The 63,617-nt window shown below is 44.4% G+C and overlaps 3 protein-coding genes across 3 annotated transcripts; 1 reads left to right on the top strand and 2 right to left on the bottom strand.

Moving 5' to 3' along the window:
- Positions 1-8,983: 8,983 nt before the first annotated feature.
- LOC101951108 (2-oxoglutarate receptor 1-like) lies at positions 8,984-9,964 on the bottom strand. The gene has a single exon (XM_005287043.3). It carries the CDS (start codon positions 9,962-9,964, stop codon positions 8,984-8,986), a length of 981 nt encoding a protein of 326 aa, XP_005287100.3.
- A 21,801-nt stretch (positions 9,965-31,765) lies between these two features.
- Positions 31,766-40,837, bottom strand: LOC101950844 (2-oxoglutarate receptor 1-like). Its single transcript, XM_065598027.1, has 2 exons — positions 40,703-40,837; positions 31,766-36,256 (listed from the first exon to the last, which is right to left on the bottom strand). The coding sequence occupies exons 1-2, from the start codon at positions 40,729-40,731 to the stop codon at positions 35,236-35,238; spliced, it is 1,050 nt and encodes a 349-aa protein (XP_065454099.1). The 5' UTR covers positions 40,732-40,837; the 3' UTR covers positions 31,766-35,235.
- A 19,555-nt stretch (positions 40,838-60,392) lies between these two features.
- LOC135980820 (uncharacterized) lies at positions 60,393-62,916 on the top strand. Its single transcript, XM_065581045.1, has 2 exons — positions 60,393-61,372; positions 62,367-62,916. Exons 1-2 carry the CDS (start codon positions 60,796-60,798, stop codon positions 62,840-62,842), a joined length of 1,053 nt encoding a protein of 350 aa, XP_065437117.1. The 5' UTR covers positions 60,393-60,795; the 3' UTR covers positions 62,843-62,916.
- Positions 62,917-63,617: the final 701 nt, after the last annotated feature.

Raw genomic sequence — 63,617 nt, 5'->3', positions numbered from 1 at the left:
AAATTATCTATGAACAGCTTATGACCAATATGAACATGTTTGGTATTAAACACTGTTCAAATAGTTTTTCTGGACATAACTGAGCTATAGATCGTTCATAGCAGGAATTCAGTTGGTTATTTTATTTTATTTTTTTATAGTTCACCATTTTTGTGAGTTTTCAATTAAGTCATGTGCTATTGTTCCTTTTTCCTGATTGGATGATTGAGCCTTTGTTAAATTACTTCCACCCAAATTTCATTTTGTCACAAAATGAATGTTATTCATTTACTTAAACAGATCTTGCCTAAATTGTCCAAAATTCACTGTTGACAAACATTCACCTGAACAAAACTTTAGTTGTACAAACATTTGCGAACAGGAAAATTTTTAAAAGTGTAGAAACAGTCCAAGTACTATTTGCAAACAGATTTTTATGATATTCAACCAACTCTATACTCTCATCAGTCTTTTACATGGGTTCAGTTTTAGTTTATCTTAGTTTGACTGTTCCTTATTGCATATGCAGCTCACAACATAGCACCAGCTCAACATTATGATGATTAGGTGCTTCTTAAGTTGTGTGTGTGCCGCCTAAATATGCTTTTGAAAAGTTAAGTAACCTAACGTGTCTAGACAATAAAACCCACTAATCATAAACCAGTTTTGTGGTGGTGAAGTGAGCCACACACTTATATTGAAATAGCAACTTATTTACGACAAACTTTACACAAGCAAATCATTATATAAATTATCCCACGCTTGTGTGTACACACATGCAAATTCAATTTTAGTATAGACCATTAACATTGATCACATAGGCAAATACAGCTTATTTCCATGGCACAGTACAAAGCCAGGTGTTATCCTGTGTTAGATACAGGGCCAGCATTAAACTAACTGGGGCACAGACCACCCTGCCTCCCTTATTTTCTCACACATTGGATTTCTCCAACGTTTCTGAAGCCAAAGCCCAAGCTCCACCATGTGGGGCAGAAGCCCAAGCTCCAGGGGGGGGCCTGTATGGCTCAGCATAATTCAATTAAGGGATGTTAGTGTGACCTCCACAGGAGTTCTCTTCTTTCTTGCTGCGTTCAGAACCATGCTTTGGGTACGGGCACTGCAGCTCAACTAGCTGCCACAAACTAGTGCAGCCAGAGGGAGCCCCCAGAGAAGAACACAAATGGGGTAACATTGCTCTGAGCTTTAGAATAATTTCAACTGTCAGTGTGGATCTCTATTCATCCTCTTCCCTAGGAGCCATCTTGGTTACCCTCACCTGCCATTTCCTGCAGGGCTGCCCACCCAGTTCAGAAGCCAGAGCTCAGTTCAGTGGTTCTTCAGAGGAATGGCTAGTTAATGCAGTCGTGTGAATGGAGTTTCCTCTAACATAGGGTTACCATACGTCCGTATTTTCCCAGACATGTCCGGCTTTTTGGTTCTCAAATTGCCGTCCGGGAAGAATTTCCAAAAAGCCGAACATGTCCGGGAAAATAGGGAGGCACGGTAAGCCTAGAGTTACCTGCAGGAGCTGCATGTCTGGGATGCTCACCCAGCCCCGGCTAAACGTGTAACCCGCTTCCCACTGCTGTGCGAGGGGGCGCTCCAGCTTTGATGGCCTCTGGCTGGCTAGGAAGTGATGTCATTCCTCTTCCGGCCCCACTCCAGCCGGGGGCGCAGCGCTGTGGGAGCGGGAGCCATGCAGGCCACCACCTGGCCCTGGGCACAGGCCCTGTTGCTGTGCTGCTGCTGCCTGGCAGGTCCCCGGCTGCTCTGCTGGCCTGGGCTGAGTCCTGCTGCGCTGCTCGGGCTGCTCCGTGCGCTGCTGCCCTGAGCCGCTCCCCGTGAGTAACCGCCACCCTGCCCGCAGCCAGCCCCTGTCTCCAGCCCCTGCCGCACCCCTTGCCCACAGCCAGCCAGCCCCACTCACCCCCTGCCCTGCCTCCAGCCAGCCTCACACCTCCTGCCCACATCCAGCCCCTGTCTCCAGCCCCTGCCGCACACCCTGCCCTGCCTCCAGACAGCCCCGCACCCCCCTGCCTCCAGACAGCTCTGCACCCCCGGCCCTGGCTCCAACCAGCCCCTGCCACACACCCTGCCGTGCCCGCACCAGCCCCGCACCCCCTGCCGTGCCCGGACCAGCCCCGCACCCCCTGCCCTGCCCGCACCAGCCTCACACCCCCTGCCCTGCCTGCAGCCAGACCCTGTCTCTAGTCCCTGCTGCACCCCCTGCCCTGTCTCCAGACAGCCCTGCACCCCCCTGCCTCCAGACAGCTCTGCACCCCCGTCCCTGCCTCCAACCAGCCCCTGCCACACTCCCTGCCTTGCCTGCAGCCAGGCCTGCACCCCCTGCACTGTCTGCAGCCAGCCCCTACCTCCAGTCAGCCCCTGCCCAGCCTCCAGCCAGCCCCACACACCCCCATCTCCAGTCAATCCCACACACCCCTGCCGCCAGCCAATCCCGCACCCCATCTCCAGCCAGCTCCGCACCCCCTGCCTCCAGCTAGCCCTGTCCCTGTCTGCAGCCGGCCCCATGTCCACTGGTGCCCTGCAGTTCCCAGGGCAATAACCCTGCACACCTGCTTCAATGAGTGGGGCAGGGAGCAGCTGGGACCCACGCATATGAAACAGCTCATTTCTAGGGTTACCATATTCAAACATTTAAAAAAGAGGACACTCCACGGGGCCCTGCCCCCCCCCCGGCCCCGCCCCAACTCCACCCCTTCCCCGGCCCCACCCCCATTCCAACCCCTTCCCCAAAGTCTCTGCCCCCTCCTCTGAGCACCCCACATTCCCCCTCCTCCCTCCCGCTTTGATCTTGGTTGGGGGTTGCTAAGTGCTTCCCTGCTCTCCACTCACCCTGCAGCCCCTGAACCTCCCTCCCGCTCCTGCAGCCTCTGCGCCCCCCCGCCTGCCCTGCCCCTGCAGCCTCTATGCCCCTGCCTCCCCTGCTCCTCCTCACCCTGCAGCCTCTGCAACCCCCACCCCCGCCTGCCCTGCTCCCCCGCTCACCCGGCAGCCTCTGCCTGGCGGGGGCTTCGGATGCTCAGCGGCGACCGGGGCAGCGCGGGTCCCTGCAACCCCAGCACACGCCACACTCCTGCCCCGCGCCGCAGCCTTCTTCCTGCCGCGCGGGGTGACGGGGCCGCAGGAAGGGTCCCCCAGTGGCCGGGGGGGTCCCCGCCCGCGAGGGAAGCCCGAGCCGCTGGCTGGGCCCGGCCTCCCCGTGGTCCTGCGGGCTTGGCTGGGGAACGCGGTCCGCCCGGCCTCCGGGGGCGGCAGCAGCCCCTCCGCCGCCTTCTGTGGCTGCGCCCCCCTCCTTCCCCTGCCCGAGCTCGCTACAATGTAGCCGGGCGGCTGGGCTGCGCTGCGGACCCGGCGGGTCCTGCTAGGGCCGGGCGGACCCTGACTTATGCTGCCTCCCTATTTCCCCGGACATGTCCGGTTTTTTGGCAATTCCCCCCGGATGGGGATTTGAGCACCAAAAAGCCGGACATGTCCGGGGAAATCCGGACGTATGGTAACCCTACTCATTTCTAGTTTATAAAAGAACTTTAGGTAGGGTTACCATACGTCCATATTTTCCTGGACATGTCAGGCTTTTTGGTTCTTAAATCGCTGTCCTGGGCATATGGTAACCCTATTTAAATATCTAAAAACGTCCGGGAGGGCAGCTGCAACAGCGAAGGATACCCTCCCCCCCCCCCCCCCCCCCGTTGAGTGTCCTCTTTTTGAATGTTCAAATATGGTAATCCTATCTAACAGCCAGATTATCCTTGGCTTTTGTGCAGATGGGTAGATGCAGGTGGGCATAAGGAGTCTTCCTGCCCTATTGTGTGCAACCGGCAACGATGGGGTCATTCATAGCCTGCATCCCACTCCTGTGCAAAAGGATCTTGGCTGGGATTTAACCACAGGATTTGCTACACAGAACAGTGCCTAAATGGTGTAATCTAGCCCTAGGTAACGTGTGCAAAATGATTGTGAGATGTACTAGTTAAGCAGGTTTATTAGTTTGGTTTTTGTTTTTTCCTGTTGGGGATTCTCTGCTCTGAAGAGTCTTGATTTTTCACCACATGAAGGAGTGCAACATGGCAAGGAAAAGTCTAACAAAGACAAATGTCTCTTTTTGGGCCCTGCTGGCAATGTCAACTCCGTGGTTTTTGCTGCTCTAAGGTAACTGAAAAATGGCTAAAGCCACCAGAGCGTAGTGTTGGGGCCAACGCCTCTTGAGATAGAGATTGGCACAGTGCACTTTATAGCAGCACCTGGGTATCTGTGGAGCAATAGTTGTGCAGTCTGTGCACGCTTACTAGAATTATTTGGAACACCAGAAAATCCCATCTTACAGGCATTGTGGTGCTGTTTGCCTGCTATGTGGTATCCATGGTCTTGTTTACCCCGGCACTTCTTGGTAAATCCTCTACCTCTGTACTTGTTCAGCTCCACAGAAACAGTGGGATCTCTGTGTAAACCAGCAACTAGCTGCCATTTGATCTATGTGACCACTTCCGTTGTTCCTGGCACTTGTGAAGCTGCAGCTGTGGGAAACTTCCCAATTCACAATGGATATGCTGTCAAGTGGAGTGTACTTAATGTATATATTGGGGAGATATTGCTCTCCCCTGGTTTTCTATTAGCCACATGCAAGTCACTATGCATAAACAGTGGGAACTAGGATTGGTTCCCTCAGTGAAAATGGGTACGTGTGATCGTGTGAATAGAGTGTTAGAATACAGCATGATTGTTCATTACAGCTGGGTTGATGGTTTTTAAGTAGAAATCAGAAATCCCCCCCAAATGAACCACATTCAATTCAACCAAATCAAATGAACTTTTTTGTTGTTGTTTGGTTTGGCAGATAGCCCTGCAATATTGTGCTGCAGGCATAGAAGGGTTCCTTGGCTGCAGCTCTGGAAAGCTTTAGATAACAGGGTCATCAAACCTGGTGACTAACACCTGAACTTCCAAGGATGTCCCCACTCCTGTTGCCTGTACACTCTTGTAAGTGAAGTCATGTTTGCCACTGTTCCTCGGGTTATGTTTATGTAAATCTGTCACCAGTCCATGGGGTTTATGCCTGATGAGGTGGTTTTGCACTGTGGAAATCTGTTCTTAACATTCTGTACTGCAAATGGATTTGTGTGGGATGTTCTAGTTATTTGAATCTTATTTGTGCATTTAATTTTTGTATTGACATTAACCTCTTGTAAATACTGTGTTTCAATAATCCCAATTGTATTTATTTGAGGCTCAGGTTCACTTCTACAGGACAGAGATCATTTATAAATCTGTGGTGGTTTCCCTGTGCTATGCCTATCCTGTGTGGTTAAATTTTGAACCAAACATAAAAACCTGAGTAGGTTTTCTGGACCGCTGACGTGTCCCCATTCAGGTGGCTCCCTTCCTGATTCTGGAGGCCATGACACATACCCCAAACACAAATACTTCCTTCTTTCTCTTTGTTGGTTGTGCAGGGGTAGGGCCCTATGCAACCCCAAAGATGTCTCAAACCTCAGGCTGCCAAAGAGTATGAGCAACAAGAAAAGAAAAGCTACATTACCCCAGTGCTTCCTTTTTTAAAAAAAAATCACGTATAGAGGGTAAAAGTCTTAAACCCCACATAAATCCTGCATAATCTGCACTCTCAACCCTGAGACAGGCTTTGCTGCCCACCCTCCTGCACTCTCCCAAAGAAGCTGTTTCCAGACATTGGATATCACAGTGATCCAGACTTACAAGAATATCCCAGTAACATACATTGAATGATTGTAGTGTGGTACATATTAACAGTTTAAGTGCTAAATAACTAAGGATGAAAATGATAGTGGCATGATGTGACAGGTTCCCTGAGGTGCAGTCTGGAACCGGGGTACCACTGAGCCCTCTGTTTTACCAACCCGGGCTCCCTCGCACGCTGTGATGTTGTGACAAGCTGCAAATCTCTCCAGGTACTGCACTTAACACAGACATCCACAGGCGGGACACACCCAGCTGCGTTACATGAATGCTTTCGCCAGCCACTCATAAACCAACAGAGAGGCTTCAGCCAATTCCCCATAGCTCCCCAGCCTAGGACTCAAGAGCTATACTATCTTGCAATGGCCAGAAGCCTGACCAGTATAAGTTTATTTCCCAATCCACCACTTCTACAAAGGAAAGTGGACTTGCACCAGCTTTTGTACACTGAGCAGATTCCCCAAGCACTTCAAGCAAAACACGCTGTTTTAGGTAAAAGATAAAACAGATTTATTAACTACAGGAAGACAGATTTTAAGTGATTATAAGTAGTAAGTGTACAGATCAAAGTTGGTCACCTAAGAAATAAAAAGTAAAATTGCAATCTGAGTTCTACAAACTAGACAGGATTTGAATCAAGCAGTGTCTCACCCTGATAGACAATACAAGCAGATCGCACATCTTCCATACACAGGCTGTGAATCCCTTTCACCCCGGGACCATCTCCTCAGTTCAGTCTTTGTTCTCCAGACGTATTTCCAGGTGTTGAGTTGTGAGGATAAATGATGTTACTTCCTCTCCTTTATAAATTCTTCCAGCTCCCTCTGAGAAGTCTTCATTGTACATAGATCCTGTAATAGTCATTGGTAGTATGGATTCCACTTAATGGGCCATCAACACTGTCTGGCTTCTTCATTGTTATACCTGAAGGGCTGGTTGTGGATGTTTCCAACTTCACAACATATTTCAGTAGCATACATATAGCAAAACTTCATAACTTTACATACAATGATAGCACATGCAATCTAACAGGATATTAATGTTCAATAGATCAAGGCTTTTAAAATGATATCTCACAAGGCATGCTTCATACAAAACATATCATAATTATATTGACAGTGGTGAATATGGGGGTGCCAGGGTATTGCTTTGGGGTACAGACTGTCAGGCATGAGTTTGTCTTTTGTTCCTTAAACGGGGGGCATGTATCAGCATTCATGTCGCACTCCCTGTCAGTACCCAGCCTGGGCCAGGGAAGCTAATGATCCAACCAATTGACCAAATTCGGTGATGAATCCTGGTCACATGCCACCTGAGGCATGTTGTGCATATGCTAAGAAGATTCCTTAAACATATTAGTTTGGTGTTGGTGGAAGGTATCTGGACCTTTTACTGAGTATCAGTGCTGACATACTTGTGTAGACTTTTAAAAATTATAATTAAAAAGGAAATTCTACCCCTACTGATGTAGAATCAACCTTTTGGAGATATTAATGTGAATAATCTTTTCTCCCGCATCTTTGGTGATTTAAATCTTACAATACCAGAATTGTGTTGTATTTTTTTCACACAACGCACAGTCAACCTGTGGCACTCCTTGCCAGAGGATGTTGTGAAGGCCAAAACTGTAACAGAGTTCAAAAAAGAACTAGATAAGTTCATGGAGGATAGGTCCATCAGTGGCTATTACCCAGGATGGAAGGGATAGTGTCCCTAGCCATTGTTTGCCAAAAGTTGGGAATGGGCAACGGGATGAATCACTTGATGATTACCTGTTCTGTTCATTCCCTCTGGGGCACCTGGCATTGGCCACTGTTGGAAGACAGGCTACTGGGCAAGATGGACCTTTAGTCTGACCAAGTATGGCTGTTCCTATGTTCTTATTTTCTTATGTAACTGGAATTAATTACAGTATCAACTGGTATCAGTGTCTTGGTATCAAAATCTTTATAGTCTCTAAATCTTTCCCCACCTCTGACTGAAGAAGAATTACAGCAAGGGTGGAAGAAGAATTAAATGGATGCTGATAGCTTCACAACAGCACAATTACTTTCTTTGATTGGGTACTTCCAAACATTTTTCCTCATAGTCCAGCCCCTACCCTTCCCTGGAAGATCTTAGCTCTACCCATTCCCAAATCTCACTCTTCATTCCTACACCCGTGACAGATTCTCTCCCCCTTCCCCCACTCTTACACTCTTGAGTAGCCTCCCAGTCATCTGTTTGCTTGCTGCACCCTGATAACTCTTGAAGTTGCTGGACTGCTAGATGTACCGGTGGAGAGGCAGAAGCCCAGGGGAGTAGCAGGAGCAGCAACCTATTTTGTCAATCTCTAGTAGAGGTGGTAAGTGGGCAGAAACACTGGGAATTGTGTGGGGAAAGGGCCAGAGGCACAGAGGTTGAGTGCTGGTAAAGAGAGAATCACTAGGTTCTTGAGGCCAGCATTGGTTATGATGGACATTTTATTGCTAGTGACAAAGAGGGTAGGGCAGGAAACGTGGGTTACAAAGTTACATTAGGGGCACCCACTTTACTGTTGTGCTTGTGGGCTCATCTCCATATTATTGGTGGTGTTATTAATTTATTTCTATTGTGGTAGGGACCCCCTTCACTACTGTTACACGTCTTGACCAGGTCCTCTAGCATCAGACCAAATTCACATAATAACAAATCTTGATATTGCTTTTCAGATCTGTCTTAGTATCCATGATCATAGGGCTAGTTCCTCTGCTTGTGTAAATCAGCATAGCCTTCCTGAAATATATGAATAAATAAACCTCAATTTATGCCAGCTGAGGATCTAGTCCAATAGTGTATCTACCCAATATCTACCTCTGAACTAAAATGAATACAGAAACACCTTAGGTGGAATGAAAATTCATCATTTGAGAGAGTGTGGCTTCTTATTACTGATCCATGAATATTCAAGTGGTGATTGTGGACATTGGACTCATATCTTCCATGAATATGCAACTCCTTTTGACAGAACTGCCACGGGAGTTATGTTACTGAACATATTACAAGATGAGCATGAAAAATGTAGAGTAACAAGTACAAATGTGCTTCCGGGAAGGTACATGGCAAATGTGTTCAAAACTTTGTCAGAATGATGAGTTCATAACTTCAATAGACTGGGCCAAATTTGCTGCTGGCATAAGTGTGGGTGTAACTTCCCTGACATCAGAGAAGCTACGCTCATTTATATCAATGGTGAATTTAGCCTATTACTCCAAGTCTTACTAACAGCATCATTGTTGCTCCCTTTCTATTTCGTGGTCTTGTTTGTCTTCAATTTCAAAAGCGAGAGGATGGCCTGCTGGAAGTTGTCTCCCATCACAACATAGAGTAATAAGTTACCAAGTGTATTTAGTGCTGCTAAGGGCATAGATACAATAAATAAAGCATAGGTTTGGTTCTCAGTGACGCAGCTAACTGGATGAAGTTGTAGTTCTATCTGAGTCCCCCTCAAGACATGAAAGGGTAGGAAACAGAAATAAAATACCACCAAGAGAAGAATGGCAAGTTTGCGAGCCTTCTGCTTGTACAAAGTGTGATTATGAGGCCCTGTAGCCAATGTGTAAATAATCACAATGTAACACAGAGTCACAACTAGCAAAGGTAAGAAGAAGGCGAACGCAGTCAGAAGCCAGTTATACCACCTGCTAGTTTCCAGGTCTTCAGAAGTAGTAAGATCCAGGCAAATAGATCTGTTTTGATTCTCTTTGGAAGTGATCAGAAAGTTCAGAGGACTGGCAGCCACCAGGGAAATCACCCAAACTGCAGCACAAGCCACCACTGCCCAGCTCCTTTTCCGAACAAAAAAGCAGCTCGTTGGATAGATGACTACAATGTAGCGGAAAATGCTGAAGCAAGTGAGGAAAAAGATGCTGCTGTACAAGTTGATGTAGAAATTGAAGCGAATAAACTTGCACATGAAGGCTCCGAAGATCCAATTATCTCCATTAGCAGAGTAGTGTATCAAAAAAGGAAGAGTAGCTAAGTACAACAGGTCAGTGACAGCCAAGTTTAACATAATGATGGTGCTGCTTTTCCAGGGCCTCATCTTGAAAATATACGTGAAAATTACAATAATGTTCCCTGGGAAGCACACCAGAAATATTATGCTGTAAAGAACAGACAGATAGGATTTTATCTGTAAGAATTCTTCATCTGTGCAGTTTTTGAAGGTATCTGCATGGCTTGGCAAAGTGGTAAAATTGGCTAGGTCTTCGGATACCGTATTCATCTTTATCATCGTAAAGCTTTAGGAAAATCAAATGTTTAGTTTTTAATTGATCAGTCAGTACAAATGTGCTAGATAAATCTTTCTCCACTAGAGCTAGTAATACGGGTCATAGAGCAGCATACTGGGAGGTTGGCAAAAATGCTCAGCTCTGGCCTAACTCTGTTCCCATTGAAGTCAGTTACCAGTACCATTGACTTCAATGGGAGCACAGCTAGGCCAACTCTGAGTGCTTTGGAAAAATCCCACCTTTAGTTGCTACATAATCTTAAAGCCACTTGAGTTTTGGTTTATATTTTGCAAAACTTTGTCAATTAGGTTTTGGGCTTCTAGGCTCATTTGTCTGAACCCTCAATATTTGAGGAAGTATAATTACTGGTGTGTGTGTGTGTGTGTGTGTGTGTGTGTGTGTGTGTGTGTGTGTGTGTGTGTGTGTGGGCTTATTTGTATTTCAAAAGGAGATGTTTTTTTGTTTTGGGTTGGTTCAGATACAGGTTTCAGGACCTGATTCTCCTCTCTCTTGTAATGGTGTAAATCAGAATTAACTCCACTGAAGTCAGTGGAGTATCACTGGTGTAAAACTACTGTAAGAGAATGAAGAATCAGGCCTCCAACGTTCACAGCAAGTGGCAGGTATCAGGCAAATGTGTTAATCTTGACTCATCTGTAATACAAACTGGGAGTAAATGGGCCTGATTCTGAAACTGCCTTATACATTCTATAGTCATTTCCAGCTCTCCAAAGTGAATCCAAAACATAACCATTCTTGGTAGTGCTTTACCCCTACATTCAATTCACTTGGCAGAGTAGTAGCACAATCCTCAACTAGTGCAAATCACCATCACTCCACTATTGGTTGTTGTTTTCTTTTTCAAATATATACCACCCAAGGATCTAGCCCTAAATGACTACACAAGGTGCAAAGCAGTGTAGAATCGGATACAATGACTTTTGTTTCTATAATGTACATTGGTTTAGAATAAACTCAGCATGGTATGGAACATCTGGGATAAGATCACTGCAAAATAACAGCAGCCATAGTTAAAACTGAGTTATTACATTTTATGAAATATTGTTTTATAATATACATTTTATTTGAAGTGACACTTAGCACACTACCAGTATGGCAATTCCTATGTCACTACATTATTTCAATGATCAGTGAAACATGATAACCTTTTCTTTCTTATCAGATCTGGAATATAATACCCAAAATATGACAAACTAAACGAAGAGTCACGAAATAACTTGGTCACCAAATAGACTTTGAATTAGGAAGTGGAACTGTCTCATAATATATTAGATAAGAAATTTTTAAATTAAACCTGAATGTTAGTTTCAGTACAGTAGTGTAAAGTTAAAGGTACATTAGGTAAATATTGTGCAGTTTTTTTTAAATCAAATTAAGATTTACAATAGAACCTCAGAGTTACAAACACCTCAGGAATGGAGGTTGTTTGTAACTCTGAAATGTTCGTAACTCTGAACAAAATATTATGGTTGTTTTTTCAAAAGTTTAAACTGAACATTGGCTTAATACATCTTTGAAACTTCCCTTTGCAGAATAAAAATGCTGCTTTTAATCATCTTAATTTAAATGAAACAAACACAGAAACAGTTTCCTTGCCTTGTCAAATCTTTTTTTAAACTTCCCCTTCATTTTTGTAGTAGTTTGTTTAACATAGTACTGTACTGTATTTGCTTTTTTTGTTTGTTTGTTTGTTTGTTTGTTTCTGCTGCTGCCTGATTGCATACTTCCAGTTATAAATGAGGTGTGTGGTTAACTAATCAGTTCGTAACTCTGGTGTTAGTAACGCTGAGGTTTTATTATAGTCACTTCCTGCTTCCAAATTACATTTTTCAGCTAAATAATATTTCTTGCAAAAATAAATGGTTGAATCCAAGGAGTTTACTTTGATGTGTATGGTAGATTGGTCAGTTCGTAATTCTGAGTTTCTACAATATATTCAAGACAAAGCTAGTGAAATGCTGCATCTTCTCCCTTCCATCCTATTTGATTTTACTACTACAACTTAATGCTGTGACTCTCAGTAGTATACTTCAGATTAAACTAAAAGAAAAACAAAAAACAAATTCTTGATCCATTCCAATCTTGCTACATCTATTCCCTTCTCACCATTCTCCCTCCCCTCCCCCAATCTTCTTTTCAACCTTGATTAGCTCTTTACCTCATGCACTACCCTGGAACATCTCAAAATTTGCAAGTGAATGAATATTGTTTATCTGGAAATAATTTGTAATCCTGCTTTTCCCATTCATTGTTTGGAGCACAAAGTACTATGAATTACATGTGGAGAGCTTTCCATACAGTAAAACAAGTTTTAATAAAATGCCCTTGAAAAGCAGCGATATGCAGTATCTATATGGATTTGCAATCAATTACGGTAACTCTACTTATCCAGACTAAGGTTTCACATACCGGTAAATTTAGAAGACTGGTGGAAGAGCTCTGTTATTGGCTCTTGTATCAGCTTTTAGTCCTGCCCTATAGTAAGAATTCTCCTGCCACCTTATCTATTGCACCTTCCAGGAGCAGGAACAGTCACAGATGCCTCTTTGCAGGCAGCAATCTGTACATTGCAGTTAGAGGTTCCCTACTTATATAACTACAGTTCAAATCTCAGATCATATGTTAATATGTCTCTGTATAAGAAAATTAGGCTTTGCTTCATTTCCCCTAGTTCGATCCTGACTGCCAAGCCATGTGAGTCTTGTTGCCATATCTAGGATTGGCTGAAAATTCATGGGGCAAATATATTTCAGGCACCTTTGGGCATTATATGGAAATGGCTTTCAGAACTGTGGCATATGTAAAACTTATTTTTTGTAAATAAAATATATATGATTAGCATTCACTTGAAGCTGTAAAATAGTTTCCATTTTGAATCCTTGTTTTCTGGTCCTGTAACTTTCTGAAACACTTTTCCTGTGGGCTGCCATTTCCCTGCATGATCTCAACCTAATGAGAATTCTTGAGTAAAATCTTTTTACTGTTTTTTTTGATTGGTGAGCAAGGTGAAGAAAAAAAAAAGCGAGAGAGAGAGTCTGTTTAAAAAAATTAAAAAACCAAGGTCTGCACAATGCCTAAGTCTTGCATCTGAAGAAGTGAGGTTCTTACCCACGAAAGCTTATGCTCCCAATACTTCTGTTAGTCTCAAAGGTGCCACAGGACCCTCTGTTGCTTTTTAAGTTTTGAAACTTGCAGACTGCGGCCTTGATCCAGCAAGCTAATCCATGCATGGTCTGGGGTCTGCATGGCTTCACTGACTGATCCCTACTGATGAGCCATGTAGGTGTCATTATGATACCTCATGATGGAATTACTGTTTTTTCAATTTGCTTTTTAAAACCTAGGATGTTGTACCTAAAAAAGTAAAAGAAAGATAAAGAAGCAAAATTAAGCCTGAGTGACCTTAACTCTGACCATTTGTGCATGTGCATTATGATACAGTCTTTAATTACATGCTCACATGCTATTTTTTTTCCACATAATCACTGCCTCATTCAGTTAATAGAATAGACAGTGTTGACTTAATGAGCAGCTGTTCAATATTTTGTTTTTTCCTCATTGTTTAATATGTGGCTAAGGCCTTGTTTATTACACACCATTCAAACGATGTTCTGAAATTAGTGTTGTTAATTTTTTCATGGGCTTTTCTATGGTGATCATCACTCTAGTATCTGAGCACCTCACAAACGTTAATGAATTTATTTTCACAACAGCCCTGTCAGGTTAGGGGGTGGTATTATCTCCATTTTACAGATAGAAAACTATGACATAGAGATTAACATCAAAAGCATCCCCTAATTTTGTGTGCCCAATTTGGGATGCCTAGGGCCTGATTATTTTCAGACTATTTATTATGGCATTGTAAATGTTCAAAGCATGTTAATATATATGTTGATTTCAATTGCAATGTGAGTGCTCAGCACTTCTGCAAATCTGGTCCAGGGTCTCAAGCTAGGCCCCTGCCCCCCTTCCCCTCAGGGGGTTGTGGTGGTTACTCAGCTGAACAGGAGCTCCGAGTGTGATGCTGTAGCCAAAAGATCTTGTGTTCCTGGGATGCATAAACAGGGGAATCTTGAGTAGGAGTAGAGAGGTTATTTTACCTCTGTATTTGGCACTGATGAGACCTCTGCTGGAATACTGTGTCCAGTTCTGATGTCCACAATTCAAAAAGGGTACATTGGAGAATTGGAGTAGAGCAGGGGTGAAAGTAGAAATAGGGACTTACCAGTACGGGGCTGGGTTGGGGCTGGCTCTAGCCCCCGGAAGGGGCGGGGCCTCGGGCGGAAGGGGCGGGAATGGGGGAGTCAGAGCCAGCCCCGGCCCGCCCTATACCGGTAAGTGCCCTCCCCTCCCCTGCCAGGGTAGCAGTGACAGCCGGGGGCTCCGGCAACAGTTTAAAGGGCCCAGGGCTTGGCCGCTGCTACTGCCCTGGGCCCTTTAAACCGCTGCCGGAGCCCCCGGCTGCCACTGCTACCCTAGGGCTCTGGTGGCTATTTAAAGGGCCCAGGACTCCCGTTCTTCTACCGCCCCAGCCCTTTAAATAGCCCCTGGAGCCCTGGGGTAGCGGCAGCGGAGTTCCGGCAGCTATTTAAAGGGCCCAGGGCAGTACAGGCAGTGGGAGCCCCGGCCCTTTAAATAACCCCTGGAGCCTGCTGCCACTATCCCAGGGCTCCTGCTGGGAGCCCCAAGCCCTTTAAATTGCCACCTGGGGAAGCCGGGCTGCCCCGGTACGGTGCATTGGCTCTTGCCGATACGCTGTACCGGTGCGTACCGGCTTACTTTCACCTCTGGAGTAGAGCCACAAGAATGATTAGAAAACAGTCCTTATAGTGATAGATTCAAGGAGCTCAGTCTGTTTAGCTTAACAAAAAGGTTAAGGGGTGTAACGATGCTGGTTCTGGTGGGACCCAACTGAGAGTGCCAATTCAGGACAAATTGCTTAAAGCAGGGCAGTTACAGCCCAAGGCTGGTGTTTTTCCACCTCTAAGGCGAACCAAACCAGCCAGACAGAGAGGACTTTGGTCTCACCCCACTGGCTAACCACAAGTCACACAAGCAATTCCCTTAGACACTCCAGTTTCCCAGTATCACCACCAATGCCACTCGTTATGGGGACAAATGGATATGAAAACCAATACCCCAGTAAAAGAAAAAAGGTTCTCTCGATGCCAAAGGACCAAGCCCCAGACCCAGGTCAATATACAAATCAGATCTTACCCACAAATCACACTGTTGCCAATCCTTTAGAATCTAAAATCCAAAGGTTTATTCATAAAAGGAAAAAGATAGAAATGAGAGCTAGAATTGGTTAAATGGAATCAATTACATACAGTAATGGCAAAGTCTTGGTTCAGGCTTGTAGCAGTGATAGAATAAACTGCAGGTTCAAATCAAGTCTCTAGAGTATATCCATAGCTGGGATGGGCACTCAGTCCTTTGTTCAGAGCTTCAGTTTGTAGCAAAGTCCATACAGAGGTAAGAAACAGGATTGAAGATAAGATGGAGATGAGGGATCAGCCTTTTATAATCTTTTCCAGGCATAAGAACACCTCTTTGTCCTTACTGTGGAAAATTACAGCAAAATGGAGTCTGCAGTCACATGGGCAAGACCCTGCATACTTTGCTGAGTTACAAGGCATATCTGCCTCCTCTCAGTGGGTCAATTGTATAGCTGATGGTCCTTAATGGGCCATCAAGCAGGCTAGGCAGAGCTGACACCAACTTGTCTGGGATGACACCAAGAAGCATAGCATAAGTTTGAAATACAGACAGTATAGAGCCAATACTTATAACTTTAATTACAAAAATGATATATGCATACAGATAGCGTAATCATAACCAGCAAACCATAACCTTGTCTTAGACACCCTATTTGACCCCCTTTATACGAGATTTGGTGCCACTACAGGACTTTAGTTGCAACCATGTTCTATATGGTCCCAGTTTAAGTCAATAACGTGACAAGGGGTGACTTGATTACAGTCTATAAATACCTACCTGGGGAACAAATATTTGATAATGGACTCTTCAGTCTATCCGAGAAAAGTATAATATGGTCCAATAGCTGGAAGTTAAAGTTAGATACATTGAGACTGGAAATAAGGCATAATTTTTTAACCATGAGAACAATTTACCAAGAGTCATGGTGGATTCTCCATCACTGGATGTTTTTCTAAAAGATCTGTTCTAGGAATTATTTTGGGGAAGTTATATGGCCTGTGTTATACAAGAGGTCAGACTAGAGGATCACAAGTGGCCTTTCTGGCCTTGGAACCTAATGTATATAATGAAAATGAGGAACACACAAATAGTGGCTATCTGTGAAAAGCTTGGTTTAAGTGACTTACCCAGGATCACACAGGAACTCTGTAGAAGAGGCAGAGACAGGGCAGCATTCAACTACCTTAGCCATGAGCCCATCTTTTCTCTTTCTGCAGTCTGCTGTCTCATTCACTTTACAAATTCCAACTTCTGCAACAAATGGAGTAGGCATCCTATAGATAGCAGCCTCTTTCATAACAACCCTGATTTCTCCCCAGAACATGGCCGTCCTGTGCAGTGAATATAGTTAAACTCTTGTTTTTATAATCTGTGTTTGTAGGGTTTTATGTTAGACGTGTCATTTTCCCTGACCTTGTGATTACCGTTCCTAACTCTAAGGGGCAATTATTAACAACAGAGGGAAGCTAATGTGCAGTTGTGTGTGGTCTATGTATGCAACTCATGCATTGTGTGCTCCAGAATTAATTTCTACAAGAATATAAAAGCCCTGAATATGACTTTCTGACTGGCTGTGCCTTAGGGTTGCCAGCCATCTGGTTTTCGACCGGAACATCCGGTCAAAAAGGGACCTTGGCAGCTCCGGTCAGCACTGCTGACCAGGCCGTTAAAAGTCCGGTTGGCGGTGGGGGGGATGAGGAGGGGGTCTGCAGCAGCTCTCTCTGTGGAGCCCCAGAGGGCAGGGGATGGATCCCATTGGAGGGGCTGGGAAAGGCATTTGGCTGCAGGCTGGGGCCAGCAGGGTTAACCCCAGGCAGCAGCCACTGCGGTGGCCAGGGACTCATTGCGGAATGGGCATTGTGACCTTTAGGAAGTGCCTTCGGGCTCCCTCCCTGCCCGGCCCGCTGCTCCCTGGCTGGTGGGTGCAGAAGGAGGAGCCGGCCTGGCTCCCTATGGGCTGTATGCAGCCGACGGTGGGGCCCAGGGCGAGCCACTGCCGCCTGCCCCGTAGTCAGCTCCCCCGGGGCTGCTGCGCCGGGCTCATCTTGGGACCATGCGACCAGCAGATAAGAGGCTGTGGGCTTGTCAGTCTCCTATGAATGGGCTGCACGGAAGCATGGGGCTAAAGTTGGGCTGCTCTCCCCAGGAACAGGTCTGAGCACAGTTGGGCAGCAGCTGGGCGTGGAGGCCCCAGCCAGTGGCCGGGCTGCGGGGAGGACAAAGGAGAGGGGCTGGGGGTCACTTCAAACGGCGGGGACCTGCAGCAGCTCTCTCCCTGGAGCTGCTGTGATTTGGGCTACTCTGGGGGCGCAGCGAGCAGTGTGCCTGCAGGACGATTCTGTCTGGCCCCCCAGACGTGCATGGAGGACATCATTTTGTAGAACAAAATGGTGTCCTCCTCATAGCGTGACCTTGCCTGCACTGTATTGTGAGTTGACACCTTGCATGCAAGTGTAGAATTACATGCTTACTAAAAATGTCACAACACACCACTGTTAATGTGACAGCCCTTGGAACTCCCTATTATAATATACAGAGATCGTGGACACAATGCTTGGCCCTGAGCACTGTAGCCAATAGAACAGGAGGTATTTGGTGGCAAGCTTATTCATTAAATAATCCCTCTAAAAGTAAAATCCGCATTCCCTTATTGTTGTAAACTCTTCTGTGCGCAGGGGCTGGCTGTGATGATTGAAATAGATGCTCAGATCTTTATTATTATTTATATCATAATAGCATGCACAGTATGTTAGGTGCTGTTCATATAGAAGGTTGGGAAAGATATATATATATATAGCCATGTTTTTATTGTGTTTTGCTTTGTTAAATATATGGCTGATTCCAAACTGCCCCTTTACTTAGCTAGATTTGTGTGATGTTAGTCCCTTGTAGACATGGTGGCAGAAGGGGTCTTAAGCAGTGATTTGATACTCTACTGTTGCATGACAGCTGGATTTGATTTTAATAATCCCTTTCATGTGTGAGGCATCCTCAAACAGGGCCGCCCAGTGGATTCAGGGGGCCTGGGGCAAAGTGGGGGAGCTTGTACTCACCGGGCGACGCTCTGAGTCTGCGGCAGCGGTGGTGGCAGCATTTTGGCGGCAGGGACCCTTTAGTCACGCCGCGTCTTTGACAGCATTGATGGACCTGGCGCTGAAATGCTGCCGAAGACCTGGAGCGACTGAAGGGCCCCCCGCCGCCGAAGACCCGGACCGCCGCTGAAGACCCGGACCGCCGCCGGGTGAGGAAAGGGATTCTTGGCCAGGGCTCGCGGGGCCCCTGCGAGGCCCAGGGCCTGGGGCAAATTGCCCCACTTCCCTGAGCTTCAGATTGACTTACACATGATAGTGATTCATATGGTACAGCAGTTGATGCAATAAAGCTTGCATGGATGGTTTTGTTCAATAAGTACCCAGGACAATAGACAATTTCAATAGGAAAGTGGTAGGTTCCACAGTGTTAAGTGCTTTTCATTATGTGTTTTACTTTGATTCAGCAAAAGTATAAGCTTTCTATGGGCTATTTCCCTTAACAGATGTACATTTGTTTGGCTGATCTTAGTGTGTCTGTGATGGAATACCTAATTACAGTTCTTATCAGACCACCTTCAAGAGATGCTCAGTTTTGTTGAGAGTGATATGTCTGCAGCACAGAGGGAAATCAGCTCTGGTTTTCCCTTTAGTTCTGCACACAGACAGGTTGGTCAGAGACGCATTTTGTTGTTGCTAAGTGCACAGTAATTCTAAATTAGTCACTATTCAGTGTTGCCATCCAGCTATATTATGTAATTGGAGTTGCTAATAAAAAGTTCTGCAGAGGGATATCATGTTTCTGGAAAATCAGAATTATAATCTGAGATATATGCAGGGTTGTAATGTCGGCTGAGTAGAAGTAGTTCAATATAACTGCAAAAATAGAAAGCATGGCCTGGAGGCAGTCTCTTTCAGTTAGTACTATCCCTTGGAGCAAACTAACACTTGGTGGCTGCAGGGGTCAGAAGTGAAAGTAAGCCGGTCTGGTACGGCGTATCGTAAGAACCAGTATGCTGTGCCAGAATGGGACCGGCTTCCCCAGTGGTGATTTAAAAGGCCCGGAGCTCTGGCCGCTTCAGGGAGCCCCAGGCCCTTTAAATCCCCGCCAGAGCTCTAGTAGCCGGGCTCCCACGGTGATTTAAAGGGCCCGGAGCGCCGTGGTGGCCAGAGCCCCGGGCCCTTTAATTCTCCCCTGAACCCCGGGGCTCCCAGCCGCCTCTGCAGCTGGTAGCTCTGGGGTGATTTAAAGGCCCTGGGGCTCCCAGCCACAGCCAGAGCCCCAGAGCCTTTAAATCTTGAAAGGCCCCGCCTCTTCCGGTCGAGGCCACGCCTCTTCCAGTTGAGGCCATGCCCCCGCTCAGGACTCCGGCGTACCGGTAAGTGCTTTAAGTTACTCTCATCCTTGGTAGGGGTATTAAAGCCACAATCCAGTGAAGCACTTAAGCATGTACTTAACTTTAAACAGATGAGTAGTGCCATTGCCCCCCGACTACTTATGTGCTTTAAGCATATCCTTTAAGCATATCCTTGCTAGAGAGAGAATTAGACCTTCCCCTCATTCTTCAGATATGTGCTTTTTTGATCAAAGTTTTAAAAATTCTTTTGAGTACAGGAATTGGTGAATAAAATTGCTGCAGGTACAACAGCTATAAAGTAGTTCAAATTTAAGCACCTGTGGCTGCTAAAATCCTCCCAACTGCCAATAAAAACCAAACCATCATCACTGGAGGCCTGGGCAGCATGATTGTGACCTTTTTGTTTATTGGCACACCTCTTGAGAAGCAGCTGTGATGTGTGAGTCTGAACAGTCAAATGGGAAGTGTTTATTGTGTTATTTTTTAATCTCAAAATTGAGGTAAATTCTCTAAATGTGTGGGGTTTTAGATGCATGGCTTCCATTAAAAGTGCTATAGAAGATATTACTAGATGGTACTCTTACACATTATCTCATAAATTTATTTTCTTAGTATGTGAGCAAGTTTTCATTCTTGGAAGAAATGTGTGATGGGTTCAGTCACAGATGCCCCCTTGGGACCATCACCCAATCTGCTGAAATTACCTCTGAGCCCGTTTTCCCTGCCAGCTTGGGACTCCAGAACCCCATCTTGTTGAGCCAGACACACTAGCCTGCTGCAACACAGACCCAAGGTCTGGTCCACACCCCCAAAGCTGCAGACTTAGGTAAACTGCTGAGCTGTTTTCAGTTATCTCCAGCACCCAGACTCCCAGTTCCCAATGGGATCCAAACCCCAAATAAATCCGTTTTACTCTCTATAAAGCTTATACAGGGTAAATTTGTAAATTGTCCGCCATCTATATCACTGGTGGAGACATATGCACAGCTGTTTGCTCCCCCAGGTATTAATCACTTACTCTGGGTTTATTAATAACCAAAAGTGATGTTATTAAGTATAAAAAGTAGGATCCAAGTGGTTTCAAGTACTAACAGACAGAACAAAGTAAGTCACCAAGCAAAATAAAGCAAAAACATGCAAGTCTAAGCCTAATACATTAAGAAACTGATTACAGGTAATATCTCACCCTCAGAGGTGTTCCAATAAGCTTCTTTCACAGACTAGACTCCTTCCTAGTCTGGGCCCAATCCTTTCCCCTGATACAGACTTTTAGATCCAACAGACATCTTAGGTGGTAAGCAGGGGTTTTCTCATGACTGTCCCCCTTTTGTCCTACTCCACCCCCTTTTATAGCTTTGGCACAAGGCAGGAATCTTTTGTCTCTCTGGGTCCCCACCCCTCCTTCTAAATGAAAAAGTACCATATATAAGTTGGATTTCATTATCAGGTGACATGGTCACATGTCACTGTAAAACCCCTAGTCTCCATTCCCCATGGGCTGGCCCACACCTACACAGGAAGGCTTTCAAGTAACTAAGGCCATTTACAACTGATTGTTTCTGGAGCACCCTTAATGGCCTTCACTTAATAGGTTTACATCAGTGATACAAGTTTATATCTTATTCTCCTAACTCCAGATATAGAAATAATACATGCAAACAAATAGGATGAACACACTTAGTAGATTACAAGCATTCTAATGACTCCATACAAGGGGTATTTAGCGTAAAGCATATTCCAGTTATGTCATGTTGATAAGCATACTTACATAAAGCATATGGAATGCAACGTCACAAAATGCTCTATTGTTTGTGTTATTGATGTTTTTTGTTTGGGGGATGCTGTGACAAGTAGCAAGAGAGTCTGCCCTTTGCCTTAGGGTTTGTCACTAGAAATATATCCAGACTCTGTGTGACTGAATCCTCTTCCAACAGGAAGCTGACTGCAAGGCTCTGGATATCTGCTGTTGCTTATCTGAGAGGTGAAAATAGCAATAGATACATAGCTAGGGCTTGATCAAAAGCTGAAGTTGAGACTATTTCCATTGATATCAGTGAATTTTGAATCAGTCTTTCAATCATTATGGGATAGATTGTGCCTTTAAGGCACAGTCTGTTGCAAGGGGCAGTGCAGAGCCAGACCATGCCAAAGGAAGCATCAGGAGGCGTTATGCCTCCAAGAGAATGTCTACACTGTGTTTTAAAACCCATGGTAGCAAGTCTCAGAGCCTGGGGAGACGGACTCGCAGTGCTCTCGCTATGGTTCTAAAAACAGCAATGTAGACATTTGGGCTCGAGCTCTGAAGCCAGGGAGTAGGAGGGATTCAGAGCCCAAGCTTCAGCCCGAGCTGCATCGTCTACACTGCTGTTTTTAGCGCGAGCCCTGCAAACCTCAGGGCATGTCTCGAGTACAGAGTTAAGTCGGCATAAGTCGATATCCAGCTGCCACAGTAATTAAGTCAGTCGGGTGTGTCCACACCATACTCATTGTGTCACTGGAGTGCATCCTCAGCAGCAGCACTTGCATCAATGCACAGAGCAGTGCACTGGGGGTAGCTATCCTCAGTGCAGCTAGCCTCAGGGGGCTTTGGGAAATGTTTGCAATGCCTCGTGGGACCAAAACATAGTTGCAGGGGGGAATGGGAACCTGGCTTCAACCTCTCATGAAGCAGTTTCCTCCCTTCCTCCCTACCCTGATTTCCATGACAAGCAGCTCATACTTTTTGGTGCCTTTTTTCAAAAGGCTGGCTTAGCCACACGTATGTCATAGCCTGAGAAGCATGGACCCTGCTCAGCTATGCACTCTTGTTGTGAGCATTACAAACACCTCGTCCCTTATCCTGCAGTATTTCCAAAGCTGAGACAGGAGCTGCCATACAGAACATTGTGATGTCCTTCAGCAGCACAGCTGAAAGCCATAGTACGAAATAATTCCCGTTTGCTGCTGGCAGTTATGCAGCAGCCGAACATGGTGGAGAGCCGTTTCTGATCCTGAGAAACAAGCACTGACTGGTGGGATTGCATCGTTATGCAGCTATGGGATGATGAGCAGTTGCTGCAGAACTTTCAAATGTGGAAGGTCACTTTCCAGGAACTGTGTGCAGAGCTTTCCCCAGCCCTGAAGCACAGAAACATTAAAGTGAGACCTGCTGTGACCATGGAGAAGCGAGTGGAGATCGCTGTGTGGAAGCTTGCAATGCCAGACTGCTACTGGTTAGTGGAGAATCAATCTGGAGTTGGTAAATCCGCCATGGGAATTGTTGTGATCCAAGTTTGCAGGGCCATTAATCTACTTCTGCTAAGAAGGATAGTGACGCTGGGCAATGTGCAGGACATAGTGGATGGTTTTGCCGTGATGCGGTTCCCTAACTTCAGTGGGGCAATAGATGGCATGCATATCCCTTGGCACCAGACCTCCTTGCCAAAGAGTACATAAACAGAAAGGGATACTTTTCAATGGTGTTGCAAGCACTGGTGGATCACAGGGGGCGTTTCACTGACATCAACGTGGGAAAGTCAAGAAAGGTACATGACACTCATCTTTAAGAACACAGGTCTGTTCAGAAAGCTGCAAGCAGGGACTTCCTTTCCGGATCGGAAAATAATCATTGATGATGTTGAAATTCCAATAGTGATCCTGACAGACCTAGCCCACCCTTTGCTCCCAGGGCTCATGAAGCCCTACACTAGCCACATGGAGAGCAGTAAGGAGCGATTCAACAATAGGATGAGTAAGTGCAGAATGGTGGTGGAATGTGTCTTTGGACATTTAAAGGGTCGCTGGCACAGTTTGCTTATTAGGTTAGACCTCAGTGAAAGCAATATCCCCATTGTTCTCTCTGCCTGCTGTGTGCTCCATAATATCTGTGATGCAAAAGGAGAGAAATTTCTGCAGGGATGAGGTGTGGAGGCGGATAGGCTGGCAGCTAATTTTGAGCATCCAGATACCAGGGCAATAAGAAGAGCCCAGCAGGAAGCACTCTGTTTCTGGGAGGCTTTGAAAACTTGTTTCAATAATGATCCACATTAATGTGTGCCACTTGTCTGCATTGTGCCTTCTCATACCATCCCCTCTATTGCATTGGTTTCCCTGTCTCTCCCCTTCCTCCTGCAACCTCCCATGCGTGGAATAAATAAAGAGTATTTCATTCTTGAAACGTTGACATTTATTGCATAAACATAAAGAAACTGAAAGACCAGGAAAAGAATTTAACCTTGGACAGATGATGTGATAAAGTTGGGAGGGAAGAAACCAAGTCAGCTTGTCTGTAAAAGCACAGTAGTCTTGCCCATCAAAGGTCTTTGAATGGCCACATTTTGTTCTTGGTACCCTCCTATGGTGTTGAGTGGAAAGGATACTGTACTCCTCTCCCTCCAAACCCTACCTCCTGGAATGTTGGGGAGAGGGGGGAGGGGAAATACAGCGATGTTTGCAGCCTGTTCTTCAGGAGCTCTGAGACTCGCTGCTGCAGGTTTTAAAATGCAGTGGTGACCTACCCAGAGAGATACAATGCATCCAATAGCTCCCTGTTTGCACCAGAGAGAAATTTTTATTCCTCCTTCCTTGTGGTTGGCCAGCTTCACTTGGTGATGGGTGGGGCAGAATCATTACTCCAGTTACTCCTCACTTGCTTTTCAGTGAGTTACTGCCCAGTGGAGCAACTCATTAGGAGTCCCTGATCACAGAGGCTGCTAGTTTGTGTAATCTTTATGTAGGACTTCTTACATCCTCCCCTTGTACTGCACTGCCATTTCAGAAAAGGGGCCAGGGTCTTGCACTACTTAAGTTCTAAGTATTGACATTCTCATTTAATGTAAGGGCTAACTATATACTCAGACTTTTCTCTGATGGGGTAGCTTAACTCATAGGAGTTGCAGGGGATGGGAAGTTGTTTTTAGCTGGCATGGACTCCATTTTTGTGTTTTTAAAATGTACATATTCCTGCAGCGAAGGATAGCCATAATTTGTTTTAATTTATGAAATAACACCACCCACATACAAATGTTTCCCTTAATTCTGTGTTAAACCACAGTACTTGGTGTAGAATTTGATTAATGAATTGCTCACATGTTTGGTATTCATAATAGATTCCTTAGGTTGAACCACATATATTTTCAGTCTTTATTGCCTCAAGCCTGAGATAACAATTCTTTGTTGGGGACTGTGATGTGGTGTTCACCCCACACGTCCTGAAATCGTTAAAGCAGATTGAGAAGGAGGCCACAGCTGAGGGGAATCAAGTGGCTAAGTGATCCCCTGACAGCGTGAGGGAGCCCAGCTGAGGAGGAATAGGTTGGGCTGGGTCTATAAAGCCAGGAAATTGGAAGCAGAGGGGGCTTTTGGGACAGTCTGCAGTCACTTGCTGGGAGAAGGAAGGAGTGGTTGGAGACTGCAGAGACATGTGGTCTGCAGCCCCCCCAGGGGAGGAGAGAGTGGAGAAGCTGGCAAATGTGGATGGAGGGGAGCACCAGATGGTAAGGAAAGGGCTGAGGGAAAGGCAATAAAAGTCCAGGAGGGAACAGACCTTCTCTGCTGGTTAGAGGGTCCCTGAGCCAGAACCTGGAGTAGAGGGTGGGCCCGGATTCCCCTGCCAGCCACTGAGGAAGTGGCACTATGTGGCAGTGAATAAACAGACTGCCTAGGGTTGCAGAAGAAACACTTTACATGTGTAGTGACTTGGCCAGAGGGCTGAGTCATGAAAAAGCAGCAGCAGCTCATGGAGAGAGAGGCAGAGAGGTGGTGTACAACCGTGGGAAGGGGTGTTGAACTCATGAAGCTAATCCCCAGAACTGCTAGGAAGCGGCACCATCCTGGCAGTGAGCAGAGCACCCTGTGACAAGAGCCAAATTCTGATGGTCATAATGGGAGCTCTTCCATAAAAGTATTTGCAATTTGTCTCTTTCACAAAACATTAGGTTGCCACTATGTAAAGTGGCCAATTATCATAAATCTTCGTGTGTTTTCACTTATTATTATCTGAGAGGAAAAAATAAAACAACTAAAGACTTCTGCAAAAGCAAACAGACACTCTTAAGCTGCCCCTTCCACCTCTCTCCCGCCCCCCTCCCAAGCAGGGCCACCTGGAACGCAGGGGGTTTAGGGGCTGCAGGGCCCTGGGCTAAGGGGGCCCCAGGGCCCTGGCCTGCAGCTCTAAAGCCCCTTTTGGAATGCGGCCCTGCAAGCACCGGCCGGAGGACTCAGGAGGAGCAGGGGCAGCCGCGCAGCCAGCGGCCGGAGAGAAGCGCCGCTTTCCCCTTCAAAGCGCCGCTTCTCTCCAGCCGGCTTTGAAAGGGAAAGCGACGCTTCTCTCCGGCCGCTGGCTGCGCGGCTGCCCCTGCTCCTCCTGCGTCCTCCGCACTGTGCGGAGCCACCTGCACACCCCCTGCACCAAATAGGAGCTGCCCCAGGTAAGTGCTCTGCACCTCCTGCCTGCCCCAGCCCTGAGGCTCCTTCCACACACACACCCCAAGAACCCTCCTGCACCCTAATTCCCTTGCAGAACCCGCACCCCACCCTGAGCGCCCTCCCAGACCCTGCAACCTCAGCCCTGAGCCCCAGGGGTAAGCCAAGGGCATCTCCCCGCCACAGTACTGTACAGTATATTATGCCTTTTGTCTGCCCCCAAAAATGTCCTTGGAATCTAACCCTCCGCATTTACATTAAATCTTATGGGAAAATTGGATTAGTTTAACATCGTTGCACTTAGTTGCATTTTTCACAAACATACTTATAACGTTAAGTGAGGAGTTACTGTAGTAATGTTTTGTCTGCCCTCTAGTGGAAATTGACATTATAGCACTTAATATAGTGCAATACCTGTTTCAGTAGGGCTGTTTCTCAAACTGGGTCATGAGAGATGGGAGTGTGAAAGGGAAAATTTCATATGCACAGCATACTGTAGTTGGCATGAAGGTAAGTGACTGCATTTTGACCAAAGATGGGAACAAGCTAGAAATTCAGATCGATATTCAGATCCAAAGTTTGGACGATATGTTCCTATCCAGGGTTCTAGTTCAGCCCAATATAGAGAGATGGACCAGAGCCAGATCTGCAGCGAAGTTTGGGGGCCAAATTCTTATCTAGTGTAAATCAGCATAGCTATCCTGAAGTTAATGGAGCTACACCAATATACACCAGCGAAGGATTTGGCCTCATCTGTGTACAGATGTGAGATGTTGTTGGTTTGAACCCATCTCCATACTACACAGACATGCATACTTGAGGAGTAGCCAGGGGATTTCTCTTGTTCACAGACACAGAATATGATGTAGGAATTGGATGGTGGCATGTATTGAGCTGGCATGGTTCTAGTTGAAATTTTATTAATACTTAACAACCAAAAAGGCTAAAGGTAAAATTCTCAAAAATGCCTTAGTGACTTTGGGTAATTTTTTTTTAAAGTGAAAATTCTCTAATACTAGACATAAAAGTTGTCAGTATTGCTATAGGAGCCTGTGTCTGCTGGAAGATTCCTCACCCATCCTCTTGTTATTGGAAGCATGTCTACTAGTTGAACCCCTTAACTGGGAGAACTGCGTTCTCATCGTGGCTTTGCCACCAGACTTCTTGTGTGACCTCAGGCAAGTCACTTAAATTCTCTATGCCTCAGTGTCCTTATCTGTAAAATACAGATAAATGTACGCAAGGATTGCAGACATGGAGTTACGCCTCAGAAAACTCCTTTGGGTAGGAACTGTGGCTTTTTTGTCAGAAAAATTCCTGCTGACAAACCTATAATAAAATGACCAGAATAGACATTTTTTAAAAAAAGTTTAAAACCTCAAATCACTCAGTAGAATTTGTTTGTCTTTCTTCCATCCACTACTCATTCTCTTTGTGGTATTAAACAATTGGGCAAAAGCTATGTATTCATTGAAGAGTTTCCACTTTAGGGTCATTCACACACTAAAGTACACTCCACCTATAGGCCTACCCCAACTTTTTGTCAAACCACATCGTCTTTGTCCATCTTTGGGGCTCTGTGACGAGTAGTATAACTACAGTACAGGGAGGGATGTGTACTTTACTGTAAGCAAGAAGTTACTTCTAATAGTAATATTTCTAAATGGCTTAATATTTTCTAGATACTGTACAAATACTAATTCTGATAATGCCTCCATGAGACAAATATTCTTGCCAGAGAGGATACAGAGACAGAGGGTCACTTGTCTGCACAAGGTGCACTTAGGTAGAAGGCAAGATGTAAGTGTGATGCTCGAAAACTAGGTACCAGCTCAGGTCAGAACGCCAGGCCAATTCATTTAAGTGTTAGTATATATCAAAGTGTTAAATGCATAAGCATGCATTCAGATGTTTAAACTTCATGAAAACTTGTGGACTGTTACTTGTATTGTTTTCACTTATCTGTTCCTGTTACAATGTAATAGCTAACATTTACATTGGAAATACCCCTGGAACTAAATAACTCATCAGACATCAAAGAAGCTTTGTGAAATGCTAATGAAGGACTTAATGACTTTAACAGAAAAGGCTAATTCCCAAGCAAATGGCCATTGTGGTGTGATGACCTGAGGTCAGAGACTCAAAGTGCATTCCTCACTCAACATCAAAGGAAAAGCCCACATGGGTGGAGGCACTGTCAGTTTGCTTTCTGTGTGAAGATACCATAAATATGGATTCAAAGAAAGATCCTTTATCTCTGGACGGTTTGGATTCTAGCAGGGCAGAAAAACTGATCGAGAAGGCAGAGATCCTCAGAGTTATTCTGGGTAGCCCTGAGAGACTTTGGGGAAGCTGGCGGATTACTACACCTCTGCTACCATTTGGAATTGTAGACTGTTACTCACCTGTACATATATTTTACCTGATTTAACCTCTCAATAACTCTCATTTTTCTTTTTCTTAGCTAATAAACCTTTAATTAGTTTACTAAAGAACTGGCTGCCAGAATTGTCTTTGGTGTAAGATCTGGAGTATCAATTGATCTGGGGATAGTCACTGGTCTCTTGAGACTGGGAGAAACCTGATGTGGTGTGATTTTTAGGTTTAAGCAGGGCCATCCTTACCCATACGCAAAGTATGCAGCTGCGTAAGGCACCAGGAAATTTGGGGCACCAAATTTCCTGGTGCCCTGGGCTGCTCCAGCCCCTGCCCCACCTCTTCCCCATGCTCCATCCCAGCTCTGCCTCTTCCCTGTCCTGCTCCGCCCTGCCCCCACTCCCCTGAGGAGTGCAGCAGGGTCGGGCCTGCACTCACCAGCGGTGGGAAGTGCAGTGACCCAGTCCCAGCCGCGCCATCGGTGAGTGCTGGTGGATGGTTCCCCCCGCCCCCCAAATGAGCCCCCCCGCGGCAGTCTGGACAAAGATTGTAGCAGAAGGGTTGGAAGGGAAAGAATGGATTTCCTGCAATGACTGGTGGTTCCCCATACTGGGGGAGGGAGGGGGGCACAATTTAAAAGGGAGGACATGTGACCACCCCACATGTCCCCTCCTGCCCAGTGACACACACTACAAATATATAAAAAAACAAACCCACAATTAGAGTAACTTCCTCTCCAAAGTGTGAGTTCTGGGCTTTATTTGCCATGGAAGCATTGATAACATAACTAATACCTGTATCCGGGGAGTGACCACAGCTCCCTGCTCTATTTTAGGTATTAGTGACATCTGCTGTTGTGTAAACAAAGAGCCCTGAAATGAGATCTTGGAAGATAAAATGCCTTTCAGTTTACTGTTAAAAATTCCACAAATAAAGAATTGATCATATGCATTACACTTCCATGCAGCAGCCCAAGAGAAGTTGTTTTATCTCTGTTTTTATAACCTTAGAGTTTGACTTTTATTTTTTGAAGGACTTTCAGCACTTGAAAACTCATTTTACTTTTCTACTTTCAGTCCCACAATATGACTCAAATAAAAAAGGGGCTTTTCTCTCACAGGTTTATCTAAAGTGTCTGTGTCTATTCAAGCACTAAGCAAATGAGGTACTTCAGTCAATAAGACCACTATTTTTCTCTGCTTTTAGGAAAACAAGCCTTGAAATATTCCTTCATTGGGGTGAACTGTTTTCTCTAGCCTTAATGGCACAACTGCTACTTTAAGCCAACTTCAGCTGACACTATTGATTGGTGTTCCTCCATGGCTCAGTTGTTTTCTGAAAGTAGAGGCAAAGTATTTTCTTCATGTCCCTTCTTCTTTCCTGCCAGCAGGGTCAAATAAACACACTTGTCTGCACAAGTTCAGGAAGAGGTTGAACAGCATTTTGTTAATTTTGGGAGGAAGGTTCCATTGGTTTTTGTTTAACTTAGGGTATGTCTGCACTGGCACTTCATCAGCAAAATTTTTGTCCTTCAGGAGGGTTAAACACACACACACACACCTCGAATGACAAAAGTTTTACCAACAAAAAGCACCAGCGTGACCAGCGCTTTGTCGGCAGGAGCGCTCTCCTGCCGACAAAGCCGCTACTGCTTGTGGGCAGGGGTGGGGTGGGAGTTTTTTGTTGGCAGGAGAGAGCTCTCCTGCCAACAAACAGCAGTTACACTGTGCGGCTTTTAGCGGCATGACTGTAGCAGCACAGCTGTGTCGCTAAAAGCTGCGTAGTGTACCCATACCCTTAAACTCTCTCAACCTGCATTTTCAGAATAGAAAACAATGCCTGATGCTAGTGGTCACTCTAAGTTTTGTTTGCACATGTAGTTCAGCTTCATTACCATGTCATCCATAGGTGAGACCTACATTAGGGCTATGTTATTCAGCAGTGAGTCTGAAATTACATGGTATTTCCTTCCAAGGGTTTGGCTACCTTACCTTAGTGTAGTGTTATGTTAAAGTGGCAAGCCGCCTTAGTGCGGATGCAGTCATACCAGTATAAAAGTGATCATACTTGTACTCCTTATTCTGGTTTGGCAACTTTTATCCTGGTATAAATGTGTCCACCCTGGGGCTTTTACCAGTATAACTGTCAGACAAAAAAAAAATCACACCTGTAATTGACAGTTATACTGCTACAACTTCAAGCAGAGACCAGCTCCAAGTTGTTTCACTCTTGCTTCCCTAGCAGTCTAATCAGCACATTATTAGTGGTTATTAAATTCAGTTTACTTTACACTTAAATTTTCAGTGTGCTTCAGCTCTAGGTTATGACATGTAACTGAACTGCAGAAGATTAAAGCTGGAGATTGACAGTTGGGTTAGGGCCCTTCTCATGCACAAAGGAAGAGGTGATTTGGGGGAAGGGAGTGAGATTAGATGTGCTCATTACCCTCCCCCAGGAACCCTTGATCACAAATAGCTTTCTCACTACAACCCACACAGTCTGTATGTGACTGTGATTAATTGGCACAGGAGCTAGATGTGTCCACAAGAGCAATCACCAATTAAATAGTTTTGACATTAAAATCATCAGGAATCAGCATTAACTTCCCCCTGAAAGCTGTGAACTCCTCATTCGCTGCCCAGCTATTTTTTTCAGGCTGTCTGCAGACTCAGGCAGCTAACACTGCATTGATATATGAATGTCATTGCAGCCATAAAAGCTAGAGACTTCTTAATAGAAGCTTGCATTCTGGAGCATAGTTATATTAATCTGCAGTTATGCAGCCACATAGTCACTATAGTGCTCTGGCTAGAGATTATAAGAAAAAAATCTCCTTTCTTTTGCTGGAAACAAAGCACTTATGCTTGTTTCAGGAGTAAATGTACAGCTGCTAAAAAAAGAAACTAAAGAATTCTCACAATAAACAAAAGGAATGAGTCACATATGATAATGATCTTGCAATCACATAGCAGCTCCTATCCTGAAGGATCCCATGATCTGAATCCCAGGGGAGCCAGCTGAGTCACTCAATTAGGGTGAACTGCAAAGAATGGGGCAGGCAATCCCCAAAGCTGGTGGATATTCCAGTACTTAGATTTACCAAGCCAGCACAAAGCAGCTTCTGTTATACCTCACTGGTTACTCAGAAGGCAACAACACGCTTCCCTTGAAGTAACCCAGCCTCAGGCCTCCACCAACACCCAAGTCAAATATGACGAGGATTTCCGAAAATCTTATTTTATCATATAAAAAAGGTTCTACCAATCTCAAAGGATCGGACACATTACCTCCCAGGCTAATGAATATTCCAGATCTTTCCCAAACACATACTACAGCCAATTCTTATTAACTAAACTGAAATTTATTAAAAAAGAAAAGGGAGAGAGAAATGGTTATAAAAGAACAGTATACATACAGACACAAGTCAATCTTGAGATTCAGATGCACAGCAGAGATGGTGAGCTTTGTAGATGCAAAGAGTTCTTTCAGAAATAGTTCAAAGGTTATAGTCCAATGTTTATATTTCAGGGTTGTCCAGTCAGAACTGGGATCTCAATCCTTGTGGGTTAGGCTTCCCCTGCATGAAACCTCAAGCAGATCTGAGATTAAAAAGGATTGGGACCCAAAGGTCTTTAATACAATTCCAGGCCTACTTTGATAGGTCGGAATCCTTAGTCGAACAATAGGGACTCATGTGGACTTTGAAGTGGACCCATTTCCTAAGCATAGCCGGTAATTATCCAAACAGAGTGACACAAGGCAATTGCCTGTTTTCCCACCATTCGCAGATGATTTGCTATATGTTTCAGAGAGAGATGAATACGACATCCTATGTTTACAATTCATTTAAATGTTAAGATGGTCTTTTGATCTCTGAATTAACAGAAAACAGCATAGTCAGGGACTGTTTGATTACATTGTTGATTTTTAACCAATATACTGTATATGTAAATACACAAACATTATCTCCCCCTATGTTTTTAAGGGTTGAATTTGAGCCATTTATCCTGTAGGATGCTTAACCCTTTCTGGTCATACGTCACAATCCCAAAATTCTTTACAAACTGATATACAATCTGAATCTGGCCATCTCGTTCTACATATATTTGTCTTGCCCCAATGGGGGCTCGATCTTGACTGAGACTTCTGTGCACTACCACAAACATATAATGACGCTAATCTGTAATGGCCATAAGTGGTCTTAGTCTGTATTCTACATTTCTTTTAAAAGATGGCACTTCCAGTGGCACAGTACCCTGAGTGCCTTGCTGGGGCATTGGTTTAATACCGAAGGCTAGGAAAGAATGGCCACTTCCTAGAGTACTTAGGGGGAAAAAAAACAATTAAGATTAGACATAGCGGTGTGGCAAGAGCTGAACAATAGGTTGGTTTAGATGCTCTGATAATTGACAATGAACAGCAGTATAGGCAACTGCATGGATAAAGACAGTGGCCATCCTGTTACCAGATGCTACGTGTGAGTGAAGAAATTAGACCAGGAGTGGTCAATTGTTTTTTGTCAAGGTCCTAATTTCTTGGTCAAGGTCCAGACTCCAGAAAAAAAAATTCACACTGCAATAACGGTAATGATAATAAGTAAATAAAAATGTTGCAGTCCATTCGAAAGCATCTATTGGTCCAGATTTAGCCCATGGTCTGCCTATTGACTACCCCTCAATTAGACTGATACAGAGCCCAGCAGATGGGTACACAGATGGTGTAGAGGGGAATGTTTTGTATCCATGAAACATTGGAATGCCTTCTGTGACACAGAGGCAGCTGTTGAGATTTAGGTGGTCACTTCTTAAGCAGAAAGGGTAGCAACTGCTGGTTCAAAACTGGCAGGACTTAAATCGACTTTAAACTAGGTAGGAATTCATAAGACAAAATTAGAAAAGGGGGGAAGCAACCAAATAAGAGTACACTACACTACAACCTTACAGCTGTGCTGCTGTACTCATGCAGTTGCGCAGCTGTAACGCTTCTGGTGAAGCGGCTCTAAGCCAACAGGCAAGAACTCTCCCACTGGCTTAATAACTCCACCTCTAGGAGAGGCAGTAGCTGTGTTGGCAGGAGAAGCGCTCAAGTTATTCATACGCATTGTAATTTGCTTATATTAAATATGTGTTAAATTCTGCTTCGGCTTTTGGATGCTCAGACTAGTCAATTTCCTCATACTAGTCAATCATATTGCTCTTTCTAGTAGACTGCTATATTTTTGGCTCTTTCCTGGAAAACCTAACTAATGCTATTTTGGTGTCAAGGTATGGTTTTGGTGAAGGGGGACATTGTATGAGATCAGAAAGTAATTTGTGTTAAGAAAAGGCCATGGCACTAAAAACAAAAAAAAGTAATGTCAACATCTTATATTAGGTTATCTAAATTAAAATTCCTCACATTCTGTCACAAAATGTAATGCCAAGACACACATTTCTTATGGTGTGTACCTGAATTTATGCAGGAAGAGGGGAACAGGGACTGACTCTGCCAGGTATAGCAAGGCTAGGGGATGAGACCCTCCCAGGGCTTTCTGCTCTTCCCATAACCTTACAGTTTCTGATGATGTCAGCAGACTGTACTTGACAACTTGAATTCTGGACAGCAGCACCATCTCCCTATAGTGGAATACGAGGAAAGTTACATTTGCGAATCCACAACTTGATCCATTCTGCAGAAAGTTCTTGCTGCTGGAACAGAATATTTATATAGTCTAACAACAGACATACCAGTGGGAACAATCCCTGTTTTGAAGGAGCATCTGCTATGTTGCCTTTCTCACTTTTTCAGACCGGAAAATTAAACAAACATCTGTAGGCAATAACGTTTCTGCAGGCTCTTTTTGAAATGAACAAAACTTTTCAAAAAGATACATTGGCCAAGGTCACATATGCAAAGTGTTGTAAAGATACTATGCAGCACAACTCATCTCTTATTAATTAGAATTAATTGTATTTTAGCACCATAAGAAACATGTGGTGGTTAGTTCCCCCACAGTAATCACACTGCATTGTCATGTAACCCTCCCTGAGTTTGAATCACAGGTGCATTCCTGAAACCAAGTATCTGGCTCACTGGCATACACATACATGATTGCCACCTAGTGGCTAATAAGCAAAGTCCACATTTCAATAAAAAATTCCCAATAATAAAAATGGGCAATCTAAAATAATAAACATATTAAGTGGTTTGCAGTACTGTTTGTAAAAACGTTTTCAGTGTTTGATGCTTTAAAGTTTAAAATACTTTCAAAACTATAGAGTTCAACATCTGCGATGCATATTAAAATGTTTTCATGTAGTTATATTACCTACTTAATCAAGAAATGGCTCTGCTCAGGACCTGTTATTTTTTGTATTGTTTTATTAAATGATTAACAAAATAATATACTATGTTTGTAACTCAACTTTTCAACCGTCAACATCTGCGGCATTTGGTACAGACTACTAAATAAGATACTGTATCAATAATAACATGGAAGTTGTATTTGTGTTGTGAGGTCAACATTGAGGCCCCCATTGTGTTTAAAATATGCTACTGGCAAATCCATATTGAATGGAGTGCTAACTGAACTCTCAAAGATGGGCTACTCAGGTAATTTCTGACCAACTCCATAAGTGTTTCCTCAAAAATAAAATAAAATAAACAAATAAAAAGGTTAATTTAAAAGTAATACAAATCACCTATTAACCATGACATACATATAGCCTAATCCTAAAACTCCACAGTTTTGGGGTGCTATTTTGGAGAGGCAGAGAGGCCACCTGCAATTTTATTAGGAAACAAATAAAATTGAACATAAAAGAGGTTACAGGACATGTGCAATCAAATGCTTCTATGCTTCTTTTTCAAAAGGATGACTTACTTATTCACATCACTGTTGCTCCCGGTGTGCTGCACATAGTTGTTTAACTTGCATCTTGAAAGAGAAAGGATAGCTTGCTGGAAGTTGTCTCCCATCACAACATAAAGTAATAGGTTACCACACGTGTTTAGTGCAGCTAATGGTCTAGAGACAATGTAAGCAGCATGGATTTGGTTTTCAATGTGGCAGCTAACTGGTTGAAGTCGTAATTCTATCCGAACACCCCTAAAGATATGAAAGGGTAGGAAGCACACATAAAAGACCACCAAGAGTAGAATGGCAAGTCTACGAGCCTTCTGCTTGTAACAAGCATGAGTATGAGGCCCTCTAGCCAAAGTGTAAATAATGACGGTGTAACACAGAGTCACAACCACTAATGGCAGGTAGAAGGCTAACCCAGACAGAAGCCAGTTATACCACCTAATAGTGTCCAAGTTGTCAGAACTAGTGAGGTCCAGGCAAATGGATTTGTTTTGGTCCTCTTTTGAGGTGATTAAAAGGTTGACAGGACTGACAGCCACCAGGGAAATCACCCAAACTGCAGCACAAGCCACCACTGCCCATCTCCTTTTCTGAATAGAGAAGAACTTCATCGGATGGACAATCACGAAGTAGCGAAAGATGCTGAAGCAAGTGAGGAAGAGGATGCTGCTGTACAAGTTGAAGTGGAAGCCAAAACGGATAAATTTACACATGAAGTCTCCGAAGACCCAGTGGTCTCCATTGGCATAGTAATGTATCAGGAAAGGAAGGCTTATTAAGTACAGTAAGTCTGTGAAGGCCAAGTTAAACATAATGATGGTGCTGCTCTTCCACGGCCTCATCTTGAAACTGTATACAGAAATTGCAATAATATTTCCTGGGAAGCCCACCAGAAAGATTATGCTATACATAAGAGGGAGATAGAAATTCTTCAGAAGGACATCTACATCAGTACAGTTTGTGAAAGCATCTGCATGGCTTTGCAACGAAGTTAAGTTGGCTAAGTCTTCAGTTGTATTCATGGCCATTTTCTTACTGCTTTAGCATATGGTAAAGAAAAGAAAAATGTTTAGTTTTCACTAATAAGTTAATGCAGTGCTTTAACCATATCACTATAAAATGGACTTTCACAGATCGAAACACAAGAGTCTGTTAAAATACTTGTAATAAAGGCTATTTCGGTCTGAAAAAGCATCAAGTCCTTCAGTATAACTGCCCAATTTAATAGTACACCTCTAACCCAATATAACGCTGTCCTCGAGAGCCAAAAAATCTTACCGCGTTATAGGTGAAACCGCGTTATATCAAACTTGCTTGATCTGCCGGAGTGCGCAGCCCCGCCCGCCCGAAGCACTGCTTTACCATGTTATATCCAAATTCGTGTTATATCGGGTCGTGTTATATCTGGGTAGAGGTGTGGTATCTTTTTTTAATAAGAAATGGACTTGTTGCTTTGGTGGGAGCTGATCTGATGGGGTGACCTTTGTTTTCTGAAGTTACAATTTATGGTATTTTTAAACTGATCAGCTCAGCATTACAAAGTAAGTCTCAGAGATAGAGGTACTGCACACGAATGACAAAGCTGCCACACTTACAACTGAAGGCAGTTTCAGTGTTTTAGGGCATGAAACAGTCCCCTCAATAATGTCAGGGAATCTCCTTGAGCTTTTATTGTTGCATTCAGCAGGTGCCAGCCAGAGCAGAAAAGCAGCCTAGCAGTGCTATGTCTGGTGACATTCATCATTTATTTTTATGATATCTCTTAAGTTCCCCCCCTTGGCCAACAAAACAGATTAATCATTTATTGCTTTTTTTTCAAAATCATAATCCTGTGCCCAATTTGCTGCTTTTTTAACTATTCTGGCATTTTCCATAGCTTTAGTGTTTCAAGAAATTATCAGGAGATCTTTGAAAAGCAGGTCATTGATTTTTCTTAATTCTGTTTTGTTTTTATTTTATTTTATTTTGAAATAATAAAAATTAGGTTTTCTATTACCATAATTTTCCAGGCTAGGAATCAGTACCTAGACTTGAATCAATAACTCTGAGATTCTACAGGGAAAGTTTTAGCTGTTAAGCTAGAGAGGAATCTATTTATCCTGTTACTAATAATGATCTGGATAGCTTCTTGCCAGTCATCTAGCATCTGCAAGCTGATGCCATCAGCACTAATTTTGGCATGCTGTTATTTTTAACTTTTTGTGTTTAATTTCCAATGCAAATGATGCAAATGTTGTCAAAAACAAATAGGAAAAAATAGGCCACACAATGTTCTCATTCAGCAGCAATGTATTATGCACTATTGCAGTAGCACCTATGTTTTGTAAAGCCAAATGTCCTTTGAGTCAGCTCATCACCTCTTCCCTTTAGTGCAAAATGGATGCAGGTATTGGCCAAAGCTGATCAGTAGGCATGGAATGGGGAAATGAAAGAGGATTGGAACTTACATGATGAGACCCCATTTACTCCTGTACTTTAATAGTGGAGGCTTTGAACAATTTGAAGTGTTGGCCTGGAGAGGGGGAAAGGGTGGAGTCAGCAACAGCCATTTTATATGGAATCAGCCCCTGGGCAAGGGAATGTCATCATGTCCTTCAAGTATTCCCTTATGGCATTGGTGCTCAGATAACATTCTTCATTCTCCTTCTTAAAAAAGCTGGATGTGGAAGAAACACTGTGATCCTTAGAGTTTATGAAGTTGATAAATTAGTGTTTTAATGAAAGGGTTATTAGTATTATTTGATATGCATATGTTTGGCCCTGTCAAGGTTTTAATAATGGTATGTGACATAAAATTTGTATATTCTGTTCTGAAACATTGGGATAATTCCCCTCCCCCTTTGAAAAGCAGCTTCCTCACCACTACTCCCACTTTAGGAAAATGAGACTACTGTGTCCAGCTGAAAATACAGGGGGAATTTAGGTAGGAAGAAGAAAATTGTTCATGTTAGAATTTGGTCAATACCCCTGTGCTAATACCTCCTTTCTTCTGAAAAGTGTGATGGATTTTTTAATCACCACAAATGATCCAAGCCATGATTCAGTTCTTTCCAGAAAGATGCCACTTCCAATAGCACAGTGTCCTATAGCAATCACTGGGGCACTCGTTCTGTACTAATTCAAGAGGAAGAATGCTGCTTTGACTATTAGCGGTAAATATGCCCAATGGCCTGTGATGGGACACTAGATAGGGTGAGATCTGAGTTACTACAGAGAATTCTTTCCTGGGTGTCTGGCTGGTGAGTCTTGCCCACATGCTCAGGGTTTAGCTGATGGCCATATTTGGGGTCGGGAAGGAATTTTCCTCCCGGGCAGATTAGCAGAGGCCCTGGGTTATTTTTGCCTTCTTCTTCAGCAGGGGCACGGGTCACTTGCTGGAGGATTCTCTGTACCTCAAAGTCTTTAATCCACAAGTTGAGGACTTCAATAGCTCAGACATAGGTCAGGGGTTTGTTACAGGAGTTGTGCAGGAGGTCAGACTAGAAGATTATAATGGTCCCTTCTGACCTTAAAGTCTATGAGTCTAATCCCCTGCAACATCAAGGGTTGGGGAGGGGGCGTGTTTTAGGTTTCATTTCCCAAGTATTGACCAAGAACAACCTCCACTGAGTTATGAGATCTGACAAAATCACAGCCCGTGTTCAAGATTTTAATTACAATTTGTGAAAAATATTTTATTGGAATATTTTTAAAATGTTAAAATAATGGATTACCAGTTTAGGTGCAGGGGGGCATGTCAAATATTTGCCAGTGTTTTAAAAACTTTGTAGTTTGAAACAGTATAAAAGAGTGTTTAGCTAAATCAATGACATGTCTTTAGGCCAATGGTTCTCAACATTTTCTATATAGGAATCTCCCTCCCATCTAGAATTCTGAGAAGGGCAGGATAGTTGTGACCCTCTGACATCTGTTCACAACCTCCCTGGAAGGTTGCTACCCCTAGACTGAGAACCCCTGCTTTAGGTTTAATAGAGAAATGGCTCACAACACAGCAGTTAAATGACAGGGAAGTGAGGGAAACTATGATTTAGGTGTTAACCAGGTTAATGACAAAGGGTCCAGTCCTGCAACAGAAGGTCTCAATGGATTACCTCTTACAGGAAATACTCAATGCCATACAGGTCCTGGTCCTTAGAAAGTACAGCCATAAAAATGTAAAGGGTACTGATGTTATTAGAAGACTCTTTCAGCTGCCAGTCTGTCCCTGCTGCCAACATGCCAAAGACGAAAAGCTATGCAGAGGGCAAAACAGATCCCTAACATCACTGAGGAGTGTGACAATCAAAAGCTGCAGTCCCTGCTGACTAAAAGATTGGCTCACTTGCTTTTCACAAATGCCATTCCTTTTCTTATTTACACAGTATCTCACATAGCAGGCCTTGCCACTGTTCTGCGTGTAAATAAGAATCCCTTAGGGTGTGCCAGATTGCAGGCAAATCAATCAGGAAGCAATTTATTGCTGATGAGCATGAGGGGTGCTGAGAGGTTTCCAGTGCAAATGTGTGTGATGTATTGGCCTAAGTCCAGTTCTGAATGTCTGTCACATTATTAGCTGTAATACAACCTGTTACTGGAGCAACAAAAGAGGAGACAGACAGGCTCTGCTGCTTGGCTTTATTATTTTGTTTTCTGAATTACACATAATTTGACCAAAACTTAAATCTAATTAGGCAATAGTTCCTATTGGAGCCAATTCTACCTCTGAATAATTGACCAGAATGGGAATTCTGCATCCCAAGCTGAAGACAAATATGTACTGTGCAGACAGACCATGAACCTTAAATAATTTATCCAACAGCAGAACCCATACTGAAAGGGAACTAGAGTACTGGAATAGAAACATTCTTTCAGTCTTAATTGTGGAGTCACAACTGTAAATCCATTAGGTGATATTCTGTACTGTAGCCCATTGATTGGAGTCACTTAAAATGTTGTGATTGCCTGTCTTTAATTGGAGTCTTTTATGGAGGAAACACATTTGCTCTTGCATTGTGACAGTTTAATTAGTGCCTGATGGAAATGAATGTCCAATGGCAGCAGACAATGCTGTATTTCATACAAATGTGTAGCTGAGTAAATTAAATAGGATTTAGCTAAGGACAGGTGACTGTCTCATTTTATATTACATCATATTTAAGAAACAAGAGCTTTAGGTTTAAGATGAAAGAGCTGAATCCTTCTTTTCTTACCACGTATAATTCATTGCCGTGGCTCTTAGCTGAAAATGTCAAGGAAGAGTAGGAGGGCTTACTTTGAGTCTCTTGATACAGCCCAAATGGCTGCTCAGCAGTCTCCTCCACTCCAATGTCAAAATGTTAACAACAGAAAATGTAGTTTACCTGTAAATACTTCACAATCTCCCCTGACCTCTTCATAGCTGGAACCTTGAGTATTGCAGAGCAGTATGTGGTAAGTTTGTTTTCCATAAAATAAAACAGATATATTGAGACTGTCTGTGAAAGCACAGGCAAAACACCTTACCTAATGAGCTGCCTCTGGGAATAATCCATTTCCAGTGCTGCCGGTTGTTATATTTAGAGTAAAACCAGAGCATGCTCCACAGTCCTGAATGTGAACAGCTCTCATCCCCAGCGGGATGTCCTGTATCAGTTCCTGTACAGAGGAGCTGTGTGTGTGCCTGTCATATGGACAGGAGAGAATGTAACCCATCACTTCAGCTGAAACTGCTTGTAACCTGTCTAGTTTGTCTGAACTGGTTGTCCCTGGTCTATTCAAACACTCCCAGGCACTCTTTGGTGGTAGTTATTTAGGGCGAGAGATTATTTTAGTGCACACAGAAGATGTACACAGCTCAAACCTCCAATGAGTCCCCAAGACATTTCTGCACTGAAAAAGGGAATTAGCTAGGGAGTTATCTTCCTTTGGTTCAGTGCTGTGCTGCCAATATTTTACTCTAGGGCTCCCCAAACTATGTTCCTTCTTTCCCTTTAATAACCTGCCTGTACAACAGAGAGGTAAGTATGTGTTCAAAGAGGGAAGGAAATGCAACCAGGGAATACATTCATTTTTTCCAGTTAAAGGAAAATGTTTCTTCATAACCAAGTAGAGAGGTGGCATGACCCGAAGAACCAGTCTGAATGCACAGGTTTAGAAATGTTCACACTACTATTCCTACAAAAAAATATAGTGAGTATATCAGTAGTATGCCACAGGCTTCTACTTGTGGGACTTGACTGAGAGTGAAGGAGTGAAAGCCTTGTGAAGACATCAGAGTGTATCCACCCCCAGGATACATTTGGTAAAATAAGAGATATGGCATAATGTGGGGCATCCTAAAGGCAAAAATGTGCTCTGCAGAAGTACTTTATGAGCAAGAACAACAGAAAAGTGAATTGCATCAGGTAATGGGAAGTCACCTCAATAATCCTTTCAGATTGGAGTGGAATTTTAGCAAGGGGCTCCTAGAAGTGCCTCCAGCATATTGGTTTTGGAAAGTCTGCATCCATGGCATGCATACACTGTCAGGTGCACTATACGCCTGATTTCTTCCTTATCCTCCTTGTGCCATTCATGTCAGTGGCATTGCAAGGAAACCTTGGCATGCATGTCACAGAGTGCTCAGATAGTATGGTGAGGGGAGAAGTATCCAGAGAGAGATTAGACAGAGTGACTCATTTGTCTTTCTAGTGTGATGCTGACTGAGAATGTGAACTGGCACAGATCTTTCATATGGAATCAGTGTTTGTACACATTTTGCAGCAGGTCTTTTTGATTGCTGGGTGCCAGTCATCTGCTGGATGATGCAGAAGGAAAGACTACACAAGCTAACCCAACCCTATTATTTCAAAATACTTGGTCACTTCTACAGTTTCAGGTTTCTTTTTTCATGAGGAAGAAAATACTACCTTCAAGGGATCAGCAGTTCTAGATTTGACTTTTAGTTAAATATGTGCAAACTTAAGCCTACAGCTGAGAAGTTGTTATCCTTGAAAAGGGAAAGGCTTAGATGAGGTGGAATTATTCATTGTGATTAAATGGCCTGCTCATTTGGAGACATGGAACTTAAATCTAGAACTGTTGCTCATTTGAAGGCATTATTTTCCTTTCTCATGGGGGAAAAAAAACACACCAAACAAAACCCCTGAAACTGGAGATGTGACCAATTATTTCCAAATTGTTTTACACTGGCATAAAGCGTAATGCAGCAGTGAATCAGACCCAAATTATTCAACAAATTTAATCCTTCAAAATGTCTGTAAATCCGTGCTGATTTATATAGCTATATATGGTATTTGTAACTGTTCACCAAGTTCATTCAAACAAACTTCAGTCCATGAATCATAGAATATCAAGGTTGGAAGGGACCTCAGGAGGTCATCTAGTCCAACCCCTGCTCAAAGCAGGACCAATCCCCAACTAAATCATCCCAGCCAGGGCTTTGTCAAGCTTGACCTTAAAAACCTCTAAGGAAGGAGATTCTACCACCTCCCTAGGTAACCCATTCCAGTGCTTCACCACCCTCCTAGTTAATTTTTTTCCCCTAATATCCAACCTAAACCTCCCCCACTGCAACTTGAGACCATTACTCCTTGTTCTGTCACCTGCTACCACTGAGAACAGTCTAGATCCATGCTCTTTGGAATCCCCTTTCAGGTAGTTGAAAGCAGCTATCAAATCCCCCCTTATTCTTCTCTTCTGCAGACTAAATAATCCCAGTTCCCTCAGCCTCTCCTCATAAGTCATGTGTTCCAGCCCCCTAATCATTTTTGTTGCCCTCCGTTGGACTCTTTTCCAATTTTTCCACATCCTTTTTGTAGTGTGGGGCCCAAAACTGCACACAGTACTCCAGATGAGGCCTCACCAATGCCGAATAGAGTCAAATGATCATGTCCCTCAATCTGCTGGCAGTACTCCTACTTATACAGCCCGAAATGCTGTTAGCCTTCTTGGCAACAAGGGCACACTGTTGACTCATATCCAGCTTTTTGTCTATTGTAACCCCTAGGTCCATGGGTTGTTCATGAACTGTTCTTGTAGCAGCATTGTCGTTTATTGAGCTCCCCCTCATGGCCAGGGGTCGCTTTGCAGGCACCCTGCTCTTATTAGCTCCCTCTTGCCTTAAGAGCTCCACAAAGTTTTTCATGTGACTAACAGCACCCCCACTCAGGGCTGGTTTAAGAACAGAAATCATTCAAACAATTCTCAGAGTCCCAGAATGAAGTCCACAACACAAAAACTCATTTTCAGTCCTAGTTCTTCTGCTGCACCCAGAGGTGTTCCTCTTCCCAGTCTGCTCCACACAAAGCCACCATTCCCAGCCCTTTCTGGCTGGAGCTCAGCTCTCTGGACTTGGCTTCCTTTTCCTGTCATCCTATCCCCAGCCCTTTCTGCCTGGGGCCTGTCCTGTTTTGGCAGGCCACTCCCAGGCCCGATCTGACTGAAGCCTCAGGTTTCTGGCTCTGGCATCTAAACCCCATGGTATCAGGGTTTTCCTGGCTGGAGCCAATCTTAATTCCTGCATGTTCCTGAGCTTCCCCTTTCATTTCAGACACCTGCTGCCTCTTAAAGGAAATTACTTGTTCCAACCCAGGTGTGCCTCTTTAGTAATCAGGGTTGGCAAGCTCCAGGCCCTGCTGCCCTTAAGGGTCAAGCTACCTTGTTATGGCTCTTTGACTATCAGCTTTTCGTGGTTTGTTATTGTTTACTGAAGTCACATGGAACTTGAAGCTTTCAGGGTTCATGAATATTTTCATAAACTGGTGGTCATAAAAGTACTTTGGAACAACAAATAGTAGGAGCTGACAAATAACACCCGGGCAAAATTGCCATGCTTATTTATGAAAATATTCACAAATCTCTTTGTATTATTTAACCCACTACTGCATAATAGTGATGTAATAATCCATATAATAGACATGGGATGTTCTCAGCTTTTGCAGTATTCCATAGTGCAGTCATTGACCGTGCAAGGTTAGATACAGTCTATGCTAACATCTGTATCTGTATGCTCTGTAAAACTCTCAAAGACATTACCTCTATTGCTCTAGATCAGTGCTGTTTGACCTTGAAGAGGAGAGCAGAAGCGTGCTGCCAATATTTTCATAAGGCTTTTTCACTGCCCTTATCCCATGCTAAAGTCTGTGACCCAGAGATGCTTGTACTGCCAGAGAGGAGGGGGTAGGTATTAGGTAAATCTCATCATTTGCTTACCATTTAAACAAAAGCGTTTCTGTAACCATAACAAGACGAGAAGCCAAACCACTTGTCAAACAAATGTGATTCAATTGCATGTGTTAGAAATGTTTGTATTTTGTTCCCAAAAGGTATAATTCATATTGCAGCAAGTATAGCACTGTGCTTAGCTTGTGTAAGTTGAAGAGGGAGTTTAGGTGAAGACCATGTGTGGGAGAAGTCTGAGGGGTGGAGCCCTACGAAAATGTTTTGAGAAAATCTGACAGGCCTAAATTTTCATTTTGCATGCTTCAGTTTTGGGGTTTACAGCGTAAGGCTCCTAGGTGTCTCCAGTGGGGCATTCAAAATCAGTGGACACTTTTGACTCTTGTGGCATTAGTGACTTGGACAAGATCACACAAGAAGGCTGTGGCACATGCAGGCATTAATCCCAGATCTCTTGAGTCCTATTCCAGTGTGTTAGCCACAAAACCATCCTTTCTCCCTCAAGCCAAAATTCTGTGGGGCTCTTTCTGTGGCTCTCACAGTCTGTGGGTCTGTTTGAGAGGTGTAGGGACTATTTCCTCTATGTTGTGGTATTTGGATCAAACCTACTTTCAAGCTGCAAAAGAAAGAGGAAACACTCTCTCCCTCCCAGGCATCAGGAGTGTTGGGGGTGGGGATGAAGAGAGAAGAAATGTCTCTACTGTTCTAGCAGACTGAAGTCCCAGGCTAAGGAGGTAGACCGAAGGAGAGAAGAAATATTGCCCTGAATGGAGTCAAAGGTGCCATAAAATCAGTGTGATGCCACATCAACAAGAACCAGTAATGAGTTATGATGCCCCATTGTTATCACATAACATACTGAAGCAGTGCTCAAATGCAAATATTGTCATGCAGTGTTATGCTGCTGTGACCCAATCTTTGACAAAGTAGCTCTACTACTTTTCAAGATTGATTATCACTGTTATGTGTTGTCTTCAACTTGTTGCTAAAGCCCTTGTTGCCATGAATTAACAAAAGAATTCAGTCATCATCTTTTGTCTCTTGGGAATTAAATATTGTCACTATAATGTCTCCCTTGACAAAGTTTAATTGTTTGTCTCCTTGAAAAATTGCTTCTTTCATTAATAACCTTGTCACGCTATCTGCAGTGACTCACGACCATGGTGCACACCTCAGGACCGACTGTGAAAAGTAGGGCAGATGCCCCAAACTGGTGGTATGTTCTATAATTAGATTTCACCAACTCAGTAACAAATATGAATTCCTGGATCACTATACTAGTCTGACCATGGAATCATAGACAGTCCCCTTCGGCTTTCTAGTCTATCCTGCCATCCAGTCACTTACCCCATATCAATTGGTACCCTAGATCAGGGGTCCCCAATGCGGAGCCCGCAGGCGCCATGGGACTACCGGGTGTCTAAGTGCGCCCGCGTACTGACCAGCAGATGAGCATCTGCCAAAATGCCGCCAAGAAGCAGCGTCATCCAGAGGCAGCATTTCGGCAGCGACACCTCTGGATGACGCTGCTTCTCGGCGGCATTTCAGCGGTGACGCCTATTGACATCGCCGCTTGTCGGTGGCATTTCGGCGCATGCTCGTCTGCCGCCACAGTCCTCCGTAGCTCGTCGTCTGGTGCCCGCCAGACGAAAAAGGTTTGGGACCACTGCCCTAGATCTTACACCAAATATAACACCTGCAGTCAATACTGGGATAAACTAACAAAAGGTTTATTAACTAGGAAAAAGAAATGAGAGTTATGTAAAGGTTAAAGCAAGCAGACATGTACACTCAAATGAGTTACCATCTATGATTCCTAAAGGTCACAGAGATGTAGTAGTGTGTCCATTCAAACTGTCTTTCAGGGTGGACCCAGGTTGACCCTGGGGATCTCTGCTTTCATTTAGTGTCTCTGGCCCTATGAGAGTTCAAACAGCAAAGAGAAGAAAAATTTTCTTGTGACCCTGTTTTATCTTTTACATTTGACTTTCCATTCCATGACACGAGCTTCCTTGCACATAGCATTTCCAAGGTGTGATAGAGCCATTCACGAATCCTTTGTATCGTGATATTCCTTCATGGCCCATTTAATCTTGGTAGGCCTCCTGAATGGACATACAGGATGCGGAGTGGAAACGATTCCTGTGCCTGGGTTCACAAATTCAGAGCAAACATTTTCAAAGTTAAAAAGCAAAATTTGCATATTTCCTTATGGCATGGAATACAGACATTACAAGCGAGATTAATGCATGCAGCCATTTACAAGCATTTCATAGTCTAAACACTAAATACATTCTTATAAAACTAATATCCATTTTTAACAAAACTAACATACAGTTGAGCTAGTTTGTTTTTTAGCTTTGAGTTTGTCAGTTCTTAGCTAAAGTCTATGGCCTTGGACAGAGCTGGCACTTGGTTTACCAGAGTCACAAACCTGCTCTGATTTTTCTTGCCCAGAATTAGCTGAACTTTTGCATGTATTTTGTATGTAGAACGAAGCCTACTTGGTCCATCCTGCCATTTGCTGAAGTATTAGTATTGCACTATTTTCTCTTTAACCTATTTCTTGGTGCATCAGTGCTCATCTTGGAGGGATGCTGACTGAAATGGTTCACTTGATCTCATAAATAAAGCTTTCAATGAGACTAACTTTCCTGTTTTTGCCAGGGCAGATATTGACTGAGGTGGAGATTTTCAAAGGCACAAAGGGCAGATAGGCACCTAGTTGGCATCAGAGGTCAGTGGTAGTTGGGATCCTAACTGCACATTATGCATTTGAAAATCTCCCCCTGTATCTTCATTGACTGTATGTGTCCCAACTATCTTAATTGTTCCTCCCTCGCTCTCTCTTGTTACACCATTAAGTTTCTACACTTAGGGCATGTCTACACTACAGACTTAAGACAACCTATGTCCACACTACCTTCCTTCTGTTGATGGTGCGCAGCTTCACTAGGAGCGCTTCCACTGACTGAAGAGGGGCAGTGGCGTGGGTGGGATTGAGAGCCAGGGCTCTCTGCTCCGTGCAGCTCTCTCTGGGCTGCCCTTTGGGCTTCTCACCTCCCAGCAGGGGGCAGCCACCTGGGCTTCTCAGCTCCCTGAGTGGGGAGCTGGACAGACACGGCCCGCTGGGAGCAGGGAGCCAGGAGCAACTGCAGGCAGCCAGGCTCTAGCTTCCTGGCTTTTTTCTCAATGTCACGGCTCCAATATGGAGTCCTGAAATTGACAAGTCTGCCAAGAGCCAATGTAAGTAGCTCAGTGTCTACACAGACACTGTGTTGCTCTAACTACACTGACATAAGCGCTATGCTGTTGGTGTGGTAGGGCACTTACATTGGTGGGATAAGGCTGTGGTATGTACGCTGACATAATTAGGTCGACGTAAACTGTTTTACATCAACATAACTGTGTAGTATAGACCAGGTCTTAGAATCATAGAGAATTAGGGTGGTAAGGAACCTTGAGAAGTCACCTAGCCCCCTGCGCTGAAGCAAGACCAAGTAAACCTAGACCATCCCTGACAGGTGTTTGTCCTACCTGTTCTTAATAATCTCTGATGACAGAGATTCCACAATCTTCCTTGGTAATGTATTCCAGTACTTAACTATCCTTAGAAAGATTTTCCTAATATCTAGCCTGGCTGGAGATTAAATTGATAACTGCTTGTTCTACCTTCAGTGGATCTGGAGAACAATTGACCACCATACTCTATAACAGCCCTTAACATATTTGAGGACTCTTATCAGATCATTTGAAGATTATCAGGTTTCCCCCTCAGCCTTCTTCTCTCAAGACTAAATATGCCCATTTTTCCTCATAGCTCAGGTTTTCTAAACCTTTTATCATTTTTGTTGCTTTCCTCTGAAATCTCTCCAATTTGTCCAGGTCTTTCCTAAAGTGTGGTGCCCAATACTGGACACAGTATTCTGGCTGAAGTCTCAACAGTGTCAAGTAGAGTGTGGCAATTACCTCTCATGTCTTACATATGACGCTCCTTTTAATGCACCCTTTCACAACTGCATCACATTGTTGGCTTATGTTCAATTTGTGATCCACTATAACCCACTCCAGATCCTTTTTTGAAGTGCTGCCTAGCCAGTTATTCCCCATTTTGGGTTTGTACATTTGATTTTTTTTTCCTAAGTGCGATACATTGTAGTTGTCTTTATTAAATTCATCTTGTTAATTTCAGACCAGTTCTCCAATTTGTCAAGGTCATTTTTAATTCTAATCCTCTCCTCCAAAGTGCCAGCAACTACTCTTGGCTTGAAGCCATCTGCAAATTTAATAAGCATACTTTCCACTCCATTATCCACGTCATTCCTTAAAATATTTAGAGCCCTGAACTTTTTGGAAATGCGAAATAAAAACAACAAACAATGATTAAAATGACAAAACAAAAACGTACACTGCAGCAGCAGCTTGTGTGGCTCCTGTCTTGCAGGGCTGGGCCCAGATCCCTGCCCTGGGCATTGTGACCCAGAGTACAGGGTTTCAGCACTGTTCAGGTATCACCCAGACACCCCTCTGTCATGATGACAGATGGGAGTCCTGGCTAAATGTGTGTGTGTGCCGTGCAGGCCAGGAGCAGCTGCTGAGGAGAGAGTGCAGGGTGGGCTTGCTTTGCCAGGGGGCCAGGGTGGAAGTGACATCACTTCCAGGACCGACTGCGCTGGGGGCAGGTAGGGGAGGCTGGGGGAGGCAGTGCCTCCTCAAACAGCCAGGCATGGCCCTGCCCACACTCCGCCACTCCAAGACCCCATTTCGGCGTCATCGCTGGGCTCCAGGGGGCTGGGGATATGCTGCCCACCTTCCCGGGACTGGGGAGGCTGCAGCGGCGCTACCGCTCCCTCCCAGTGGCGGGCACACTCTCCCTCGGGTGGAAGGGGCGGGGCTGGGGATAGCCTCCCCCCAGCCAGCGGTTCACCTGTTGCCCATGCGGCGCCGGCCAATCGTGCTGGCCTGTGGGGCCCCCCAAAGTGGGGGGCCTGGAGCAGTTGCCCCGATTCACAATCCCCTAGGGACAGCTCTGTCTGTCTCTGGGTAGGAAAATGGATAAAACAAATTAACAAAAAATTCCCAATAAAGAAAATAGATTATTTTTAAAAAATGGGACTCCCATTGCTATGTTTGGCCTTCTGCAGTCCTCTGGGACCTCATCCATCCTTCATGAGTTCTCAAAGATAATTGTCAAAGGTTCCAATATTGTTTCAGCTGGTATCCTAGGGTGAATTTCATCAGGCTCTGCCAACTTGAATATATGTAATTTATCCAAATATTCTTTAACCTGTTCTTTCCCTATTTTGGCTTGCATTCCTTCCCCACTGTTGTTAATATTAATTGTATGGAGTAGCTGTTCACAATTTACTTATTTAGTGAAGACTGGAGCAAAATAGATATTAAAATCCTCAACCTTCTTTATGTCATCTGTTATTAGCGCTCCTTCCTTGCTAAGTAGTGGGCCTACTCTTTCTTTTGTATTTCTCTTGCTCCTAATGTATTTATAGAACCTCTTTTTATTGCATACGTTCCTTGCTAGGTCTAATTCTGTGGTGAGTCTCTCGCTGCCTGAGCATTAGCATGTGTCCAGGTGTGGTGTTACAGTTTTGTTTGTTTTTTTTCAGTTTAGTGCTCTCTTTAGTCATTCTGGTTCCACAGCGATCTTGCATTTTCCATGGCCTAGCCCTCCAGCTGAGTCATTACTCAGTCCATTTGCATGCTGGGGTAAAGAGAAAAGTCCAAAAATAATAACCTCACAATCTAATGGTCTTCAGGACCCTTTCCTCACATCTATCTGGAAGTTGTCATTCTTGACCTCTTCTACTCTTCTAACATCTGTGCACTCCCTCTTGGTCTGCGGGGGAGGTAGGGGAAACCTCCACCTGTAATTGGTGCATTTCTGGATCACCCTTTTGTAGATCTTATTTGAAACACTAGACACTTCAAATTCAATGAGACCTTATTGTCACGGCAAGCTGGAAATCTAACAACTGTTGCCAAAGAGTAAGGCTGTGTCTACACTACGCAGCTTTTAGTGACATGGCTGTGTCGCTACAGCCATGCCGTTAAAAGGCGCACAGTGTAGCTGCTGCTTGTTGGCTCTCCTGCTGACAAAAAACTTCCACCCTCAATGAGCAGTGTGAGCTTTGTCAGCAGGAGAGAGCTCCTGCCAACAAAGTGCTGTTCACACAGGTGCTTGTTGTTGACAAAACTTTTGTCTTTCGGGGAAAGGGGGGGGGTTAACACCTCTGAAAGACAAACATTTTGTCGTTCAGTTGCCAGTGTAGACATAGAAACAATCCCCTTGTATATCTGTCAAGGTAAGCTACAAGCCATTCATGATGGGGCTACATACTATCTTTGGGAGTTGATTCCCTGTATCCATTAATTTAGATGTTCATGCTTCTCATTTGATTTTCTGTTTTAATTTTGACCTTGAAGATTCTTTTTAAACCTGTCCTTAGTGGTGTTTAGAGAAAACGCCTCTCTTTCCCTGTTTCTACTACACACCTACTAGTATTTTTCTTATCTTTCTTGGTGCACATTCTTTCAAGGGTGTGTATCACTTACATAGCTCTTTCTGTGACTCATCTCTGCTCTTAAAGTAGTTTTGCATTTCCCCACCCCTTTTCCTTTTATTGAACCTTTGATATAACTTATTTAGATTTCCAGTTCTCTGTGGGGAAAAATCTTGCCCCTCCTCCTCAGCCACACTCAGCCAGAGGTGTGGTTCCCCTGTGCAAGGGTAAAGGAAACAGATATAGATAGGCCATACTGGAGTCAGGGTACATGCCATCTTGCGTTGTACGGTGCCCTGTTCCAGGGAGGCTCTGGTCAGTGTTTACAGGGGGTAGATGGAGGTGGGGCAGTGCTGAGTTGTGAAATGGGCAGAGAAGAACCATAGGAACAAGTGGCATGTAACTCTCCAGTCCTTCACTTCATGGCTCTTGTAAGGGGCATTGAGGGTGATTTTAGCCAATAAGTTTTCATGGAACAGCTCAGCACCAACACCCTTGCGTGGGGACCAGAAGAATTCCCGGATAGTGCATTGTAGTGGGGTAGTCATCTGCTCCGGCCTTAAAGGACTTAAAACAGCCCACGAGAGGGTGGTGGCTGGGAGCAAGCGGGCTGATTGGGGGAAGCAGGCTCAGCTGTGGCCACGCCCCAATCAGGGCTCAGCTGGCCCTTATAAGAGGGCAGTGGGCCAGGAGCACAAATAGTCTCTCTCTCTAACCTTTGAGAAGGAGGGACCTGACTGCTGGGAGTGTACCAAGGTACCTGAGCTGGAGCTGGAGCTGGAGCAGGGCTGGGGGAAGGCCCAAGGAGCTGGGGAGCTCTGGCCTGGAAACCCCCAGGCTGCAGCCTAGTGGAAGGCCAAATAGGTACTGTGGTTACAGGGGGAAGCCCAAAGGGGTAGGCAGAAGCAGCAGGTCCAAACCCACCTTGCCTATGATGAGTGGCATTTATACTGCAGTCTGCCCCAGTGAACGGGGGCTAGATGGAGACTGGGCAGTAGCCAAAGACTGAGGCGAGGTGGGGATAAGGGGTGGGGGTTCCCTGGGGAGGGGCGACTCCAGAGACTGAGGGGTGTACTGCCAGGGGGCAGCACCCTGGTGTGCAAGGGTCACCAGGCCTGGGAGGGACATGGGGCCCAGGAAAAGTGGGACACCAGCCTGCAGAGGGTGCTCCAGAGGCTGATGAGCTAATTCGCAGTAGGTACCAGCAGGAGGCACCGCAGGGTGAGTCCCGCACAGTTACATGCATATCTGCCTAGAACATAGCCCAGTTTACTCAGGCTAGGCATTCGTATTAGAATTTGATCCTTAGACATTCAGGAACTTCACTTCAGCAGGAAAGTGCCATTTCTTTACTTACGGACTTTTTGGAATGGTTGGAATTCCTATTCTCTGTGCATCTCACAGGAGGAATTTTTCTGTTCTTCTCTTAATCATAACTTTCAGGACTTAGTGTTCTTCCCTGCACATGCCAGTTGAAGGCACAAAAAATCTGAAATAACAATTCACAACCAACATTGGGAGATTTTTAATATATACCACGGTTATGGTCTAAGGTAGAAACATATTTGTTGTATATCTGAATTATTTTTAAAGTTTTACCAAAAAAACCCAAACTCACAGATAGGAGTGGGTCTGGTGTGTAAAGGAGGGGAATTATTCTAATTATTAGATCTAAAGATTGCCTCAGGCACATTTTTGGGGCCGTCATTATTATTTATCATTTTCACAGCTCCAAAAGTATGCTAGGCACTTTTCAAATAAATTAAAATACAAGTTCCTGTCCTAAAGAGCTTACAGCCTAGTTTTAGACACGACACAGTGAGTGAGGGTAACAAACAGGAAGGCATGAGGAAGGACAAAGGTTACAATTATAGGTCGCTGAGTTGCTCATTTAAGGCATATACAAATCTTGATGTTCAGAGATATCCGGTCTGTATATTGTACACAAAATCAATGTTAAAAGAATGCTATGGCTGCAGAGTAAAAAATTAGGAAATGGCAGAATGAAGGTTGGCTGTGCAACCTTAATTCTCCCTCTTTCTGAATGTGCAGTGTGATAATAGTCTTCAATTATATGATCAGACAGTACATTTTTCCATGGGACCCCGCCTCATTCAGTGCACGTCCTGGATAGTGATCACAAAACGAGCAGCTATTCACTATTTTGTTTTTGACTCCTTCTTCATGTCTTATTTTATTTTTCACTATTCAAACCCTGTTCTGAATACAGAATTATTAATTTCCTCCTGGTCTTTTCTAAGGTGCTCTTTACTGTTGTATCTGAGCGTTTCACAAACATTAATGAATTTATTTTCACAACACCCCTGTGAGGTGAGGGGACATTATTATCCTCATTTTATAGATGGGAAACTGAAACAAAGAGAAAAGTGTTCACTAATTATATCCAATTTGAGATGCCTAGGGCCTGATGTTGATAATGCTTAGCATTATATGGGACTTTATATATTCAAGCACAGCGCCCATTGACTTCAGCTGCAGTGTGGAGGGCTCAGCACCATTGCAAATCAGACCCCAGAGTCTCAAGTTGAGCACCCAGAAAATGAGGAACAACCAGTTAGTGGCCACCTATGTCAAGTTTGGTTAAGTGACTTGCCCAGTATCACAGGAACTTTGACCGCACTCCTGTCCCTGTTTTTACATTAGTTGTCCCCCGTAATCATTTGGGTTTTAGGCCCTGTGGGTCCTCCCCTTAGGCTGGGGGGGATCCTTTAGCAGTGGGCGGGCTTTGCCCGCCCACTTCCCGGAACCCAATATGTGCGTGTGTAAAAAAAAAAAAAAAAAAAAAAAAAAAAAAATCACAGAAACTTTGTGGCAAAGAGGGATAGAATCCAGTTCAGAATTCAATTGCCTTGACACTGAGACCATGCTTTCCCTTCCTCCACTCCCCTGCCTCATTTACTACACACCTTCCAACATCTGCAACAAAAGAAGCCGGGGGGTCCTACAGACAATGGCCTCTTTCATTACACAGTGCTGATTCAGTCCCAGAACACTGTCCTGTGCACTGAATGAGGCTGGGTTCCTGTGGAAAAAGTAATATGTGATCATGGGCAAAACAAAGTATTTTTCCCTAATCTTGTCATGAGAAATGGCCAATTCATTTTTCCTGAAACTTTCTTAAAAATTCAGCCTGAGGCAGACATGCAGCATGGAATATTGCAGCCTATAAGATTAAAAGATGGCAAAATTATAAGCAGCTGAAAATAGGGAAGTGCCAGGCAACCTTACCAATAGGTGGTGCTGCCAGCTCTGCGCATATATATATATGTATATATCTATTTCTTTGCGTGATTGTCCACATGGATTCCACTCATGGACTCCTGGTGTGCAGATGCCCCATGTGTGCAATATCTGATTCTTTTGGCCATCAGTGTCCATCAGGGCTGTAGCTTTGCCCTAAGTGTCTTTGTGTCCTGACTCCCACCACTTTCAGAGGGCAGAGCAGATCCAGCCATCCCTTAGTTCCTTCTGACCAGCTGTGGCAGCAAGACAACTCCTGCAATGTCCACTTACTCTGTCCAATATGCAATTGACTTTGCCTTGTATATAATATTTGGTATAATTAGTGTAGTTTCTCTTTTTCATGACTGTTGACTTCTCTATATATGTTTCAGTTAGCCTAGACCACTCCACACACCCTCCGTCTAAGGCCCATAAGATGGAGAAGGCCCATTCTAGTGTTCTGGTACCGACTTCTGAGGCAGCATGTGCAGTACCCTTTAAATCAGTGGACCACACTGCCCTCAGTATCAATCCCTCTGCATTGACACTGGCACCAAATGCCTCAGTATCTGGAGTCTCAGCACCAAATGCCTCTGTTATTGTGGACCCAGTACCTTTTCACCTTGGAATTAACTGTCTTCATGGTACCCCGCGGCCTCAGTACCAATTTTCTTGCCACTGAAACCTTATATGATTTTGAGTGACATATCAGAAGGCCTGGGTGAAAAAATTGAGGGTGATGATAGCCAAACCACCAGCACTGGGGTCACTAGTATGCTGGGTTAAAGAGGTGTCCTCTGTATTGACCTCCTGTATACAAAGATGGTATGGACAGAACTGGCCCTCCCTTAGATTTTTTTAAACTGAGACAGATTGTCTCAATTCATAGACAAACTGCCCAAGAAGCACCAGGAGTAGTTGAAATCCATAGTGGCAAAGGGACAACAATTGATTGCTGCACTTCTCTACAGGCAGCACTAGACATGTCTGACAGTGCATTGCTCACAATGGCCACTGCATAAGCCATGAGAAAATCTGCAAACCATAAGAATCAAGGGTGAGGCCAAATAGCCTGGCCTTATGGGTCAAACAAGCCACCTGAGGGAAGACTGGCTTTCCAGAATCCTCAAGACTGATCACAGTGGGGAGAGGAAGTCACAGTCCTGACAAACAGGCCACTCCAGCCTTTGGCCATTCTCTCCCTGCACCCAAAAGGAGGCCTGCTAGCAAGATGTACTTACCAACTGGCTCCTTCACTCCACTTCCAGCCCCTACTCTCTGAGAGTCCAGAAGACAGTGAGAGCTGAAGAGCTCATGAACCCCATATTATCTTATGTGTCTGATTTTTCCTTTTTCTATTTTTATTAGCTGGGAGATGTCCAAGTTCCTTTTTTCCCCATGTCTATTTATAAGGTGTGAAAATGAAACTGTGTACGTGTGTATGAAAACCCATAAAGTCCACCTGAGGAAGGCACATGAAAGAAATGTTGCTCAGTTTTATACAGCTCTAAATATTGTCTCATAAAATTGCTCATTAGAGTGTGTTCTGTGCTCAAAAGTCCTGAGAGATTTGGTTGTTTGCAGTGTTGTTGCAGCCATGTCGGTTCCAGGATATATGAGGGACAATGTGGATGAGGTAATATCTTTTACTGGACTATCTTCTGCTGGTGAAAGAGACAAGCTTTTGAGCTACGCAGAGCTCTTCTTCAGGTCTGGAAAAGGTCTGAGAGATCTGAGGCTGAATGTGAACTGTAATTTCTTATAAAGAAGAGTTATCAAACTTCTGCTTAGTGAGTGTGTTCTGGTAAAGTCTGTATTGGTGGGGAGACAGGAAATGGTTAGCCACCACACAAGAACTGAAGTCAAAGGAGAAAGATTTATAATAGGCTCTGACACTGTGGTCCAGACGTTAGATGATAATTTGGTTTCAGAATTAAGATACCAAAGTCAATCAGATATATAATTTGAATGGCTAACATTCTTTATTTGGGATTCAAAACCCAACATTTCCTTAGACTCCTTAAAATTTATAAGGATTGGTTATGATTTAACTAATTTGATTATTTAATTACAATTCAATTCTGAGTCTAACTTGTTTGATTTGTTTCTGATTGTATTGTTGTGTTGCTTTAGTCTTAGTTTAGTTTAGCTTTTGTGATACATTTTCTTGATTTTATTTTTTTGATTTAAGTGTTTTAATACATTTATTAAAAGATACCGAGTCACATTTCTTTCAATAAGCAATGTAGGTCCAGAACCTTTTGGGGACCTGGGTAAGATACCTGCTAGTCAACCTAAAAGCCTGACCAGCTAGCACTAGCCTTTGATTCTCTCAAGGGCTCTTGGTTAGAACTCCCCTATGCCCTGGTGATCCCTGGGTGCTGGAGCAGACCCTTGGGACCAGAAACTGCCTTCAGGCTGCCTTAATTTACACGAGTTCCTGGCCAGGCACTAGGAAAGCCCCAGGATCAAACTGTGGAAAGGTGGTTTAACAACACCTTTGCATGTCCCCCTCTTGAATTGCCCCAACTGTTCCTCAGCCACAGCTCAGGATCTGGTCCATTATATTCTGTTGTTCTTGGTCATTCAAGAATTTTGAGAAACTAAGAATTCTTAATGATCAGCTGTCTTGTCTTTCTGTTTTTGGCCAATACATAAATTAAATGTTAGTAAAAAGGAAGAAAAATTAAATCAATTAAATATTAATTTAATGCTAAAAAGAGTGGGTTGGAAAAACTAGAACTCTGAACCCAGCCAACAGCTTTGCACTGCCCATTAAAAAGGATGTTAGATCACTTGTCACTAAATTTGAAACCTGTATACATGACTTCATAAACTCTGAAAGTCAGGGTGCCCTCAGTTGGACATTTGTACTTTTAAGTGTAAGCTATGAACACAACAGTAGATGTCACTGTTGGTCAGAACATAAAGACTGTTTCTGATTCATTGTCCAATAGACCTTTCTTATGTGGAAATGAGAGTCGCGGTGCTTCCTCTTCATGACTCAGGATGCTCCCTCTTTGTGTTCATGGCAAAGTACTAATAAGAAAAGACTCCAGCTTTCTGTAATATCAGTTTCTATAAAGGGCTGGAGATTTCAAAAGCCGGCTAGAATAAAGAAAATGTGCAATAGGATCATCACTTGAACATTAAGCACAAAATGAGATATTGCCGAATTAGATCCCTTTGCTTCCAGCTCCTTCCTTCCTCCTTCACTCCTTTTTTGCCTCTGTCTTCACGCACAAGGTCAGCTCCCAGATTGCTGCACTGGGCAGTACAGCATGGGGAGAAGGTGACCAACCCTCTGTGGAGAAAGAAGTGGTTCGGGACTATTTAGAAAAACTGGACGTGCACAAGTCCATGGGGCCGGATGCGCTGCATCCGAGGGTGCTAAAGGAATTGGCGGGTGAGATTGCAGAGCCATTAGCCATTATTTTTGAAAACTCATGGTGATCAGGGGAGGTCCCAGATGACTGGAAAAAGGCTAATGTAGTGTCCATCTTTAAAAAAGGGAAGAAGGAGGATCCGGGGAACTACAGGCCAGTCAGCCTCACCTCAGTCCCTGGAAAAATCATGGAGCAGGTCCTCAAGGAATCAATTATGAAACATTTAGAGGAGAGGAAAGTGATCAGGAACAGTCAGCATGGATTCACGAAGGGGAAGTCGTGCCTGACTAACCTAATTGCCTTCTATGATGAGATAACTGGCTCTGTGGATGAGGGGAAAGCAGTGGATGTGTTATTCCTTGACTTTAGCAAAGCTTTTGATACGGTCTCCCACAGTATTCTTGCCGCCAAGTTAAAGAAGTATGGGCTGGATGAATGGACTGTAAGGTGGATAGAAAGCTGGCTAGATCATCGGGCTCAACGGGTAGTGATCAATGGCTCCATGTCTAGTTGGCAGCCGGTTTCAAGCGGAGTGCTCCAAGGGTCGGTCCTGGGGCCAGTTTTGTTTAATATCTTTATTAATGATCTGGAGGATGGTGTGGACTGCACTCTCAGCAAGTTTGCAGATGACACTAAACTAGGAGGCATGGTAGATACACTAGAGGGTAGGGATCAGATACAGAGGGACCTAGACAAATTAGAGGATTGGGCTGAAAAAAACCTGATGAGGTTCAACAAGGACAAGTGCAGAGTCCTGCACTTAGGACGGAAGAATCCCATGCACTGCTACAGACTAGGGACCGAATGGCTAGGTAGCAGTTCTGCAGAAAAGGACCTAGGGGTCACAGTGGACGAGAAGCTGGATATGAGTCAACAGTGTGCTCTTGTTGCCAAGAAGGCTAACGGCATTTTGGGCTGTATAAGTAGGGGCATTGCCAGCAGATTGAGGAACATGATCGTTCCCCTTTATTCGACATTGGTGAGGCCTCATCTGGAATACTGTGTCCAGTTTTGGGCCCCACACTACAAGAAGGATGTGGAAAAATTGGAAAGAGTCCAGCGGAGGGCAACAAAAATGATTAGGGGCCTGGAGCACATGACTTATGAGGAGAGGCTGAGGGAACTGGGATTGTTTAGTCTCCAGAAGAGACGAATGAGGGGGGATTTGATAGCAGCCTTCAACTACCTGAAGGGGGGTTCCAAAGAGGATGGAGCTTGGCTGTTCTCAGTGGTGGCAGATGACAGAACAAGGAGCAATGGTCTCAAGTTGCAGTGGGGGAGGTCCAGGTTGGATATCAGGAAAAACTATTTCACTAGGAGGGTGGTGAAACACTAGAATGCGTTACCTAGGGAGGTGGTGGAGTCTCCTTCCTTGGAGGTTTTTAAGGCCCGGCTTGACAAAGCCCTGGCTGGGATGATTTAGCTGGGAATTGGTCCTGCTTTGAGCAGGGGGTTGGACTAGATGACCTCTTGAGGTCCCTTCCAACTCTGATATTCTATGATTCTATGATTCTATTCACTCAACTACACACTGATAATTTGTGGAAGACTCCACTTAAATATTAAATATTCACTATAGGAGGAGCACTCTGACATTTAAAATGTATTACAATGACAATGTTAATAAAGAAGTTGAGGAGCATTTCTGGGAAGTATGTTAATTTGGCAATTCTTCTCTTTCCATTTAACCAGTCAAAGGATGATTCTTTTTGTAAAGACTAGTTAATATCAAACTCCTGACTGAAAGGGGTACTGTATTATGAGAAAAGAAATATTTGGCAACTGTACAGGTCTCTCATTACAGAGGGGTTCTGGAAACATCAGAGTAAACTCCTTGGATTCAACCATTGATTTTTGCAAGGAACCTTATTTAGGTGAAAAATATAATTTGGAAACAGGAAGTAACTACAGTAAAACCTCAGCATTACAAACACCAGAGTTATGAACTGATTGGTCAACCACACACCTCATTTTTAACAGGAAGTACGCAATCAGGCAGCAGCAGAAACAAACAAACAAAAAGTAAATACAGTACTGTGTTAAACATAAGCTACTAATAAAGGAAGGGGGAATTTAAAAAAAGATTTACCAAGATAAGGAAACTTTTTCTGTGTTTGTTTCATTTAAATTAAGACGATTAAAAGCAGCATTTTTCTTCTGCATAGTAATGTTTCAAAGCTGTAGTTAGTCAATGTTCAGTTATAAACTTTTGAAAGCACAGCCATAATGTTCAGAGTTACAAACAACCTCCATGCTTGTAACTCTGAGGTTCTACTGTACTTTGACCATTTTTTTTAATCAGACTTAACTATTCTGATTTATAAACTATATTTAAGTTAGTTCCAATTTTCTCAGAATGGTTTCTTTATTATGAATAGAAACGGTTTGGCAGAAAGGCTGTTTTTGGACCCAGGAAGATTTGAAGCCATTCTTGCTGTGTTCAGATTCTTTGCCAGTAGGTGGGGATGTTTTCAATCTATTTTTTTAATGTTTGCAACTACTGTAACTCAGAGGCATAGGCTGAAGTGTGAATGGTTTTTGAGAGGTTAATTCATTTTTTTTTTTTTGGACAGACCAGAAAAGTTCTGGAAACTCTCCTATGATTGTGCTGCTGTCCAGTGGAGCCCTTGATTATCAGGTCGTTGTATTGCCACAAACCTGTCAAGCACACAAAGATATGTTAGAGAATTATGCCTGGTGCAAAGTATGCTTTATTGTGATCAGAAGTTTGAGCTATTTGATGGAGAAATGTTGTTTTTGTAAACACACTTTGAGTAAAATTTGACACTTGCAATTAAGAAGCCAGACTCATGATATTCATGAGATGTTCTTTTAACTATTTTTCTGCACTTCCTCATGAAACAGAAGTACTTTTCAGCACTGTAACAACTGAGGCCTGGTCTACACTAGGCGTTTATGTCGAAGTTAGCGCCGTTACATCGAATTAACCCTGCACCCGTCCACACTGCGATGCTATTTAGTTCGACATAGAGGTCTCTTTAATTCGACTTCTGTACTCCTCCCCGACGAGGGGAGTAGCGCTAAATTCGACATGGCCATGTCGAATTAGGCTAGGTGTGGATGGAAATCGACGCTAATAGCTCCGGGAGCTATCCCACAGTGCACCACTCTGTTGACGCTCTGGACAGCAGTGCGAGCTCGGATGCTCTGACCAGCCACACAGGAAAAGCCCCGGGAAAATTTGAATTTGAATTCCTTTTCCTGTCTGGCCAGTTTGAATCTCATTTCCTGTCTGGACATCGTGGCGAGCACAGCAGCACTGGCAACGATGCAGAGCTCTCCAGCAGTGATGGCCGTGCAGTCTGTGAATAGAAAGAGAGCCCCAGCATGGACTGATCGTGAAGTCTTGGATCTCATCGCTGTGTGGGGCGATGAGTCCGTGCTTCCCGAGCTGCGATCCAAAAGAAGGAATGCAAAGATCTACGAGAAGATCTCTAAAGACATGGCAGAGAGAGGATACAGCCGGGATGCAACACAGTGCCGCGTGAAAATCAAGGAGCTGAGACAAGGCTACCAGAAGACCAAAGAGGCAAACGGACGCTCCGGATCCCATCCCCAGACATCCCGTTTCTACGAGGCACTGCATTCCATCCTCGGTGCGGCCGCCACCACTACCCCACCAGTGACCGTGGACTCTGAGGATGGGATACTGTCCACGGCCGGTTCCTCGGACATGTTAGGGGACGGGGAAGATGAGGAAGGAGATGAGGAGGGCGAGGCAGTCGGCAGCTCTCACAACGCTGATTTCCCCGACAGCCAGGATCTCTTCATCACCCTTACAGAGATCCCCTACGAAGCGTCCCCAGCCGTTACCCCGGACACAGAATCTGGTGAAGGATCAGCCAGTAAGTGTTGTAAACATCTAAACATTTATTTTTAACAAAACAGGAATATTAACAATTAAAAGAATGGGTTGTTCATGATTAGTGTGCCCTAGGCGCTTAACGGTTTAGTAAGGGGCAGTGCAAGTTTTGAAAAGAAATCTAGCAATGTCCGGTTTTCAGTGATTGTCCTGCACAAGCTGCTCTACTGTTTATTCCCTGCTACTGCAGCTACAGTAAAATGCGGTCTATGTGTCCGGGGATAGAGCAGTAATCCTCCTGGGACATCTCGATGAAGCTCTCCTGGAGGTAACTTGAAAGCCGTTGCATGAGGTTCTTGGGGAGAGCGGCCTTATTGGGTCCTCCGAAGTACGACACGTTGCCGCGCCACGAGATTATCAAGTACTCCGGGATCATTGCTCTGCACAGCAGGGCGGCATACGGCCCTGGTCTTTGGAGGCTTTCCCGGAGCATTTTCTCTTTGTCGCTCTCGGAGATCCTCATCAGGGTGATGTCGGCCATGGTGACCTGCTTTTAATTAGGTAGGGGAATGTTAGTGTTGGGACTGCTTTCCCGTTCCTTTACAGAACTGTAACCGCTGGTTTGCAGCCACGCGGTGGAGGCGGGAGAGGGGCAGCCGAAAGGGATCGTTCCCGGGGACAGCCGCGAGGGGGTGGGACAGGGGCAGAGTTCCCGCTTGCCGGATTGCTGGCAGCAGGGACTGACATTGATTTAAATGTGAAATGAGGCCAGTGGTAATATAAAAGTTTTAAACTGCCACAAGTGTACGGCTTACCATGTCTGCCTGCAACAGAAATTCCGTTGTGCTGCCTCGCTTCTCAAATGTGCTGTTCAAGACCCCAGGCACTGAATGCGAAGGCCGAGAATTCGACCTTGTGCTGAGTGCGCATGTGAAAGGTGCTGTGCATGGTCTTGTTCACAGAGAAAGACTATGTTCTTTGTTCACAACTACATTTATCTTTCTTAGGAATTCACTCCCTTTTTCCCATTTCCACAGCCCCGTCTGCGACTGTCTCACAACCTAGCCTGGAATCACACTCCCAGAGGCTAGCGCGGATTAGGCGTAGGAAGAAGAGGACACGGGAGGACATGTTCTCTGAGCTTATGGCCTGTTCCCAAGCCCAGGCAGCACAGCAGACCCAGTGGCGGGAGAACTTGACCCGAATGCACCAAGCCAACATGGATCGGGAGGAGAGGTGGCGGCAGGAAGACCAGCAGGCGACTCAAACGCTGCTTGGACTACTGAGGGAGCAAATGGACACGCTCCGGCGCCTTGTGGATGTTCTGCAGGAACGGAGGCAGGAGGACAGAGCCCCGCTGCAGTCCATCTCTAACCGCCCTCCCCCGCCACCAAGTCCCATACCCACCTCACCCAAAGTGCAAAGAAGGAGAGGCGGCAGAGTCCCTGCTAACTCTCACTCCACCCCTGCAGAGAGCTCTAGTAGCAGAAGGCTCTCATTTCCCAAAATTTGAAAAGTTCTTTCCTTCCCGCCTGACAGAAGCCCACGTCCAAGTTTCACCTCCCAATGCCATGTGTAGTTGATAATAAAAAATTTGTTTCTGTTAACTACTGTTTCAATCATGTTCTTTTGGAGGAGGAGGGGAAAGGGGGTTGGTAATTGGACAGGACAGTCTCCTTTGGCAGGGTACATAGTCGGGGGCAGGCACAGCAGCAGGGCACATACACAGTGCAGTGATGCAGTGACTAGTTACCCCGGTTAGTCTGGGAGGTTGTTTTGATGTAATGTTGGGGGGGGGTGGGTTGCTCTGTGACTTTGTGGCGGGGGAGGGCAGTTACAGATCTTAAGCGCCGGTCCTTAGGCAGGATCACAGAGCCACACAGCATGGGATCTGTAACCGTCCTCCCCCTGCCACAAAGTCAAATAGACCCCCCATACACACAGTCAGGAGGGTTGACAGGCTCCGTTGAAACAAGCATCCCACCGCAGCAGAGCCTGTCAATCCTTGAGTTTAGAAGCTGCATTCGCGTCACAACACTACACCCACTCCGCACCACAGTCTGCGTCCCAGTTTTAAAAAATTCCCGCGAAAACAGTATTAAAGAAAACGGTGTGCTTTAACAAAGTAGAACTATTTTTATTTCGACACGTGTGTTGGAAGGGGGGTGAAGGGGGTATGTAACTGGATAGGATAGTCAACATTACCTGGGTAAAGAAATGGGGGCAGGTTTAGCTTCTCAGTACACAAACTATAAAGTCACAGGTTACCCTGCTCACTCAGGAACTTT

The sequence above is a fragment of the Chrysemys picta genome, chromosome 1 (genome assembly GCF_011386835.1).
Source record: "Chrysemys picta bellii isolate R12L10 chromosome 1, ASM1138683v2, whole genome shotgun sequence".
Taxonomy (NCBI): Eukaryota; Metazoa; Chordata; order Testudines; family Emydidae; genus Chrysemys; species Chrysemys picta.
The sequence above is the reverse complement of the archived record's forward strand: the minus strand, read 5'-3'. Positions and strand labels throughout refer to the sequence as shown.

What these genes read in the sequence shown, in the direction of transcription:
- LOC101951108 (XM_005287043.3), bottom strand. Translation starts at nt 9,964, where the DNA reads ATGAATACGGTATCCGAAGACCTAGCCAATTTTACCACTTTGCCAAGC.
- LOC101950844 (XM_065598027.1), bottom strand. Translation starts at nt 40,731, where the DNA reads ATGGATTATTCCCAGAGGCAGCTCATTAG. An exon ending in TCCCAGAGGCAGCTCATTAG is followed by an intron (nt 36,257 to 40,702) that starts GTAAGGTGTTTT and finishes ATGCTAAAGCAG; the next exon opens with TAAGAAAATGGCCATGAATA.
- LOC135980820 (XM_065581045.1), top strand. Translation starts at nt 60,796, where the DNA reads ATGCAGAGCTCTCCAGCAGTGATGGCCGTGCAGTCTGTGAATAGAAAG. An exon ending in ATCTGGTGAAGGATCAGCCA is followed by an intron (nt 61,373 to 62,366) that starts GTAAGTGTTGTA and finishes CCATTTCCACAG; the next exon opens with CCCCGTCTGCGACTGTCTCA.